At 42.7% G+C, this 72,089-nt stretch overlaps 1 protein-coding gene and 1 long non-coding RNA gene across 2 annotated transcripts; both read right to left on the bottom strand.

Moving 5' to 3' along the window:
- Positions 1-32,545: 32,545 nt before the first annotated feature.
- Positions 32,546-35,522, bottom strand: LOC147961679 (uncharacterized). The gene is made up of 5 exons (XM_087537195.1): positions 35,080-35,522; positions 34,869-34,993; positions 34,297-34,383; positions 32,968-33,903; positions 32,546-32,896 (listed from the first exon to the last, which is right to left on the bottom strand). Exons 1-4 carry the CDS (start codon positions 35,207-35,209, stop codon positions 33,868-33,870), a joined length of 378 nt encoding a protein of 125 aa, XP_087393321.1. The 5' UTR covers positions 35,210-35,522; the 3' UTR covers positions 32,546-32,896; positions 32,968-33,867.
- Positions 35,523-70,173: 34,651 nt separating this feature from the next.
- LOC147961678 (uncharacterized) lies at positions 70,174-71,662 on the bottom strand. The gene is made up of 3 exons (XR_015612377.1): positions 71,220-71,662; positions 71,009-71,133; positions 70,174-70,523 (listed from the first exon to the last, which is right to left on the bottom strand). It is a non-coding gene; the product is annotated as an uncharacterized LOC147961678 (long non-coding RNA).
- Between the last annotated feature and the right edge of the window lie 427 nt (positions 71,663-72,089).

Below are 72,089 nucleotides of genomic sequence, written 5' to 3'. Positions count from 1 at the left end.
CAGAGTTCGAGGGACGTCATCGGGCTGAACGTGTGCTGAACTCGGAGGTGCCGTACATTTGGTACTTGATCGGTCGGATCGTGAAGACGTACGACTACATCAACTGCGTTGTGCTAACGCTTCCGCTTTCGGTCTACGAGGGTACATGGACAACACTCTCCCCTCTCGTTGCTATGCATCACCATGATCTTGCGTGTGCGTAGGAATGTTTTTTGAAATTACTACGTTCCCCAACACTAGGTACCTGAGCATCGGCATACCAAGCTTCACCGGAACCTACACCGCCACTTTACCATAAGAGGAGCGCTGGATGATTCGAGTTCATGTTCCAGGAAGGACGTTCGCGCCAGTTACCGAGCCCATCGAGTTTTCCTTTGATGCACCAACCTGTAGTCTAGGAAGGAGCATGGCCCCCCACATCGCCATTGGACGCATCGGCGAGGTGTACAACAAGGATCTTAAGGACACCATTTACCAGATATGTGGACGCCGAGATGAGCAATGGGAGATGATTTGCACCAGGAAGGGATAAATCTATTGCAGCCTACATCCAGGAGTTAAATCAGCACATTCGTCGTCAGGAGAACCAAATGTGCGCCAATATGATAGACATGAAGAAGGTGATGACCCGGAACATGGAGCTAGAAGAGGAACTCAAGTCTACACGGGATGGATATGAAGAGGAAATTGATGCACTACTGGAGAAGAATGAAGACCTGAAGAAGAAGCTAGGCATATTCATGGGTGATCCCGAACCTGAAGAGGACATCCGTTCTGAAGACTACATCATAACAGATGACACAGACTCTGACCCCGACAGCAATGATGAGGACAGTGATGATTATGAAGACGAAGCTGGAGCAGACATCATGGAGTCTTCCACCGATCAAAATTTCTAGTCGACCACCATATTACCATTAGAGTACTTCCATGTATATAGTAATAGTCCATGAGATTTTTTCATGGTAGCTTAGGTTGATTGTATGAATCTTGTTTGAATTGAGTGGTGTGACATGAATGTGTTTGTCTCATGTGCATATGGGTAGTGATTTCTCTTTAGACCTCACTCTATTCTGTTCTCACCCCTCTAAACCTATCAGATGCCTCCGAGACGTGACCCCGCATTCGTCTTCCCATCGGAGCTCACTCAGTTGATCCAACAACAGAATGCCTTGATGCAGTTGCTAGTCCAGAACCAAGGCAACAATAACAACAACAACAACAACAACAACCCACCGCCACCACCTCGAGTTGACAACTTAGCCTATTTTCTAAGGATGAATCTGCCGATGTTCTCTAGTAGCACCGAGCCAATTGTTGCTGATGACTGGCTCCAAAAGATTGGAAGGGAGCTAACCACCGCAGGTTGCACAGATGCTGAGAAGGTGCGCTTTGCTGCACATCAACTGGATGGACCCACAGCCTCATGGTGGGAGAACTACACTTCCACTTTCCCCGTGGCAAATGTCACTTGGGATCAGTTTCATCAAGCATTTCGCACTGCACATGTCTCAACTGGAGCTATGAGTATGAAAAGCGTGAGTTTCGCAACTTATGCCAGGGAAATCATAGTGTGGCACAGTACGTGGATGAGTTCAGTAAGTTAGCTTGCTACGCCCTAGATGATGTGGCCACAGATGCCGCAAAACAGGAGAAGTTTATGGAAGGGATGAATGATGAGCTGAGTATGCAGTTAATGGTGGCAACATTCACCAACTACCAGGAGCTGGTAGATAGGGCTCTCATGATTGAAGGCAAGCAGCAACAGAGAGAGAGAGCCGCAAACAGAAGTATGGACAGGGGAAGTACAATTCTGGAGCTCAGCAGAAGCCTCATTTTATCCCGAACTCGGGAGGACATACCCATCATAACCATGGAGGCCATTCCCACAATGGAAGAAGTTCACATAACCACAATGGCCCTAAGAATGGAAATGGGAATGGAGGACGCAACAGTCAGAGCCGTTCCAACCCAGCAACGCCTGCCAAGAAGGATCTGAGCCTTGTTACCTGTTTCAAGTGCGGGAAGACTGGACACTACGCTAATGATTGTTCTGAGCTAAAGAATGGTAATGGTAATGGAAGCTCTGGAAATAAGCTCAACCCTTTCACCAGAGGGCAGGTGAACCACGTCAACGTGGAGGAAGTTGAGGAGCAGCCCGATGCAGTTATTGGTAAGTTTTTGATTAAGTCATTTACTGCTATTGTCCTTTTTGACACTGGTGCATTGCATTCATACATATCAAGGGGATTTGTGGATAAGTTTAAGTTGCCCACCATAGCCCTTAAGACACCTATGTTAGTAAGCTCACCTGGAGCAGAGTATATGGCTAGCAGAGGATGTTTTCAGTTGCCATTAACCATAGGTAGGCATGTTTCCCCCCGAGACCTAATAACTTTGGAGTCACAAGGATTGGATGTGATACTAGACATGGATTGGTTATCGATGTATGGGGAAATATCGATTGTGCTAGTAAGTCAATTCTCCTCACCACTCCAGAGGGTAAACGGATCAAGTACGTGTCTAGGCATGCGCCAAGAAGGACTCAAGTGAATTCACTCTCGGGAGTTGTTCAGGAGGAAGTACCAGTTGCGAAGGATTATCCTGATGTATTTCCAGAGGAATTACCATGCATGCCACCCGATCGAGATATATAATTTTTGATAGAGCTGTTACTAGGCACCGGACCAATATCGAAGAGACCATCTCAGATGCCCGCAAATGATCTCGAGGAAATTAAGAAGCAGATCCAGGAGTTATTGGAGAAAGGTTATATTCGACCAAGTTCATCACCGTGGGGAGCCCAGTGCTCTTAGTGGAGAAGAAGGATGGATCTTTGAGAATGGTTGTTGATTATCGTGCATTGAATGGAGTGACGATCAAGAACAAGTACCCACTACCAATGATCATTGATTTGTTTGACCAGCTACAGGAAGCTAAAGTATTCTCCAAAATCGATCTTCGATCAGGATACCACCAGCTGAAGATCCGAGAACAGGATGTACCTAAGACAACATTTACCACAAGGTACAGGCTGTATGAGTAAACGGTCATGTCATTTGGATTGACTAACGCCCCTGCCTATTTTATGAGTATGATGAATAAAGTGTTCATGGAGTTCTTGGATAAGTTTGTTGTGGTGTTCATTGAGGATATATTGGTGTACTCGAAGAATGAAGAAGAACACAAGGAACATTTGCGCTTAGTTCTCGAGAAGCTCAGGGAACATCAGCTATATGCCAAGTTCAGAAAATGTGAGTTTTGGTTGAAGGAAGTTGGATTTCTCGGACATGTTATATCTGGAGAAGGTATAGCAGTAGGCCCTACTAAGGTTCAGTCTGTCACAGAGTGGTTGGCACCCACCTCAGTTGGGGAGATACGTAGTTTTCTTGGACTCGCAGGATATTACCGGAGATTCATTGAGAATTTTTCCAAGATTGCGAAGCCCATGACGGAGTTATTGAAGAAGGACACCAAGTTCAAATGGACCGGAGAATGTGAGGCCAGTTTTCAAGAGTTGAAGAAATGTTTGGTTACAACCCCGGTACTAATTCTCCTGGATATATGCAAGGACTTCCAAGTATATTGCGACGCTTCTCGCCAGGGACTTGGACGTGTAATTATGCAAGACGGAAGAGCTGCTTCATATGCCTCACGACAACTTCAACCTCATGAGTTGAACTATGCCACGCATGATTTGGAGTTAGCAGCCGTAGTGCATGCACTCAAGACTTGGAGACATTTTCTCATTGGAAACCGTTGTGATGTATACATGGATCATAAGAGTTTGAAGTATATTTTCACGCAGAAGGAGTTGAATCTTAGGCAAAGGAGATGGTTGGAGCTCATAAAGGATTATGATATGAAGCTACATTATCATCCAGGAAAGGCCAATGTTGTAGCAGACGCTTTAAGCCGCAAGAGTTATGTCAATACTCTCTTAACTGGAGGATTACCTCAAGAGTTAGCCAAAGATCTCAAGGAACTTCGATTGGAGATAGTTCCGAGAGGTTTTGTAGCAGCATTCGAGGTCCAATCCACATTGTTGGGAAAGATTCGAGAAGCCCAGAAGACTGATAAGGAGATTGCAGAGATAAAGGAAAAGATGAGTAAAGGAAAAGCCAAAGGTTTTCGTGAGGATGAGCACGAAACTTTATGGTTTGAGGATCGTATTTATGTGCCCAATGACCCAGAGATCAGGAAGTTAATTCTTCAGGAAGCTCATGATTCGCCATACTCGATTCACCCAGGAAACACCAAGATGTATTTGGATTTGAAAGGAACGTTTCTGGTGGACAGGTATGAAGAAGGATATTGCCGAGTATGTAGCAGTATGCGACATCTGTCAGAGAGTCAAGGCTGAGCATTAGAAGCCAGCAGGACTACTTCAGCCTATGACGATACCCGAATGGAAGTGGGATAAGCTTGGCATGGATTTCATCACCGGGTTACCTAGGACACGATCAGGGTATGACTCTATTTGGGTAGTAGTTGATCGCTTGACCAAGGTGGCTCACTTTATCCCCGTGAAAGCCACCTGTACGAGCGTGAAGTTGACCAAGATATATATGACCAGGATCGTATGTCTGCATGGAGTTCCGAGGACCATCGTATCAGATAGTGGAACACAGTTTACCTTGAAGTTTTGGAATCAGTTGCACGAAACTTTGGGTACTAGGCTAGAGTTCAGTATAGCCTTTCATCTGTAGACAGATGGACAGACCGAGAGAGTCAATCATATTTTGGAGGACATGTTCAGAGCTTGTGCGCTAGATTATGGATCTAGTTGGGATGATAATTTGCCTTATGCAGAGTTCTCATACAACAACAACTACCATGCTAGCTTGAAAATGGCCCCTTTCAAAGCTCTGTATGGAAGGAGGTGCAGGACACCATTGATATGGGATGAAGTTGGAGACCGTCAGTGTTTCAGACCAGATTTGATCAGAGATTCTAAAGAGAAGGTTAATTTGATTCGCGATAGACTGAAGGTAGCTCAGTCCAGGCAGAAGAGTTATGCTGACACTAAAAGCAAGGAGGTAGCCTATGAAGTCGGAGACATAGTATATCTTCATGTGTCACCACTTTGAGGAGATAAACGATTTGGAGTTAAAGGAATGTTAGCCCCAAGATTGTAGGACCATACCGAGTTATGGAACGTATGGGTGAAGTGGCCTACAAGTTGGAATTACCCGAAGGATTGTCAGGAGTTCATGATGTTTTCACGTTTCCTAGTTGAAGAAGTGCCATGCTGAGATGGCCGATATTCCTCTGAGAGATACCGTGCCCCTGGAAGCAATTCAGTTGGAAAGTGACCTAACCTACAAGGAGAAACCTGTCAATATTCTTGAGTTTGCCAGCCGAGGTACACGCAGCAAGGTCATCAAGTTTTGCAAAGTTCAGGTGAGCCACTATACCGAGGAAGAAGCCACCTGGGAGCGAGAAGAAGACCTATGGAAAGACCACCACACCTATTTGCTAGCCAACGCAAATCTCGAGGGCAAGATTCATCATAGGGGGGTAGGTTTGTAACATCCCAATTTTCAATTTGGATGTTAATCATTAGGTCATCATATGCATCCACGATTCTTGCATTTTGAATTGGTTTTATTTGGATATTTTGATTCTAGAGACCTTAAGCAACTCAAGGACCATTTGAGAGAGTTAGAGGTTTTCATAGAATTCCATTTTTGAATTTTCAAAATTGGTAAATCCCGGGCGGACTCCTCCACCCTGCCGCTCGCCCCCTTCCCCAAGCACCCTGACCCCTTTAAATAGGGCTGAGGCCCGACCTCTTCTCCCCACCGAGCCGTCTCGCCGCCTTAGCCACCACCGCCGCCCGCGCAAGCCGCCCCCTTCCCCAAGCATCCATGAATAGTTTTCTTATAGATTAGTCCATGATCTTCAAACCCTCACTACTTTTTACTCGTTTATCCAAATCTAGTGAAACCAATGCCAAAATCTTCGTCTTGTTCCCCTCTGTCCAGATAAACAACTTGAACATGATTTTGAAAATTTAAAATTTGGTTTCAAGCAGAATTGTATTTGAACTTCTTTTGATCGTAGTTTGAGTTTCGTAGCTCCGATTTGATTGATTCTTTTTGAAAATCGAAGCTCTACACTTGAACTTTCTGTTTAGATCTTTTATCTTGGTTTTACCTTTGCATCTTATGCTTGAGTGCTTCTGTCATCCGTTTTACCTCCTCAGAAAGACAACGTCTCGATCATCCGTTTCTCAAACATCATGCAGTGCGAGAAATTCAACGGAGGAGATCGAGTCTTGTGGGGAAAAGTGTGCAAACCTCTGCAGAGTGTAGAAACTAATCATGGTTAGCCGCATCACCAGTTATGGACATCTTTAGTATCTGGTACTTGAATTATCATGTTGATCTCATCACTTTACTTAATAAAACTTGTTGGGTGTTCATGTTAATTTGGGATTGAGTTGGGGGTACCTTCTCAATAATTTCAACCAACTTTTTAGTTAATTAAAACATATTCCTTTGTTGTAGGGAAAAACTAGCTTTACGCAAATAATAACCATAGAGCCTCCACCAGCCATATATGCATGTAGTGATAGCTGTTATTTGTTCATTGCTCTTTAGTGTTATCTTGCCAGCATATTCCATGTGCTGACCTACACGGCAGCAACGTATTATGTTGCAGAATTTTCAGACTAAGAGTAAGGTGCGCTAGGTCGTTGTCGTGTACTCACTTTTGCCGTGGAGTTGGATGGACTGATTTATCTTTGATGCTTTCGCAGTTATCTTATTTTAGATGGCCTTCGGCCATATTATTGTAATAAGTACTCTTTTTGAGACACTCGATGTAATGAGGGTGTGATTGAACTCTGTTATAAATCCTCGAGTACTGTGTGTATCAGCAATACCGATCCAGGGATGACACTTAAACACAGAGACTTGACCGTCTGAGGTCGGGTCGCTACAATACCCGCTCTACTGCTAGGCTTTTCCCTAGTAGTGAGAGGGCCACAAGCCCTAGAGGCGCGCCCTAGGGGGGCTCCCCCCAGGATTGTGGGCCGCCCGGGACTCCCCTAACCCTAAGTCCGGCTGTATAAATACCCAAATATTCCTCGTATACCAAAGGGCAAACAAAAAAATACTTTTCGCCGCCGCAAGCTTCTGTTCTCGTGAGATCCCATCTTGGGGCCTTTTCCGGCACTTTGATGGAGGGGATTCGATCACGAAGGGCCTACACCAATCTTGTTGCCCTTCTGATGATGTGTGAGTAGTTTACCACAGACCTAAGGGTCCATAGCTAGTATCTAGATGGCTTCTTCTCAATTTTTGATCTTCAATACAATGTTCTCCTCGATGTTCTTGGAGATCTATTCTATGTAATCTTCTTTTGTAGTGCGTTTGTGGAGATCCGATGAATTGTGGATTTATGATCAGATTATATATGAATATTATTTGAGTCTTCTCTGAAATCTTTTATGCATGATTAAGATAGCTTTTTATTTCTCTTTGATCTATTGATTTGGTTTGGCCAACTAGGTTGATATTTCTTGCAATGGGAGATGTGCTTTGTTTGGGTTCAATCTTGCGGTGTCCTCACCCAGTGACAGAAGGGGTAGCGAGGCATGTATTGTATTGTTGTCATTAAGGATAAAAAGATGGGGTTTTTACCATATTGATTAGATCTATCCCTCTACATCATGTCATCTTGCTTAAGGCGTTACTCCATTCTTGTTAACTTAATACACTAGATGCATGCTGGATAGCGGTCGATGTGTGGAGTAATAGTAGTAGATGCAGACTCGTTTCAGTCTACTTGTCATGGACGTGATGCCTATATTCCTGATCATTGCTTAGATATCGTCATAACTATGCGCTTTTCTATCAATTGCTCAACGGTAATTTGTTTACCCACCGTATGCTTTCTACAAGAGAGAAGCCTCTAGTGAAACCTATGGTCCCCGGGTCTTTTATTATATTATTTTCAGATCTATAAAACAAAAAACCCAAAAATACCTTGCTGAAATTTATTTACTTTTATTTATCTTTTATACATATCTCTATCATATATCATCCTTGCAAGTAACTGTGAATGGATTAACAACTCCTTTATCGCGTTGGGTGCAAGTATTTGTTTGTTTGTGCAGGTGCTATCATTGGAGACTTGTGTGTTCCTCCTACTGGATTGATACCTTGGTTCTTAACTAAGGGAAATAATTATCTCTACTTTGCTGCATCACCCTTTCCTCTTCAAGGGAAAATCCAACGCAAGCTCAAGAAGTACCAGGAAGAATTTCTGGCACCGTTGTTGGGGAGGATCTACATCAAGCCTACCAAGTACATATCATAAACTCTCATCTCTTGCATTTACATTATTTGCCATTTGCCTCTCGTTTTCATCTCCCCCACTTCTAAAACGTTTTCAAAAAAGTACAAAAATATTTGCCTTTATGTCTTACTTGGTTTGTTTGCTTGTTCGCTTGGCATAGTTGCATATTTATTCCAAATCAGAATGCAAAAAGTTTATGGATCCTCATCCAGTTGCTAATATTTTTAAAATATCCAACTATGATGAACCAATTGCTAGTGAGTTGAGTGCACTAGATCATCTTTATGAAGTTTTTCTTGAAATTCATGAATCTGGAAATTGTGATGAAGTGCTAAAAGAGGGAATTTACGAAGTGATTCACGATAGCTCCTTGAATGAAAAGCATGATTGCAATGATGTTATTATAAATTCTATTAATGTCAATTGTGCTAAAAATATGCAAAACCCCAAGCTTGGGGATGCTAATTTTGCTATGTCCACTACTTATTGCAATGATCATGATTGGGGTGATAATGCTTATGATTTTGAAAATTTATTTAAGCCTCATGATGAATATTTTTGCGATAATATTGAAAGTGGGTTTGGAAGAGTGTCAACTCTAGCTAAAAATAAATCCACATATTTGGAGAGTGTTCAATCTTATGATTTTTTTTATAAAGTGGGTTTGAAGAGGTCATGAGTTTAGTTGATGTTAATCCCAGTATCTTGGAAGATTATAAAACTTTTATGCATGTAGATCATGAAGAGAAAATTTTATATGATAGCTATATTGTTGAATTTGATTATGATCCTACATGTAATTATTGTGAGAGAGGAAAATATGGTCGTAGAAATTTTCATGTTACTAAATCACCTCTCGTTGTGTTGAGATTGCTACTGTTTCTTTCTTCTTCCTTGCATATGCTAGTTTTTGCTTGTCTTGATAAATATTTTCCCTATAAAATGCCTATGCATAGGAAGTATGTTAGACTTAAACTTCTTTTTCACATGCTATATGATGCTCTCTTTGTGCTTCAATTTTTCGTCTTTCATGTGAGCATCATTAAAATTATGAACGCCTAGCTAAAATGCTTTAAAGAAAAGCGCTTGTTGCGAGACAACCCAATGTTTTTATTTTCTGTTTTTATGAGAATATGCAATATTACTTCTATAATAATTGCGTTTTAGTGTTTTAATTAGTGTTTGAACCAAGTAAGACCTTTGCGATGATCTTAGGTGATAGTTGATTTGATTTTGCTGAAAAACAAAAACTTTTGGATCTAGTAGCAGAATTGTTAAAATTCACTGGAGCGTGATAAAAATCTGGTTTTTTTACACAAGATTGATATAAAAATTGCCTCTGTTATCCTATTTTTCATAATTTGTGGAGTTACAGATGTTGGGCTAAAGTCCAGATTACTATAGACTATTCCATTTTTTACAGATTCTGTTTTCATTGTGTTGTTTGCTTATTTTGATGAATCTATGGGTAGTATCAGGGGGGTATGAACCATGGAGAAGTAAGAATACAATAGATATAACACCAATATAAAAATGGAATGAGTTTAAAACAGTACCTAAAAGTGTTATTTGCTTTGTTTCACTAACGGATCTCAGAAGTTTTCTGTTGAGTTTTGTGTTGTGAAGTTTTGATGGACTACGGTATAAGGAGTGGCAGGACCCTAAGCTTGGGGATACCCAAGGCACCCCAAGGTAATATTCAAGGACAACCAAGCATCTAAGCTTGGGGATGCCTCATATGGCATCCCCTCTTTTGTCTTCAATCCATCGGTAAAATTACTTGAGGCTATATTTTTATTCACCACATGATATGTGTTTTGCTTGGAGCGTCTAGTATTATATGAGTCTTTGCTTTTTAGTTTGACACAATCATCCTTGCTATACACACCTTTTGAGAAGGACACACATTAATCATGAATTTATTAGAATACTCTATGTGCTTCACTTATATCTTTTGAGCTAGGTAGTCACTCTAGTGCTTCACTTATATATTTTTAGAGCACGACGGTGGTCCTATTTTCAAGAAATTGATGAAATGTCATTCTTCACTTATATTATTTTGAGAGTCTTATAAATAGTATGGAAATTTTCTTAGGTTATGAATTTGGTCCTAATATGATGGGTATTCAAGACGGATATAATAAAAACTTTCATGAAAATCACTGAATATACGAGAAGTTTGATTCCTTGCATTTGTTTTGAGATATAAAGATGGTGATATTAGAGTCATGCTAGTTGGTAATTGGGGATTAGTAAGAATATTTGTGTTAAGGTTTATGATTCCTGAAGCATGCACGCATGATCTCTAGTTATGTGATGAAGTTGGAGCATGATTTATTTTTGATTGTCTTCCTTATGAGTGGCGGTCGGGGACGAGCGATGGTCTTTTCCTATCAATCTATCCTCCTAGGAGCATGCGTATTAGTACTTTGTTTCAATGGCTAATAAAATTTTGCAATAAGTATGTGAGTTATTTATGACTAATGTCAACTCCATGGATTATACACACTCTCACTCTTCCATCATTGCTAGCCTCTTCGGTACAGTGCATTGCCCTTTCTCACCTTGAGAGTTGGTGCAAACTTCACCGGTGCATCCAAATCCCGTGATATGATACACTCTTTCACACATAAGGCACCTTATATCTTACTCAAAACATCCATCATACCTACCTATTATGGCATTTCATAGCCATTCCGAGAAATATTGCCATGCAACTTTCATCGTTCCATTTTATTATGACACATACCATCATTGTCATATCGCGTTCATATGCATGAGGCATTCATATAGAGTCATATCTTTGTTCTAGTATCGAGTTGTAATTCTTGAGTTGTAAGTAAATAAAAGTGTGATGATCATAATTATTAGAGCATTGCCCCATGTGAGGAAAGGATGATGGAGGCTATGATTCCCCCACAAGTCGGGATGAAACTCCAGACTTAAAATAAAAGGAGGCCAAAGAGACCAAAATAAAAAATGAGAGAAAAAGAGAGAAGGGACAATGTTACTATCCTTTTCCACACTTGTGCTTCAAAGTAGCACCATGTTCTTCATATAGAGAGTCTCCTATTTTGTCACTTTCATATATTACTAGTGAGAATTTTTCATTATAGAACTTGATACGTCTCCGTCGTATCTACTTTTCCAAACACTTTTGCCCTTGTTTTGGACTCTAACTTGTATGATTTGAATGGAACTAACCCGGACTGACGCTGTTTTCAGCAAAATTGCCATGGTGTTGTTTTATGTGCAGAAAACAAATATTCTCGGAATGACCTGAAACTCCACGGAACATCTTAGAAAAAATAAAAATAAAATCCTCGCCAAAGATGAAGACCAGGGGGCCCACACCCTGTCCACGAGGGTGGGGGCGCCCCCCCTCTAGGGCGCGCCCCCTACCTCGTGGGACCCCTGGATGCCCTCCGACGCCAACTCCAACTCTATATATCTGCTTTTGGAGAGAGAAAAATCAGAGAGAAGAAATCATCGCGTTTTATGATACGGAGCCGCCGCCAAGCCCTAAAACCTCTCGGGAGGGCTGATCTGGAGTCCGTTCGGGGCTCCGGATAGGGGGATTCATCGTCGTCATCATCATCAACCATCCTCCATCACCAATTTCATGATGCTCATCACCATGCGTGAGTAATGCCATCGTAGGCTTGCTGGACGGTGATGGGTTCGATGAGATTTATCATGTAATCGAGTTAGTTTTGTTAGGGTTTGATCCCTAGTATCCACTATGTTCTAAGATTGATGTTGCTATGACTTTGGTATGCTTAATGCTTGTCACTAGGGCCCGAGTGCCATGATTTCAGATCTGAACCTATTATGTTTTCATGAATATATGTGAGTTCTTGATCTTATCTTGCAAGTCTATAGTCACTTACTATGAGTTATGATCCAGCAACCCCGAAGTGACAATAATCGGGACCACTCCCGGTGATGACCATAGTTTGAGGAGTTCATGTATTCACTATGTGCTAATGCTTTGTTCCGGTTCTCTATTAAAAGGAGGCCTTAATATCCCTTAGTTTCCGTTAGGACGCCGCTACCACGGTAGGGTAGGACAAAAGATGTCATGCAAGTTCTTTTCCATAAGCACGTATGACTATATACGGAATACATGCCTACATTACATTGATGAATTGGAGCTAGTTCTGTGTCACCCTATGTTATGATTGTTACATGATGAACCGCATCCGGCATAATTATCCATCACTGATCCGGTGCCTACGAGTTTTCCATATACTGGTTTACGCTTATTTACTTTCCTGCTGCTACTGTTACAATCACTACAAAATACCAAAAACATTACTTTTGTTGTCTTTACTTTTGTTGCTGCTACCACCACTATCATATTACTGTGCTACTAAACACTTTGCTGTAGATACTAAGTTTCCAGGTGTGGTTGAATTGACAACTCAGCTGCTAATACTTGAGAATATTCTTTGGCTCCCCTTGTGTCGAATCAATAAATTTGGGTTGAATACTCTACCCTCGAAAGCTGTTGCGATCCCCTATACTTGTGGGTTATCAGAACTTCGCTTGTATATTCCAATAATGGGCTTCCTCAAATTTCCCTAGGTCTTCGTGAGAAAGCGAGTTGGATGCACACCCACTTAGTTTTCTTTTGACCTTTCATACACTTATAGCTCTAGTGCATCCACTGCATGGCAATCCCTACTCCTTGCATTGACATCAATTGATGGGCATCTCCATAGCCCATTGATTAGCCTCGTCAATGTGAGACTTTCTCCTTTTTGTCTTCTCCACACAACCTCCACCATCATATTCTATTCCACCTATAGTGCTATATACATGGCTCACGCTCATATATTGCACGAGATTTGAAAAAGTTTGAGAACATTAAAAGTATGAAACAATTGCTTGGCTTGTCATCAGGGTTGTGCATGATAAATACTTTGTGTGATGAAGATAGAGTATGACAAGATTATATGATTTTATAGGGATAACTTTCTTTAGCCATGATATTTTGAGAAGACATGATTGCTTTATTAGTATGCTTGAAGTATTATTGTTTTTATATCAATATTAAACTTTTGTTTTAAATCCTATGGATCTGAATATTCATACCACAATACGAAAGATTACTTGATAAACATGTTAGGTAGCATTCCACATAAAAAATTCTGTTTTTATCATTTACCTACTCGAGGACGAGCATGAATTAAGCTTGGGGATGCTTGATACGTCTCCAACATATATATAATTTTTGATTGTTTCATGCTATTATATTATCCATCTTGGATGTTTTTATGCATTACTATGCTATTTTATATCATTTTTTTGGGACTAATCTATTAACTAGTGCCCAGTGCAAGTTGTTGTTTTTCCCTTATTTTTGTATTTTACAGAAAATCAATACCAAACGGAACAAAACTTTTTGAGGATTTTTCTTGGACTAGAAGACAACCAAGAAGCTTTGGGAGGAGGCGAGAGGAGCCACAAGCCCTAGAGGCGCGCCCTAGGGGGGCGTCCCCCAGGCTTGTGGGCCCCTCGGGACTCCACTAACCCTAACTCCAGTTCTATAAATACCCAAATATTCCCCGTATACCAGAGGGCACAAAAAAATACTTCTTTGCCGCCGCAAGCTTCTGTTTTCATGAGATCCCATCTTGGGGCCTTTTCCGGCACTCTGCTGGAGGGGATTCAATCACGGAGGGCCTCTACACCAACATTGCTGCCCTTCCGATGATGTGTGAGTAGTTATAACACAGACCTAAGGGTCCATAGCTAGTAGCTAGATGGCTTCTTCTCTCTCTTTGATCTTCAATACAATGTTCTCCTCGATGTTCTTGGAGATCTATTCAATGTAATATTCTTTTGCGACGTGTTTGTTGAGATACGATGAATAGTTGATTTATGATCAGATTATCTATGAATATTATTTGAGTCTTCTATGAACTCTTTTATGCATGATTAATATAGCTTTGTATTTCTCTCCGATCTATTGATTTGGTTTGGCCAACTAGATTGATCTTTCTGGCAATGGGAGAGGTTCTTTGTTTTGGGTTCAATCTTGTGGTGTCCTCACCCAGTGACAGAAGGGGTAGCGAGGCACAATTGTATTGGTGCCATTAAGGATAAAAAGATGAGGTTTTTACCATATTGATTGGATCTATCCCTCTACATCATGTCATCTTGCTTAAGACGTTACTCCATTCTTGTTAACTTAATACACTAGATGCATGCTGGATAGCGGTCGATGTGTGGAGTAATAGTAGTAGATGCAGAATCGTTTTGGTCTACTTGTCACAGACGTGATGCCTATATTCATGATCATTACCTTAGATATCGTCATAACTATGGGCTTTTCTATCAATTTCTCAATAGTAATTCGTCTACCCACCGTATGCTTTCTTCAAGAGAGAAGCCTCTAGTGAAACCTATGGTCCCCAAGTCTATTTTATTATATTATTTTCAGATCTATAAAACCAAAAATCCAAAAATACCTTGCTGCAATTTATTTACTTTTATTTACTTTTGCACTTTTATTTATCTTTTATACCTATCTCTGTCATATCTCATCCTTGCAAGTAACCGTGAAGGGATTCACAACCCCTTTATCGTGTTGGGTGCAAGTATTTGTTTGTTTGTGTAGGTGCTATCATTGGAGACTTGTGTGATCCTCCTACTAAATTGATACCTTGGTTCTTAACCGAGGGAAATTCTTATCTCTAGTTTGCTGCATCACCCTTTTAACTTCAAGGGAAAAACCAACGCAAGCTCAAAAGTAGAACGCGCCACCCCATAGCACGCCACCGCGGTCAGGTACGCTGCATCGCCGCAACTAGATCCGAGGCCGCTGCCCCGGGCACTGAGCTCCGCAGAGCAGAGCGACCAGAGGATCCTCTCACCCGTTTGAGGAAGGAGCGTGCCGCCAATGTGGCAGGGCCAACGACAGCAGCATCGGGGGGGCGAAGGGGAGGGCTAGCGGCACCATGTGAGGTTTTGCCCCCGAGTCGCTCGGGAGGGAGCGACGCGTGGGATTTTTTTTCACCTACTGTCTGGTTGTTGTTTAACAAAGCAAATATAATGTATTGTTACTTCCTTGTTCCTTAGCATATTGATTGTTGCAAAGGTTTGTTTCTTGATTTTTTTTCTCTCCTCTGCATATCGATTGCATTTGGTGCAGTCCATCTACAGCTACTGCTGGCAACTTCTTTGATTGTAACCAGGTGATCTGCAACTTGCCCCTGTCTTATTCTATCAATACATAGCTATGTGTTCTGTCAGCTGCAACTTTCCTTCTCTCTAAACCTAATACTGCAACAAGCTACCTGGAAGATTGCTTGAAGCAATTTGAGATTGCGAGGAAGATCACCCAATGAATCCTGATTGCAACTTGAGATTGCATGATGGAAGATCCATTGATGAATCCTGATGAATCCCCTTTCCATGAGGTCCTTGAAGCCCCAACCCATTGATCTACGGGTAGATAAATATGAAGATGTGTAGAGGGGCGAAACAATCAAATAAGATAGGAGGTAGCTCCGGTTCCAACAAGACAATCAAGTTCCCAGCAGGTGTAGATGGAGGTGTTCAACTTGTGTTTTCTGTTGTGTCTTCTTCATATGCACCAAATGCAATCAATATGCAGAGGAACAAGCAAGAAACAAAATGACAACATGGCATTGTAATTGCTTTGCCAAACAACAATTAGACACCGTCGATCGATTAAATAGTGCATACAAACAAAGAAACAAAGTCGCCATCATCGCTCCATTTCAAAGGATGAACAGTGTGCCACTAAAGATTCATTTCAAGAGGATGAACAGTGTGAGTCATATGCCAACAAATGGACACTCTGAACTCAATGAAAAATTGAGGAAACATTAGATGCTCTAAACTTGATACAAGGTACTCGAATCATATCATACATCACATGTGAGCCACCTAGGATCATAATGATGTTATCGCGACAATTCATGTAGAGCCACCGCCGCTATTACTCAGATTTATTTCCATATATTCTTGAACATTTTGTGGTGCAATGACAAGGGTAACACGTCGCAAAGGTGGTCAAGATCACAATGGTTGGGCAATAACTCTCGCCACTCTCACTTATCAGTTCGTAACAAGAACACTAGCAAAGACAACACCTTAACTTTGGGTACCTCAACCTTGGCTGGTTAGTGGGCACATGGAATTTGTGATTGTTCAGCTTTTCCCTTTTCTTCTTCATCATACCCTCGGCATAGGGTGTGTGTGTGTGCGCGCGCACACACACGCGCACTTACATTCATATAGGCAAGTGTGCTTGGGTGTTCTAACCTTTGGTACACTGGTAGAAAAAGGCCTGTTGTCCCGGTTCGTAAGGGCCTTTTGTCCCGGTTCCTGAACCGGGACTAAAGGGTCGGTACTAATGCCCTGCCCCTTTAGTCCCGGTTCAATCCAGAACCGGGACTGATGGGCCTCCACGTGGCCTGTGCGCGGAGCCCAGGCAGGAGACCCTTTGGTCCCGGTTGGTGGCACCAACCGGGACCAATAGGCATCCACGCGTCAGCATTTCTGTGGCTGGGGTTTTTGTTTTTTTTAAAGGGGGGGTTTGGGGGTTTTGGGGTGTTAATTTAGGTGTTTCATATATTGTGTTAGCTAGCTATAATTAATAGAGAGAAGTGTCCTCTCTTATGTCCGTGCTTGGTCGATGCTACGTACTATAAATACGTATAGAGAGGACTAGACACGCTAGCTAGCTAGTAAGCAAACGAAGGAAACAGAAGATCGTCATGAACATATATGCATACAGAGAGAAGTGATATCGACCACCTATCCTTCTCCGAGAGATTGGTCGAACAACAAGTTCTCGTATATCTATCCGACACTACCGGCTACATATATACAATAATTATCTCTTACAAATATAATCATACGGACTCATGGTCCACATAGTATTCTCCGTCTTCAGCGATCACATGGTCAAGAAAGAATGCCGCCAATTCCTCTTGAATTGCTCGCATGCGAGCTGGTGCTAGGAGTTCATCCCGCTTCCGAAACATCTAATTTGAAGAAGGGGGTCAATACATATATATATATATATATATGAATGAATGAAACTCAACACAAATGATGGTAATAAAATAAAATTGTGAATGTTGTTATTTACGTACTTCATATTGTTCGTCAATGTAGCCCCGCTCACAGGTCGTGTGGCGGATGGACTCGCAAACGTAGTATCCACAGAAATCATTCCCTTTTTCCTGCCACAACCACTTTACAAGAAATAGAGGTCAATCAAAATGATAAGCAAGAATTCCAAATCAATAGGAGCTGCGTGGAACATGCTACTATAGTACTTACTTTCGGGTGTCTAAATTGCAGCTTCTTCGGGAGTCCTGGAGCTTTTTTGGAGAATTTTTTCCAAACCCTGCCAGACAAAGAAAACAATTACTTGATATATCAGGAAATGAACAAAGTTACTGATATGGTGGATAATGATCGATTTAACTTACTTCTCGAGCATTTGAGTCATGTCCGCATAGTCCTGGGGATCTTTTCGTTTTGAGTCTAAGACAGTTACTAGTCCCTGCTCAAGCTTAATCTCTAGGAGAATATAGTGGTAACTGCACACACATGCATAACTCATCAATTACATTACTATAACCTTGACTAATATATATATATAAGGGAAACCGAATAGGCACAAGACAGTAACACTCACTTGAAGTTGTAAGGAAAGAGTATTATATCTTTATTTTCATTTATTACCAACGATCGTAGCAAGTTGGCCTCGGTATCTGCGGCATGAAATTTAACCTGAGTTGCATCTATGAGATATGTGTTAATGAACCCAATATCACCGACTTGTCTTTTCTTTAATTCGGCGATCTTCAATCTGCATAATATAGTGAGGATGATTATAAATACATGCAATGAAAGAGCTGAGCTATATAGAGAGACTTAATGACAGAAGTAGTACTACTTACAAACAGTAGCAGGTGACCGTTGTTTTATCGAGGGCCAATTGATTGAAAAACTGAAAGAACTCCTCAAATGGAACAGGCAACAGTTCAATTCCAACGAGGTCATGCTCCTTTTTAACTTTCACATACAAAGTACTCCTCCCCCCAGAGTCTCTGCAGATTTTCAAGTACCAATCATCCAATCTTCGCATCATCGTTGATAGAGATCTTTCATCTTTGACGAGAGGCTTCCCGTACTCGTATCTTTGTATCTGCACCTCCATGGGTTCATAATGTACATCGTCGGGCAGGTAATCGGCAAGATTGCTATAACCGGGCACCATCCTCGGATCATTAGCGACGTTGTCGCTAGGCACCTTGAGCGGGGGGCACGATTGCTTCGCTTGTTCGCCGAGCTGGGCAACTTGTTTCCCAGCTCGTCGTTCTTTCAGCCTTTGATCACTGACAGTACTTCCCGACCGCTCCGCTTCGGCAAATTCCTTTCCAATAATGCGCTCATAGTTTCCTTTCGGCGGAGACTTGGGTGGTTTTGTCAGGGCAGCCAGAGTGCGCTTCGCTTTCACCGGATCTACCTTCTCCTCCGGAAGTGGATGTCTCTTTGCTTCCAACCCTTGAAACCAGTCATCCACTTCGGTTCGCGCGATCTCGGTGTTCTCCTCCGGGGTCCTCTCGTATGGTAACTTCTCTGGAGTCTTTAGAGAAGGACCGAATCTGTATGTCCTCCCGCCTCTGGCTGTACTGCTAGACGCCGGCCGAGCAGACGGAGCGGTAGTCTTCTTTACTTGCTTACGAGGCGGAGGAGAAGGACTACGACGTGTCGGAGCAGCTGGAGCGGCGGCAGGTCTCTTCCGCCCTTGCTGACGAGGCGCAGAAGGAGGAGGCTGGCTGCTCTGGCGCGTCGGCGCAGGCGGAGAAGGAGGCGGAGTGCCGCCACGCGCTGGAGAAGGAGCCGGTCGAGTGCCCTGATCGTCACTCGCTGAAGGAGGAGGCGGTGGAGGAGGCAGAGTGCCCTGACTTGCCGGAGGAGGAGGAGGAGGCGGAGGCGTCCAGTTCGGAAGGTTGATGAGCTCCTTCCGCCATACACATGGAGTCTTCAGAGCAGACCCCAGCCTAGTCTCCCCTTCACCGGTAGGGTGGTCAAGCTGGAGGTCCTCAAATCCCTCCGTTATTTCATCCACCATCACCCTAGCATATCCTTCTGGAATCGGCCGGCAGTGAAAAGTTGCGCCGGGTTCAGTAGGATAAACAAAGCCAACAGCCGCCTTGACCTTCAAATTCATCCATTGCGTCATAAGGTGGCAATTTTGAGACTCCGTGATAGCATCCACGGGATAGCTGGCAGGAGCCGTCAAGGCATGCTCCGGCTGAAGCAGCTCGGTGGAAGCCACGCTGCTTCTCCGCTGAGATGGCGGGGTAGCTTCGGGGGAAGCTTCGACAGTACGTTTGCTGCGATTTGCTTCTCGTTCCTCTATCGCTTGTACCCTTGCTTGAAGCGCCTGCATTTGGGTCTGTTGCACTTTTTTCCTCCTCTCATGGGATTTGTAACTGCCTACGTCCAGAAACCCAACCTTCCATGGAATGGAGCCTGGTGTGCCTCGTGTCCGTCCAGGGTGCTCAGGATTCCCGAGGGCCATTGTGAGCTCGTCGTTCTCTCTGTCTGGAAAGAACGTCCCTTGCTACGCTGCTTCGATATAGTGTTGAAGCTTCCTGACTGGTATGTCCATTTGATCGTTCGTCCAAATGCACTTCCCTGTTACAGGGTCCAAGGTTCCGCCAGCCCCGAAGAACAAAGTCCGGCAACTGTCTGGCCAGTTAATTGTCTCTGGTTCGATCCCTTTATCAACCAGATCATTCTCATTCTTGGCCCACTTAGGCCGGGCTACGAGGTAGCCACCTGACCCCGTGCGATGGTGATGCTTCTTCTTCGCAGCATTTTGCTTGTTTGTCGCCGACATCTTCTTACTCTTTTCTGATGTCTTGTGGGCCACAAATGCGGGCCAGTGATCTCTGATCTTCTCATATCTGCCCTTGAATTCTGGTGTCTCATTATTTTCGACAAACTTATTCAGCTCTTTCTTCCACCTCCTGAATAGTTCTGCCATCCTCTTAAGAGCAAAAGACTCGATTAATTGCTCTTTAACTGGCTTCTCTGGATTATCCTCTGGCGGTAGGGTGAAATTTGACTTTAGCTCAGTCCAAAGATCATTTTTCTGCATATCATTGACATAAGACACCTCAGGGTCTTCTGTAGCCGGCTTAAACCATTGCTGGATGTTGATCGGAATCTTGTCCCTAACCAAAACCCCGCACTGAGCAACAAATGCGCTCTTTGTCCGGAGGGGTTCAATCGGTTGGCCGTCGGGCGCGATTGCTATGATCTCAAACTTTTAATCCGAGCTCAACTTTTTCTTCAGGCCTCGTCTCTTTACCGAAGTTGTGCTCGATACGGAGGGCTAGAAAAAAGAACAAAGACTTAATTAATATGTGTACATACCAAAACAATGAATGCATCAATTAGCTAGTCAATAGAAGCTTAACTAATATATATACCTGGCCGGACTCGGTTCGGTCACCGGAGACGTCATCACGGTCTCCTTCTTGCACTGGCATTGGGTCACCCGAGCCGTCCTCACGGTCTCCTTCTTGCACCGGCATTAGGTCACCGAAGCCATCATAATCATAGCCAGCTGCTTCCAGACCATCGGTGTCGTTGAGAAACAACAAGCAGACGGCATCACTTCCTCGTGCGATTATGTCCCCCAACAACTCTTCTTGTACTTCATCTCGGGCGGTGTCCATAGTTTCTACAAATATTGACAACATGGCAATTATTATTCAAACATGACAGATGGATATATTAGTGGGAAACGTAGAACTAAAATTAATTAGTGGCCTCGACGCTGCTTCTCTAGGGTTTGGGGTGGCCTCGACAACGCTTCAAGGATAAAAAAAGAAGAGGAAGAAGAAAAAGAGGAGGAGAAGAAAGAATAGAGGAGTAAGAACTCCTCTATTCTTTCTTCTCCTCTTTTTTTCTTCTTCTTCCTCTTTTTTTTATCGGGAACAAGGGTCGTCGAGGGTCACCGAGCGGTAGAGGAAACCCTAAATAGCAAGTATCGTGTGTGTGAGCGCCCGCGCCACTTGTGGGACGTGGATGTAGTGTCCGACACCGACGGCCACATGTATCTCACACCGACGATACTTTTCCTCTTCTTCGAGAGGATCGCCGAGGGGTCGGGAGGTTGCCTAGTGTCAAAGGATTCAACAAAACCATGTCTTCATCATTAGGCGAAAGTAACAGGTGCATGATGGTACGAAGCTCTCCCAAGTTATTTTGGAACGGAGTCCCAGATAGGATAATTCGCTTTTTGGTACAAAGTTCAACAAGAACCTTCCAAATATCATTATTTGGAAGGCCTTTGCTGAAATTCGTACAAAAAGGCAAATTATCCTATCCGGGACTCCTTTCCAGAACAACTTTGGAGGACTTCGTACCATCATGCCCTGGTTACTTCCGGCTAATGATGAAGCCATGGATTTCTTCAATACTTTGACACTAGGAAACCTCTCTCGACCCCTCGGCGATCCTCGACCCCTCCAACCCTCGACGACCCTGGAACCCTCGACCCCTAGACGACCCTGGAACCCTCGACCCTCGATCCCTAGACCCTATAGAACCCTCGAACCCTCGACCCTTGACCCCTTAATGACCATCGACCCTCTACCCTAGTTCCCGACCCTCGACCCCTCGGCGATCCTCGACAGAAGAAGAAGAAAAAAGAGGAGAAGAAGAAAGGAATAGCTAGAGGAGAAGATCGAAGAAAAGAAAGAAGAAAAAAAAGAGGAGAAGAAGAAAGGAATAGTGGAGAAGAAGAGAAAATAGAATATTCTATTTTCTCTTCCTCTCCACTATTCCTTTCTTCTTCTCTTCTTTTCCTTCTTTTTTCTTCTTCTTATTTATTTCTCCTCTTCTTTTCCTCTCCTCTTCTTCTTTCTTTCCTCTTCTTATTTTCTTCTTTCCTATCCTTCTTTTTCTAAAATTGTAACTTTTGCATATATAAAACTTTTCTAAAATTGTAACTTTCTATATATGAACAAAAAACTTTCTATGAACAAAAAAACATTTTTAACATATATATTTAGCAAATTCTAGCCACATACATCACATACACATATACATTATAGCCACATACACATATACATCACATATGAACAAAAAAATAAACTAATAAAAATAAAAAAAACATATTGCAACATATGAACAAAAACATATAGCCACATACATACACATACATTATATATATATGAAAAAAAATTAAACTAATAAAAAAGTGGTGGCGCCGGCGGGGCAGAGGGGCATGGCGGCAGCGGTGGCGCCGGCGGGGCAGGGCAGGGGCGCGGGAGCGAGGCAAGGCAGGGGCGCGAGGCAAGTGCTCACAGAGGGGTGGCGGCGTCGGGGCGCGGGGACGACGGTGAGGAGGCGGGCGGCGTCGGGGCGGCGGCGACGGCAAAGTTGAGCAGCCTGACGGCGTCGGAGGCGGCGACGACGGTGAGGTGGACCAACCTGACGGCGTCGGAGGCGGCGGCGACGACGAGGTGGAGCAGCCTGACGGCTCGGCAGCGACGGCGACGAGGCAGAGCAGCGGGCGTCGGGCGGAGAAGAAAGGGATGGATTTGGTCGAAAACTGCTAAGTGCTGTATATATAGCAAGAGCATTGGTCCCGGTTCATGAAACCAACCGGGACTAATGCCACCTTTAGTCTCGGTTGGTGCCACCAACCGGGACCAAAGGCCGCCGCTTCCCGCCCTTTGGGCTACTGAAAATTGGCCTTTGGTCCCGGTTGGTGGCACCAACCGGGACTAAAGAGGGGCATTGGTCTTGTGCTGCCCCGCGCCCAAATGTTTAGTCCCACCTCGCTAGTTGAGAGGGAGTCGCACCTGTTTATAAGGTGCAGTGCGCATTCCCTCTCGAGCTCCTCTCTAAAGCAGGCTTTCGGGCCTAACCGTGCAATGTGTGCCTGTGGGCCTACTAGGCCTCCCGCGAGCCTGAATCCTGGCCCATGGTAGGGTTTCTAGTCGTATTCAGGCCGTGGGTGCCCAGTAGGTGGCACTTTTTTGTTTTTTTGTTTTTTTGTTTCTACTTACAACAAAATACTTATTGTTTCTATATTTAATTTTTTTCTAGTTTTTTTGTTTTGTTTTCTGTATTATTTATTTTCTTTTGTTTTTTGCTCTATTTTTTAATTCTTTTTGCTTTTAGGTCAGCAAAATTATAAACTTTCTGTTGCTTTATTTATTTTATTTTGTTTCTACTTACAACAAAATACTTATTGTTGCTATTTTTTCCAGTTTTTTGTTTTGTTTTCTGCATTATTTATTTTCTTTTGTTTTTTGCTTTATTTTTTTATTCTTTTTGCTTTTAGTTTTAGAAAAATTATAAACTTTCTGTTAGTGCCATTAGTTTTCAAATTTGAAAACACTTTTTTAGTCTTTTTGTTTTCTTTGTTGCTTTATTTATTTTATTTTGAGATTAACTTTACTATAAAAATAGTTTTTTTTCCTGTTTTTTTGATTTGTTTTTTGCATTATTTATTTTCTTTTGTTTTTTGCTTTAATTTTTAATTATGTTTTCTTTTAGGTTAGCAAAATTATAAACTTTCTGTTAGTGCCATTAGTTTTAGAAAAATTATAAACTTTCTGTTAGTGCCATTAGTTTTCAAATTTGAATAGTTAAAATTTGAATTCTTTGAAATTTTTTTGAATCACAAGTTTGTGATTAACTTACTAAAAAAATGAGAATAGATGCGCTTATAGAGAAAATTCAACCTAAATTCCTAGTAAATTTCTATGAATTTCAGAGAAATTCACTATGAATTTAGGTTCAACTTTTCTCTATTAGGGCATCTATTTTCACTTTGAGAGGAGCTCAACAAGGCAGAGAGGGAAGGGCTTATAAACCGGTGTGAGCCCCCTTCGGTTGGCGAGGTGGGACTAAACTCTACCCGCAACGAGGACCAACCCTTTAGTCCCGGTTTGTGGCACAAACCGGGACTAATGGTCATGGGCCAGGGGCGAGGAGCAAAATTATAAACTTTCTGTTAGTGCCATTAGTTTTAGAAAGTTGAAAGTTGAAAGTTGGCATGGGCCAGGGACTAATGGTCATGGTATTACGAGGGCCGAACCATAAGACATGAAAGCATTTCAAATGAACTCTGAAAAAGTTGAAAGTTGGCATGGTATCATAATTTCACCCACATAGCATGTGCATGTACAAAACGGACAATGGTAGCATGTTCGTGTGTTACAAAGTTGGCATGGTATTATCATAATAGTTGCGGGAGAAAGTCTTCACTTTTTCTTCGCTTGTGTCATTTGCTTATTGCGCTGTAACCATGGATAATCTTCATTGTTTATCAGGATGCTTGGGTCAGCCTTGACATTGAAGGGAGGAATTTCATGAAACTTTTCATAATCTTCAGACATGTCTGTCTTGCCGTCCACTCCCAGGATGTCCCTTTTTCCTGAAAGAACTATGTGGCGCTTTGGCTCATCGTATGATGTATTCGCTTCCTTATCTTTTCTTTTTCTCGGTTTGGTAGACATGTCCTTCACATAGATAACCTATGCCACATCATTGGCTAGGACGAACGGTTCGTCAGTGTACCCAAGATTTTTCAGATCCACTGTTGTCATTCCGTACTGTGGGTCTACCTGTACCCCGCTGCCTAATAGATTGACCCATTTGCACTTAAACAAAGGGACCTTAAAATCAGGTCCGTAGTCAAGTTCCCATATGTCCACTATGTAACCATAATATGTGTCCATTCCGCTCTTGGTTGCTGCATCAAAGCGGACACCGCTGTTTTGGTTGGTGCTCTTTTGATCTTGGGCGATCGTGTAAAATGTATTCCCATTTATCTCGTATCCTTTGTAAGTCAATACAGTCAAAGATGGTCCCCTGGACAACAAGTACAACTCATCACAAACAGTGTTGTCACCTCTGAGACGTGTTTCCAACCAACTGCTGGAAGTCCTGATGTGTTCACATGTAATCCAGTCGTCGCACTGCTCCGGGTGTTTGGAGCGCAGACTGTTCTTGTGTTCATCGACATACGGGGTCACCAAGGTAGAGTTCTGTAGAACTATGTAGTGTGCTTGAGACCAAGAATATCCGTCCCTGCATATTATTGAGTCCCTTCCAAGAGTGCCTTTTCCAGTCAGTCTCCCCTCATACCGCGATTTAGGGAGACCTATCTTCTTAAGGCCAGGAATGAAGTCAATACAAAACCCGATAACATCCTCTGTTTGATGGCCCATGGAGATGCTTCCTTCTGGCCTAGCGCGGTCACGGACATATTTCTTTAGGACTCCCATGAACCTCTCAAAGGGGAACATATTGTGTAGAAATACGGGCCCTAGGATGACAATCTCGTCGACTAGATGAACTAGGACGTGCGCCATGATATTGAAGAAGGATGGTGGGAACACCAGCTCGAAACTGACAAGACATTGCGCCACATCACTCCTTAGCCTTGGTACGATTTCTGGATCGATCACCTTCTGAGAGATTGCATTGAGGAATGCACATAGCTTCACAATGGCTAATCAGACGTTTTCCGGTAGAAGCCCCCTCAATGCAACCGGAAGCAGTTGCCTCATAATCACGTGGCAGTCATGAGACTTTAGGTTCTGAAACTTTTTCTCTGGCATATTTATTATTCCCTTTATATTCGATGAGAAGCCAGTCGTGACCTTCATACTGAGCAGGCATTCAAAGAAGATTTCTTTCTCTTCTTTCGTAAGAGCGTAGCTGGCAGGACCTTTATACTGCTTCGGAGGCTTGCCGTCTTTTTCGTGCAAACGTTGCAGGTCCTCCCGTGCCTCAGGTGTATCTTTTGTCTTCCCATACACGCCCAAGAAGCCTAGCAGGTTCACGCAAAGGTTCTTCGTCACGTGCATCACGTCGATTGAGGAGCGGACCTCTAGGTCTTTCCAGTAGGGTAGGTCCCAAAATATAGATTTCTTCTTCCACATGGGTGCGTGTCCCTCAGCGTCATTCGGAACAGCTAGTCCACCGGGACCCTTTCCAAAGATTACGTAGTGTAAATCATTGACCATAGAAAGTACGTGATCACCGGTACGCATGGCGGGCTTCTTCCGGTGATCTGCCTCACCTTTGAAATGCTTGCCTTTCTTTCGACATTGATGGTTGGTCGGAAGAAATCGACGATGGCCCAGGTACACATTCTTCCTGCATTTGTCCAGGTATATACTTTCAGTGTCATCTAAACAGTGCGTGCATGCGTGGTATCCTTTGTTTGTCTGTCCTGAAAGGTTACTGAGAGCGGGCCAATCGTTGATGGTTACGAACAGCAATGCCTTAAGGTTAAATTCCTCCTGTCTGTGCTCATCCCACGTACGTACACCGTTTCCATTCCACAGTTGTAAAAGTTCTTCAACTAATGGCCTTAGGTACACATCAATTTCGTTGCCGGGTTGCTTAGGGCCTTGGATGAGAACTGGCATCATAATGAACTTCCGCTTCATGTACATCCAAGGAGGAAGGTTATACATACATAGAGTCACGGGTCAGGTGTTGTGATTGCTGCTCTGCTCCCCGAAAGGATTAATGCCATCTGCGCTTAAAGCAAACCATACATTCCTTGGGTCCTTTGCAAACTCATCCCAGTACTTTCTCTCGATTTTTCTCCACTGCGACCCGTCAGCGGGTGCTCTCAACTTCCCATCTTTCTTTCGGTTCTCACTGTGCCATCGCATCAACTTAGCATGCTCTTCGTTTCTGAACAGACGTTTCAACCGTGGTATTATAGGAGCATACCACATCACCTTCGCAGGAACCCTCTTCCTGGGGGGCTCGCCGTCAACATCACCAGGGTCATCTCGTCTGATCTTATACCGCAATGCACCGTATACCGGGCATGCGTTCAGATCCTTGTATGCACCGCGGTAGAGGATGCAGTCATTAGGGCATGCATGTATCTTCTCCACCTCCAATCCTAGAGGGCATACAACCTTCTTTGCTACGTATGTACTGTCGGGCAATTCGTTATCCTTTGGAAGCTTCTTCTTCAATATTTTCAGTAGCTTCTCAAATCCTTTGTCAGCCACAGCATTCTCTGCCTTCCACTGCAGCAATTCCAGTATGGTACCGAGCTTTGTGTTGCCATCTTCGCAATTGGGGTATAACCCTTTTTTGTGATCCTCTAACATGCGATCGAACTTCAGCTTCTCCTTTTGACTTTCGCATTGCGTCCTTGCATCGACAATGACCCGGCGGAGATCATCATCATCAGGCACATCGTCCGGTTCCTCTTGATCTTCAGCAGCTTCACCCGTTGCAGCATCATTGGGCACATCGTCTGGTTCCTCTTGATCTTCACCAGCTCCCCCCGTTGCAGCATCACCGTATTCAGGGGGCACATAGTTGTCATCGTACTCTTCTTCTTCGCCGTCTTCCATCATAACCCCTATTTCTCCGTGCCTCGTCCAAACATTATAGTGTGGCATGAAACCCTTGTAAAGCAGGTGAGAGTGAAGGATTTTCCGGTTAGAGTAAGACCTCGTATTCCCACATTCAGTGCATGGACAACACATAAAACCATTCTGCTTGTTTGCCTCAGCCGCATCGAGAAACTCATGCACGCCCTTAATGTACTCGCAGGTGTGTCTATCACCGTACATCCATTGCCGGTTCATCTGCGTGCATTATATATAATTAAGTGTCCAAATTAATAGAAGTTCATCATCACATTAAAACCAAAGTGCATACATAGTTCTCATCTAACAACATATAGCTCTCCAGAGCATCTAATTAATTAAACCATACATTGAAACTATGTAAAACATTTCAGTGCGAAAACAAATGCGATCATAATCGCAACCAAGGTAACAATTGATCCAACGGCATAATGATACCAAGCCTCGATATGAATGGCATATTTTCTAATCTTTCTAATCTTCAAGCGCATTGCATCCATCTTGATCTTGTGATCATCTTCTCCTCCTCAATTTTTTTTATTTTTTCCTTCAACAAATTGTTTTCTTCTTCAACTAAATTTAACCTCTCGACAATAGGGTCGGTTGGCATTTCCGATTCACATACATCCTACATAAATAAAATCTATGTCATGTTGGTCGGCATAATTTTCATAAATAATAAATGAACCAATAGTTATAAAGATAATATATATACCACATCCGAATCATAGATAGGACGAGGGCCGACGGGGGCGGATACCAAAACCATCGCACTATATAAGATGCAATAATAAAAGTAAGAAAATGATACAAGTATCTATGTAAACATACAAGTAAGAATATTTTTCCTTTCAGAAAGAAGATAAGAACAAGAGGCTCACCACGGTGGTGCCGGCGATGAGCTCGGCGCGGGTGATCGACGGCGGTGAAGACGGGGACGGGGCGTGACGGACCGCTAAACCTAGACAAATATTATGGAACATGGAGCTTGCTTGGAGAGGAGAAAGCTTAAGTAGTGTGGCTCGGGCATTCCATCGAACACCTTGTGTGCATAGGAGGTGAGCTAGAGCACCACCAAGCCCTCTCCCCCTCGGCCAGAGAAAAACAAAGCATTGGGGTGCTCTGCTCGCGAGCAAGGGGTATATATAGGCACCTTATTGGTCCCGGTTGGTGACATGAGCCGGGACTAAAGGGGAGCCTTTGGTCCCGGTTCAAGCCACCAACCGGGACCAATGGTGGTGAGCCAGGAGCGAGGCCCATTGGTCCCGGTTCATCCCACCAACCGGGACCAATGGCTCACGAACCGGAACCAATGCCCACATTGGTCCCGGTTCTGGACTGAACCGGGACTAATGGGCTGACCCGGCCTGGACCAAAGCCCTGTTTTCTACTAGTGGTATATGTACTGTGTTTCTCAAAGAAGTTACCAGGGGTATGTTTTCAACTACTTCTATTGTCTTGGGTTAAATTTACTGCGGTGTTTGTGTGTTAGTTACCACCCTTGCGGTGTGTACATTGTCATGCTATGTACACATAAGTTATGAGGATATGTGTTCAACAACTTTTTCCTGGGTCAACAATATTATCACAGTATTTGTCATTGGTATCATGGTACTTACACATTTATTGTCATCCGTATGTTTTCAACAACGTTTGCCAGTCAAAAGTTACCATAACTAGTAGAACGCCCGTGTGTTGCCACGGGCTTTTAAAAAAAGTAGAATGACAGGAGCTAAAATAACAGAGAACAATGCACATCTTAGCTAACACACATTTTTCTCAATCTAACATACATTATACTATCAAACACAATAATATGTTATTGGCACTCAAAAAAGTGTTGCTGAAACCAAGCAACCAGTAGTTGAACGCAAAACGATTCAAATCGATCGACCGGTCACACCACCCTCGTTTCATGTGGCCCCACACACCACCGATGTTTCCTTTCTTTTTCACCAACCTTATCCCTAGTACTAATGGTGTGAGCCACTCATTCTTATCCCCACGGCCATGGCTTTTTCTTACTCCTTCCATCTCCTTCCTATGTTTGCCTTAGTGTCTCTTCATCTTTGACTTGCACCTCCATGGTCTCTCCCTTCCCCCGACCTCATGTTGGCAAGCCAGTCGTCGCTTCTGCACGACCGTGAGCGCACCAATCCTAGCTTTTCCCTAACTTCCCGTGGTTGGGGAGAATGACAGGCGAGCGACGATGCTCGCGGGGCGAGGGTGTTGCTGCTTCTTTATCTCTCTTTCCACACTTTTTTGATAGGGATAGACATGTGCAAGGTTGAAGAAGGGATCAATCCAGATCAAACGTCCAAGGTAGACCATATCATGGGAAGGGGGGTGCGGCCGGTCTAAAGTTGGGCTAGCCGACTGACACCTAGCTTCGCCCTAGTTGAATGGTTAGTAGCAGTGGCTAAGCCAGCCAGGATAACCTATGTGGTCAATGTTAAGTTTTGGATTATTTTCGTCATAGTGTACAATAAATGTGTAGTAGTTTTAGCCTAGTCTTTTAGTAGGGTTGTGGTACACATCCATGTGTGAGTGCATGTGGGTGCGCTTTTTCGACAGGGAATCAAACAACCTAGGCAAACCAGATCGTGCAGTGGGCATGCAGTCGGCTAAAAGTTGTGCTTGAATGGCTAGGAAGGTTGTGGTACCCATCTATGTGTAAGTGCATGTAAATGGCGGTGGTGGTGTGCAAGCATAGAACAATTTCAGTTATTCTGCTATCATTTTAATTCAAATACAAACACATCATAGAAATCTGAAGTTTGTGTCGCTATTCTCACATTTTACCGTCAATCCTGTCTAGAACATGTCATTCTCATGCACATTACGGCTTTTACCTTTTTGTATGGTAAGACCCCAATTTTTTGTTGCTTTTGTCAAAAGCAAAAGCTATTTGATATAGCACCACATTGTGCATGCCATTATTTCAATTTAGTAAATCTACTATGGTTTAGCTCTTTAGGAAAAATATCCGCAAATCTGGTGTTTCATCTCATACGAAATCTCATAGTTTCCAAGTCATTCATGCTTTTCTTTTGCGGAAAAATATTTACTAATCTCAATTTTGCTTGAAACATCACACATAATTGTCAAGTACTTCATTTTTTAACTGGAGCACCAAAATTTATAGTATAAAATTATACAGATATATACATCTTCAATTTCATAGGACACGGAAACTTCGAACGAATCATCATTTTTTTAGTGTTCATATTGCAATCAGTAAAATCAACACCTTTTATACTTCAACAAATAGAAACGCGCAAACTCAGGCGGCTAATTCTGACAATTACCTCTAGACAAGTAATCTTGAACTCACATGGCGCTCTCTGAAATACTAAGAAAAACTGCCGGATAATATAGTAAGAACTATAAATCACACATAATTGTCAAGTACTTCATTTTTTAATTGGAGTGCCAAAATTTATAGTATAAAACTATACAGAGATATATACATGTTTAATTCCATAGGACACAAAAACTTCGACCAAATCATCATTTTATTAGTGTTCGTATTGTAATCGGTAAAATCAACACCTTTTATACATCAACAAATAGAAACAAGTAAACTCAGGAGGCTAATTCTGACAATTACCTCTACACAAGTAATCTTGAACTCACATGGCGGTCTCTGAAATACTGAGAAAAACAGAGGATAATATAGTAAGAACAACTTACATTAATTGCTTTAGAAGGAAGTAAATATTTTACAATAAAAAAGTTTTATGTAGCTAATTGGAGGGTCAACTACAGATAATCTAAGCGAGTTAAGTGAATCCACGCACCGATGATTTAATCAGAGCTGGGGAAGCAAATAATGTTTTGTTCACGATAGAGAATAATCCACTTCTGTAACTTCATATGCTTTTCTTCAGTACATCTGCATATATATATATATATATATATATATATATATATATATATATTGAATTTTGTTCCTAACCGAACCCTGCAATGCAAACAATGGAAAAACAAAATAATCACTGATGTGCTCTTTATCAGGCAAGCCTAACGGGTCCTCAACTAAGTTGATTGCCTCAACAACATCAAATGAAGAAGTCTCGTTTACATGCTACCTAATGGCCTTGTACCATACAAGTCCGTCCAGGCACGTTGATTGACAACAACCTACAACACACCCAGATCAGGAAAACGGGGGGGGGGGGGGGGGGGGGGGGGTATACATATTTTGGTGAACATATAACTTTATGATCCTCATGTACATCAGATAACTTTATCCATGGACATATCTAGTCATTGTTTAAGAACATAATCAAGAAAGGAGAAGTAAAATGCAGGGGGGGGGGGGGGGGGGGGGGACAAAACCATTGCGTGATATCACTGCTCGAGTATAATCAGAGTGCAAATCTGTTCTCGGGGATAGCTAGCGCCCGGTAAGCAAAGTTGATTTCAGTTGAAAAAATAACTGCTATTGAAGTAACATGTTTTTGTGACGGATCTAATTTTTTTGTAGCAAAGAAAATATATGTATACTTTTTATAAGATGAAACACCAGTACTAACCAGAACATGGAAAGGATGAAAGTTTTGCAGGCAAAACTGTTTTGGTCATTGCTATAGCTGCATGTTGATGAATTATAAATATTCTCCAACTCAAGGGAGGCGCCACTGTACATGAAAGCTATATAGTCATACCTACTACGAATGATCCTTAATTCACAAAAGGAGTCTTCAGTATTAACCATTTACTCATTAGAAAGGAGATAAATAAATTGTGCGTAAAAAAACATGATGGAAAATTAGATGTCTACCTTTTTTAATATTCAAATAAACTATAAATTACAAATGATTAAAAATGACAACAAATTTCTTCTTGAGAAAATTGTGAAAGAGCAACTACCACATGTTGTAAAAATCTCTAATGTTGTAAACTGTTTGATGTCACAAATAAACAGCTATATCTAGCATAAACAAGACAGGAACATCACCTTGACAAGTTGCTACTTTGGGAATGTGCAAGAATCCCTGAACCAAGAGTGAAGCAACCATTAGAAATAATTTTTCAGCACATAATTGTTGTTCTCGCTCCTTAAACGATTCAACCAATTTTCTTGTTCATGAATCATCACACCCTAACTGTTTTACCAGTATATCATGTGTCTTGGTTTCATGCTGCCACCAAAATCAAGAAATCAGTTAAATGTGTCAAAATGTTTTTCTGCCAATTTTTTGTCAGAACTAACCTGAGAAAGCCTTTATGCACTCCTACAGCTGAATGCAGTGGCGAGAGCATGATATGAAATTGTTGTTTGAATATGACCTGGCCTAAAAGGCGCTCATTCTTCCTAAGTGCTTCTTGTAGTCTAAGTCATGTCTTGTATGCAATAACGGCACCCCTCCCCTGCCTCATCCCCTGACAGTGGTGTATCATTATGTGACTGAACCGACTCGGTAAGGCTCCGAAAATATAAGAAGGCTTCAGAAGCGGTTGTGTGCTTTCTTTGCTTTATACTTCAACGACGGATGTACCCAATATTAACTCATAACAAAGAGCTGGGAAAGGGGGAAAATAGTAATTCAGGTTACCCGCAAAACTCAATGTATCCACAATATATAAGGTCACGAATTTCTTACACAAAAAAACAATCAAGAGAAAAAATTAGCATCTGTTAATTCATGGAAGTACCTCAAGAAAATCCCTACTGATGATCCACTTCCAGTTTTCCAAAACGTGATAAGTACTACAAATTTCTGAAACCCTCACAATTTAGTGTGTAATTTTGTGACTGAACTAAAGTGTTTAGTAAAAAATAAGGATTGTAGTATCCTGTAAACTTTAAAGGATCATGAATATTTAATCATCCCAATTAGGGTGATCGCGATGTTGTACTAACCTCCCAAAAAAATCCAAATCACCAAGCATGTTGGTAGGGCCATGATTAACTTGCTTAGTACCTCTCTTCAACTTTCAGAAAATAAGTCTTGCAATAATTACAAGTGCTCACCGTGCTGCTGCATGCGCATACACAATTGTTTCACTCCACTGCGAGGAATTCCAGCACCTGGATGCAACAACAAGAAATCCCCATATGATTTCGAGTACAGAGCCTTCAAAATCTGACCATCTCTAGAGGCAACAATAATCATCGATGCCAGATGTTGTTTTCGGAGTAAGGACACTGCAAAATTGAACCCAGTAATATCAGCAGCAGTTCAGTAGTATAATTTTGAGCTATGTACTGTGTAATTTCTAGAGCATGTGTAAGTAAAATGCAAATGGTGGGTCAGGATACTGGGACAGATAAAAAATTCCTTGCTTTGTGAGACAGAAACAACCCTTTCATCAGTCTCTTACAACGTCCACTTTTCATCAGTCAGCTAATATCATCATGAGGCAACAGGAACCCGAATTAAAAGGAAAACAATTCTAGCCTATCTTGGTCCTCCCTCACACGCTTAGATATAATATCCTCTCATCCCACTACAAGGAGTCATCGTTTGGATATGAGAAGGTGTAGAACTGCATATGTGTCAAGAAAGAGTGGTTCAATGAATGAAAGAGATGTACGTACAGGTCGCAGTAACCACTGACCAAATGTGAGAGTGGTGACCATGCTCCATACATTTGCATCAACTTCTGTACTTCTATATTGTAGATTCTGTTGATAAGGTTTTGTGCAAAGATCAAATATATAGTCAGTGATGAGGTTTTATGCATGAACAAAAGAAATACCTAGATCCAAAAAAAAGCTTGATTTCTCTAGAAGAAATATTCCATATATTTATAAGATAGAATATTTCACTACTTAGATTGCATGACCAATTTCTCATATAATAAATAGATTCACTATATAAAGAGTGTTTGGGGAATTTCTCAGTAAACCAAACATGGTAAGGAGAAGAAGAAAGCGGCCTTGAAGGGAGTGAGATTCTAGGCTCTACGGTTACATCAATTCTTACTATTCTGGCCAGTAAATACTTATAGCACATGCACACCCAAATACAACCTATGGAACAAAAATTAGACCAACTCAGGGTATGGCCAATTGGACAACCCACAAACTCCATGACTCACTCAGCCGGAAAGTCAGGATACGAGGACGAACAATTAACTATACAAGCAAAATGGGGGAAGAAATCATACTTGAGAAGGTTTCTGTGGTAGATCCGGTGCCCAGGTGTTGTCCACCTTGGCCGACCTCATCCCACCGATGGCCGCACCTCCAGCCATGGTCTTGCGTCGAAGCTGCCGCACACCATTCCAAGAGACTGCAGACAGAGAGGAAAGAGATGCAACAGGTTCAGGTAGGCCATGGCCCGGATTTACTGGAGGACCACGTGTGGATTTGCCTCACCTTCCCCATGTCCCGTGCAAGCGGCCACAACCGAGGCCGAGGGTCCTCTCCTGTCGGCCATGGATGCCATGGCGGCCATGACGCATGAGCGCCACACCCGAGCAGCGGCGAAGGGTAATGGCGGCGGCATACAGGCGGGGTGATGGCGACGGCGTGCGAGCGAACTGGTGGTAGCGGCGGCGGCGATCTCGGAGGCTGGCGGAGGAGCAAGATGATGGGCGGAGGAGAGCTCCACGATGCCGGCGGCGGCGTGATCGACGATCACGATCCAGGGGTTTGAACCGCCCTGCCCTAAGGTATGGCGCAGACCTCCGGTCTAGAATGAAGGCGGCAGCGGCCCCTTTCGGACCTCGACGGCGGCGATTGCGGACCTCGGTGGCAGCACCGCGATGGGATCCGCGATGGCGGCTGAGGCGTGCTTGACGATGGACATAGCGAATAGATTGAGGGGACCTGGATCCCGTTGGCGTGCGGTGCGATGGGGGCTATTCCCTGGGTTTTTTTCCGCGCGACGTGGGAAGGGAGACGAAAAAAACCCAGCAAAAATGATGGGATGAAAATAAACCGTGGATGCTATTTACCAACTCAGACAATAGAAGTAGAGATATTTGTTATACGGTATCAGGTCTACGTTGCATATATTTCCATGCTATTTACACATAAATTATAGAGGGTATGTTTTCAACAAATTTTTTTCATCGGTCAAATGTTACCATTCTGTTTGTACGTGGGTTATATGCTCTATGGTGCGTCAATTCTAATGCTATTACACATAAGTTAACGGGTATCTTTTTTAATAAAAAATTCTCAAGTCAAAGTTACCGCGGTATTTGTGTCTAAGTTGTTTGGTATGCGATGTGTATATCACCATGCTATTTAGACAAACATTACGGGGTATGTTTTCAACCATTTGTTTCCCGGCACAGAAGTTAGCCTGGTTTTTGTGTATGTGAGTTATTAACTTTGCGTGCGTAATTTACCTTACTATTTAAACAGAAGTTACCAGAGGTATGTTTTTAACAACTTTTTCCCTGGCTCGAATTTACCATTGTGTTTGTGCGTAAGTTTACGGGTTTACGGTGTGTAAATTAACATGCTTTCTACACCGAAATTATTGGGACATGTTTCAACAACTTTTTTTCCTTCCGGGATAATGTTACCATACTGTTTGTGCGTAAATTATGGTGTGTAAATTAATATGCTTTGTATACCGAAGTTATTGGGGTATGTTTCAACAACTTTTTTTTCTTCCGGGTCAATGTTAGCATACTGTTTGTGGGTAAGTTATTAGGCTTGCGGTGCCTAGGATTATAGTGTTATCTATCTAATCTATTATATATAAAAAGTATTTGATGGGCAAACCAGAAAAAAGAGAAATACTCCCTCCATTTTTATATACAAGGCCACTATGGAATATACATTTTGCATCTATATAAGGCCACGAATAGTAATCGAGACAAAATTAATGATATTTTCTCGTACTAACAACCTGCTTAATACTTGTATGCATACAGTCATAATGACAGTCAGCTACTTTCTTCACTCAGTTTTTTTGCATGCATGCGGAGTATTAATGATCCTAGTAGACAAGAAAAAAAATTGACTTGTAAAGCAGACATTAAATTTTACATTGATACCTGTAATCCAAGTTTGTGGCCTTGTATACAAAAATGGAGGGAGTAGCCTAAATTCCCACAAAAATTAGAAACATCTAACCCTTAATATGGTGGTCCCTTTAATAATTATCAGATCGCAACCATCTGATCTGCCTACATATCACCTTCGGAGCCAATCTCACTACAGAACAAAACCCCTTCAATCCTTCCCTAAAAAAACCCCTTCTATCCTTTCATTGCCAACGTCACAATCCCCTTCTCTTTTTAGATTAGGTCAAATTTACCAGTCTAACAAAAAATAGATTAGGTCAAGATCATCCTTCATCTTGTCATGTTCTTTGCAGCTCCGTTAATTCTTCTCCATCCAATCTCGCAGGGGGCGCATGGTAGGCCTTGAGCGATCAGCTAGAAATTAGGCAGCACCCTCCACCAATCCTTTTTCGTCCAGGATGACAGGCGTGGAGACCCACCCAAGTGGACATGCGTGGATGTCTCCGGCAAAACTTGAACGCGGGACATGGCTGGGTGCAATACAAATACAATACAACACTCTCAACAAATCCTTCTCTGTCAAGTATATGGCAATTAGCGCAGAATGCTGTACTCACGAGGCAAGTGATGAAGAGGAAAATGTACGAAGGTTTTTTTCTCTCGATGGGGGGCCCACGATTTTGGGGGCCCTGTGCGATCACTCACCTCGCTCCCCCTCATCGACGGGCCTGATGGGTGTTAATCACATGGTGATGTGAACTATTGGTATTAAATCACATGGCGATGTGAACTAGATTATTGACTCTAGTGCAAGTGGGAGACTGAAGGAAATATGCCCTAGAGGCAATAATAAAGTTATTATTTATTTCCTTATATCATGATAAATGTTTATTATTCATGCTAGAATTGTATTAACCGGAAACATAATACACGTGTGAATACATAGACAAACAAAGTGTCACTAGTATGCCTCTACTTGACCAGCTCGTTGATCAAAGATGGTTATGTTTCCTAACCATAGACATGAGTTGTCATTTGATTAACGGGATCACATCATTAGGAGAATGATGTGATTGAATTGACCCATTCTGTTAGCTTAGCACTTGATCGTTTAGTTTGTTGCTATTGCTTTCTTCATGACTTATACATGTTCCTGTGACTATGAGATTATGCAACTCCCGTTTACCAGAGGAACATTTTGTGTGCCACCAAACGTCACAACGCAATTGTGTGATTATAAAGGTGCTCTACAGGTGTCTCCGAAGGTACTTGTTGGGTTGGCGTATTTCGAGATTAGGATTTGTCACTCTGATTGTCGGAGAGGTATCTCTGGGCCCACTCGGTAATGCACATCACTATAAGCCTTGCAAGCATTGCAACTAATGAGTTAGTTGCGGGAAGATGTATTAAGGAACGAGTAAATAGACTTGCCGGTAACGAGATTGAACTAGGTATTGAGATACCGACGATTGAATCTCGGGCAAGTAACATACCAATGACAAAGGGAACAACGTATGTTCTTATGCGGTTTGACCGATAAAGATCTTCGTAGAATATGTGGGAGCCAATATGAGCATCCAGGTTCCGCTATTGGTTATTGACAGGAGACGTGTCTCGGTCATGTCTACATAGTTCTCGAACCCGTAGGGTCCGCACGCTTAACATTTCGATGACAGTTATATTATGAGTTTATATGTTTTGATGTACCGAAGGTTGTTCGGAGTCCTGGATGTGATCACGGACATGACGAGGAGTCTTGAAATGGTCGAGACATGAAGATTGATGTATTGGAAGCCTATGTTTGGATATCGGAAGTGTTCCGGGTGAAATTGGGATTTTACCGGAGTACCGGGAAGTTACCGGAACCCCCCGGGGACTTAATGGGCCTTAGTGGGCCTTGGTGGAAAGAGAGGAGAGGCGGCCAGGGTATGGGCCGCACCCCCTCCCCCCTACTCCGAATAGGACAAGGAGAAGGGGGCGGCGCCCCCCCTTCCTTCTTCTCCTCCACTTCTTTCCCCTCTCTCCCTCCTAGTCCAACAAGGAAAGGGGGGTAGGACTCCTCCTGGTGCGCCCCTCTCTAGGCCGGCCACACCCCCCTTGCTCCTTTATATACGGGGACAGGGGGCACCCCAGAGACACAACAATTGATCGTTTGATCTTTTAGCCGTGTGCGGTGCCCCCCTCCACCATAGCCCACCTCGATAATACTGTAGCGGTGCTTAGGCGAAGCCCTGCGTTGGTAGAACATCATCATCGTCACCACGCCGTCGTGCTGGCGAAACTCTCCCTCAACACTCGGCTGGATCAGAGTTCGAGGGACGTCATCGGGCTGAACGTGTGCTGAACTCGGAGGTGCCGTACATTTGGTACTTGATCGGTCGGATCGTGAAGACGTACGACTACATCAACTGCGTTGTGCTAACGCTTCCGCTTTCGGTCTACGAGGGTACATGGACAACACTCTCCCCTCTCGTTGCTATGCATCACCATGATCTTGCGTGTGCGTAGGAATGTTTTTTGAAATTACTACGTTCCCCAACACTAGGTACCTGAGCATCGGCATACCAAGCTTCACCGGAACCTACACCGCCACTTTACCATAAGAGGAGCGCTGGATGATTCGAGTTCATGTTCCAGGAAGGACGTTCGCGCCAGTTACCGAGCCCATCGAGTTTTCCTTTGATGCACCAACCTGTAGTCTAGGAAGGAGCATGGCCCCCCACATCGCCATTGGACGCATCGGCGAGGTGTACAACAAGGATCTTAAGGACACCATTTACCAGATATGTGGACGCCGAGATGAGCAATGGGAGATGATTTGCACCAGGAAGGGATAAATCTATTGCAGCCTACATCCAGGAGTTAAATCAGCACATTCGTCGTCAGGAGAACCAAATGTGCGCCAATATGATAGACATGAAGAAGGTGATGACCCGGAACATGGAGCTAGAAGAGGAACTCAAGTCTACACGGGATGGATATGAAGAGGAAATTGATGCACTACTGGAGAAGAATGAAGACCTGAAGAAGAAGCTAGGCATATTCATGGGTGATCCCGAACCTGAAGAGGACATCCGTTCTGAAGACTACATCATAACAGATGACACAGACTCCGACCCCGACAGCAATGATGAGGACAGTGATGATTATGAAGACGAAGCTGGAGCAGACATCATGGAGTCTTCCACCGATCAAAATTTCTAGTCGACCACCATATTACCATTAGAGTACTTCCATGTATATAGTAATAGTCCATGAGATTTTTTCATGGTAGCTTAGGTTGATTGTATGAATCTTGTTTGAATTGAGTGGTGTGACATGAATGTGTTTGTCTCATGTGCATATGGGTAGTGATTTCTCTTTAGACCTCACTCTATTCTGTTCTCACCCCTCTAAACCTATCAGATGCCTCCGAGACGTGACCCCGCATTCGTCTTCCCATCGGAGCTCACTCAGTTGATCCAACAACAGAATGCCTTGATGCAGTTGCTAGTCCAGAACCAAGGCAACAATAACAACAATAACAACAACCCACCGCCACCACCTCGAGTTGACAACTTAGCCTATTTTCTAAGGATGAATCTGCCGATGTTCTCTAGTAGCACCGAGCCAATTGTTGCTGATGACTGGCTCCGAAAGATTGGAAGGGAGCTAACCACCGCAGGTTGCACAGATGCTGAGAAGGTGCGCTTTGCTGCACATCAACTGGATGGACCCACAGCCTCATGGTGGGAGAACTACACTTCCACTTTCCCCGTGGCAAATGTCACTTGGGATCAGTTTCATCAAGCATTTCGCACTGCACATGTCTCAACTGGAGCTATGAGTATGAAAAGCGTGAGTTTCGCAACTTATGCCAGGGAAATCATAGTGTGGCACAGTACGTGGATGAGTTCAGTAAGTTAGCTTGCTACGCCCTAGATGATGTGGCCACAGATGCCGCAAAACAGGAGAAGTTTATGGAAGGGATGAATGATGAGCTGAGTATGCAGTTAATGGTGGCAACATTCACCAACTACCAGGAGCTGGTAGATAGGGCTCTCATGATTGAAGGCAAGCAGCAACAGAGAGAGAGAGCCGCAAACAGAAGTATGGACAGGGGAAGTACAATTCTGGAGCTCAGCAGAAGCCTCATTTTACCCCGAACTCGGGAGGACATACCCATCATAACCATGGAGGCCATTCCCACAATGGAAGAAGTTCACATAACCACAATGGCCCTAAGAATGGAAATGGGAATGGAGGACGCAACAGTCAGAGCCGTTCCAACCCAGCAACGCCTGCCAAGAAGGATCTGAGCCTTGTTACCTGTTTCAAGTGCGGGAAGACTGGACACTACGCTAATGATTGTTCTGAGCTAAAGAATGGTAATGGTAATGGAAGCTCTGGAAATAAGCTCAACCCTTTCACCAGAGGGTAGGTGAACCACGTCAACGTGGAGGAAGTTGAGGAGCAGCCCGATGCAGTTATTGGTAAGTTTTTGATTAAGTCATTTACTGCTATTGTCCTTTGTGACACTGGTGCATTGCATTCATACATATCAAGGGGATTTGTGGATAAGTTTAAGTTGCCCACCATAGCCCTTAAGACACCTATGTTAGTAAGCTCACCTGGAGCAGAGTATATGGCTAGCAGAGGATGTTTTCAGTTGCCATTAACCATAGGTAGGCATGTTTCCCCCCGAGACCTAATAACTTTGGAGTCACAAGGATTGGATGTGATACTAGACATGGATTGGTTATCGATGTATGGGGAAATATCGATTGTGCTAGTAAGTCAATTCTCCTCACCACTCCAGAGGGTAAACGGATCAAGTACGTGTCTAGGCATGCGCCAAGAAGGACTCAAGTGAATTCACTCTCGGGAGTTGTTCAGGAGGAAGTACCAGTTGCGAAGGATTATCCTGATGTATTTCCAGAGGAATTACCATGCATGCCACCCGATCGAGATATATAATTTTTGATAGAGCTGTTACTAGGCACCGGACCAATATCGAAGAGACCATCTCAGATGCCCGCAAATGATCTCGAGGAAATTAAGAAGCAGATCCAGGAGTTATTGGAGAAAGGTTATATTCGACCAAGTTCATCACCGTGGGGAGCCCAGTGCTCTTAGTGGAGAAGAAGGATGGATCTTTGAGAATGGTTGTTGATTATCGTGCATTGAATGGAGTGACGATCAAGAACAAGTACCCACTACCAATGATCATTGATTTGTTTGACCAGCTACAGGAAGCTAAAGTATTCTCCAAAATCGATCTTCGATCAGGATACCACCAGCTGAAGATCCGAGAACAGGATGTACCTAAGACAGCATTTACCACAAGGTACAGGCTGTATGAGTAAACGGTCATGTCATTTGGATTGACTAACGCCCCTGCCTATTTTATGAGTATGATGAATAAAGTGTTCATGGAGTTCTTGGATAAGTTTGTTGTGGTGTTCATTGAGGATATATTGGTGTACTCGAAGAATGAAGAAGAACACAAGGAACATTTGCGCTTAGTTCTCGAGAAGCTCAGGGAACATCAGCTATATGCCAAGTTCAGAAAATGTGAGTTTTGGTTGAAGGAAGTTGGATTTCTCGGACATGTTATATCTGGAGAAGGTATAGCAGTAGGCCCTACTAAGGTTCAGTCTGTCACAGAGTGGTTGGCACCCACCTCAGTTGGGGAGATACGTAGTTTTCTTGGACTCGCAGGATATTACCGGAGATTCATTGAGAATTTTTCCAAGATTGCGAAGCCCATGACGGAGTTATTGAAGAAGGACACCAAGTTCAAATGGACCGGAGAATGTGAGGCCAGTTTTCAAGAGTTGAAGAAATGTTTGGTTACAACCCCGGTACTAATTCTCCTGGATATATGCAAGGACTTCCAAGTATATTGCGACGCTTCTCGCCAGGGACTTGGACGTGTAATTATGCAAGACGGAAGAGCTGCTTCATATGCCTCACGACAACTTCAACCTCATGAGTTGAACTATGCCACGCATGATTTGGAGTTAGCAGCCGTAGTGCATGCACTCAAGACTTGGAGACATTTTCTCATTGGAAACCGTTGTGATGTATACATGGATCATAAGAGTTTGAAGTATATTTTCACGCAGAAGGAGTTGAATCTTAGGCAAAGGAGATGGTTGGAGCTCATAAAGGATTATGATATGAAGCTACATTATCATCCAGGAAAGGCCAATGTTGTAGCAGACGCTTTAAGCCGCAAGAGTTATGTCAATACTCTCTTAACTGGAGGATTACCTCAAGAGTTAGCCAAAGATCTCAAGGAACTTCGATTGGAGATAGTTCCGAGAGGTTTTGTAGCAGCATTCGAGGTCCAATCCACATTGTTGGGAAAGATTCGAGAAGCCCAGAAGACTGATAAGGAGATTGCAGAGATAAAGGAAAAGATGAGTAAAGGAAAAGCCAAAGGTTTTCGTGAGGATGAGCACGAAACTTTATGGTTTGAGGATCGTATTTATGTGCCCAATGACCCAGAGATCAGGAAGTTAATTCTTCAGGAAGCTCATGATTCGCCATACTCGATTCACCCAGGAAACACAAAGATGTATTTGGATTTGAAAGGAACGTTTCTGGTGGACAGGTATGAAGAAGGATATTACCGAGTATGTAGCAGTATGCGACGTCTGTCAGAGAGTCAAGGCTGAGCATTAGAAGCCAGCAGGACTACTTCAGCCTATGACGATACCCGAATGGAAGTGGGATAAGCTTGGCATGGATTTCATCACCGGGTTACCTAGGACACGATCAGGGTATGCCTCTATTTGGGTAGTAGTTGATCGCTTGACCAAGGTGGCTCACTTTATCCCCGTGAAAGCCACCTGTACGAGCGTGAAGTTGACCAAGATATATATGACCAGGATCGTATGTCTGCATGGAGTTCCGAGGACCATCGTATCAGATAGTGGAACACAGTTTACCTTGAAGTTTTGGAATCAGTTGCACGAAACTTTGGGTACTAGGCTAGAGTTCAGTATAGCCTTTCATCTGTAGACAGATGGACAGACCGAGAGAGTCAATCATATTTTGGAGGACATGTTCAGAGCTTGTGCGCTAGATTATGGATCTAGTTGGGATGATAATTTGCCTTATGCAGAGTTCTCATACAACAACTACCATGCTAGCTTGAAAATGGCCCCTTTCAAAGCTCTGTATGGAAGGAGGTGCAGGACACCATTGATATGGGATGAAGTTGGAGACCCTCAGTGTTTCAGACCAGATTTGATCAGAGATTCTAAAGAGAAGGTTAATTTGATTCGCGATAGACTGAAGGTAGCTCAGTCCAGGCAGAAGAGTTATGCTGACACTAAAAGCAAGGAGGTAGCCTATGAAGTCAGAGACATACTATATCTTCATGTGTCACCACTTTGAGGAGATAAACGATTTGGAGTTAAAGGAATGTTAGCCCCAAGATTGTAGGACCATACCGAGTTATGGAACGTATGGGTGAAGTGGCCTACAAGTTGGAATTACCCGAAGGATTGTCAGGAGTTCATGATGTTTTCACGTTTCCTAGTTGAAGAAGTGCCATGCTGAGATGGCCGATATTCCTCTGAGAGATACCGTGCCCCTGGAAGCAATTCAGTTGGAAAGTGACCTAACCTACAAGGAGAAACCTGTCAATATTCTTGAGTTTTCCAGCCGAGGTACACGCAGCAAGGTCATCAAGTTTTGCAAAGTTCAGGTGAGCCACTATACCGAGGAAGAAGCCACCTGGGAGCGAGAAGAAGACCTATGGAAAGACCACCACACCTATTTGCTAGCCAACGCAAATCTCGAGGGCGAGATTCATCATAGGGGGGTAGGTTTGTAACATCCCAATTTTCAATTTGGATGTTAATCATTAGGTCATCATATGCATCCACGATTCTTGCATTTTGAATTGGTTTTATTTGGATATTTTGATTCTAGAGACCTTAAGCAACTCAAGGACCATTTGAGAGAGTTAGAGGTTTTCATAGAATTCCATTTTTGAATTTTCAAAATTGGTAAATCCCGGGCGGACTCCTCCACCCTGCCGCTCGCCCCCTTCCCCAAGCACCCTGACCCCTTTAAATAGGGCTGAGGCCCGACCTCTTCTCCCCACCGAGCCGTCTCGCCGCCTTAGCCACCACCGCCGCCCGCTCAAGCCGCCCCCTTCCCCAAGCATCCATGAATAGTTTTCTTATAGATTAGTCCATGATCTTCAAACCCTCACTACTTTTTACTCGTTTATCCAAATCTAGTGAAACCAATGCCAAAATCTTCGTCTTGTTCCCCTCTGTCCAGATAAACAACTTGAACATGATTTTGAAAATTTAAAATTTGGTTTCAAGCAGATTTGTATTTGAACTTCTTTTGATCGTAGTTTGAGTTTCGTAGCTCCGATTTGATTGATTCTTTTTGAAAATCGAAGCTCTACACTTGAACTTTCTGTTTAGATCTTTTATCTTGGTTTTACCTTTGCATCTTATGCTTGAGTGCTTCTGTCATCCGTTTTACCTCCTCAGAAAGACAACGTCTCGATCATCCGTTTCTCAAACATCATGTAGTGCGAGAAATTCAACGGAGGAGATCGAGTCTTGTGGGGAAAAGTGCGCAAACCTCTGCAGAGTGTAGAAACTAATCATGGTTAGCCGCATCACCAGTTATGGACATCTTTAGTATCTGGTACTTGAATTATCATGTTGATCTCATCACTTTACTTAATAAAACTTGTTGGGTGTTCATGTTAATTTGGGATTGAGTTGGGGGTACCTTCTCAATAATTTCAACCAACTTTTTAGTTAATTAAAACATATTCCTTTGTTGTAGGGAAAAACTAGCTTTACGCAAATAATAACCATAGAGCCTCCACCAGCCATATATGCATGTAGTGATAGCTGTTATTTGTTCATTGCTCTTTAGTGTTATCTTGCCAGCATATTCCATGTGCTGACCTACACGGCAGCAACGTATTATGTTGCAGAATTTTCAGACTAAGAGTAAGGTGCGCTAGGTCGTTGTCGTGTACTCACTTTTGCCGTGGAGTTGGATGGACTGATTTATCTTTGATGCTTTCGCAGTTATCTTATTTTAGATGGCCTTCAGCCATATTATTGTAATAAGTACTCTTTTTGAGACACTCGATGTAATGAGGGTGTGATTGAACTCTGTTATAAATCCTCGAGTACTGTGTGTATCAGCAATACCGATCCAGGGATGACACTTAAACACAGAGACTTGACCGTCTGAGGTCGGGTCGCTACAATACCCGCTCTACTGCTAGGCTTTTCCCTAGTAGTGAGAGGGCCACAAGCCCTAGAGGCGCGCCCTAGGGGGGCTCCCCCCAGGATTGTGGGCCGCCCGGGACTCCCCTAACCCTAAGTCCGGCTGTATAAATACCCAAATATTCCTCGTATACCAAAGGGCAAACAAAAAAATACTTTTCGCCGCCGCAAGCTTCTGTTCTCGTGAGATCCCATCTTGGGGCCTTTTCCGGCACTTTGATGGAGGGGGATTCGATCACGAAGGGCCTACACCAATCTTGTTGCCCTTCCGATGATGTGTGAGTAGTTTACCACAGACCTAAGGGTCCATAGCTAGTATCTAGATGGCTTCTTCTCAATTTTTGATCTTCAATACAATGTTCTCCTCGATGTTCTTGGAGATCTATTCTATGTAATCTTCTTTTGTAGTGCGTTTGTGGAGATCCGATGAATTGTGGATTTATGATCAGATTATATATGAATATTATTTGAGTCTTCTCTGAAATCTTTTATGCATGATTAAGATAGCTTTTTATTTCTCTTTGATCTATTGATTTGGTTTGGCCAACTAGGTTGATATTTCTTGCAATGGGAGATGTGCTTTGTTTGGGTTCAATCTTGCGGTGTCCTCACCCAGTGACAGAAGGGGTAGCGAGGCACGTATTGTATTGTTGTCATTAAGGATAAAAAGATGGGGTTTTTACCATATTGATTAGATCTCTCCCTCTACATCATGTCATCTTGCTTAAGGCGTTACTCCATTCTTGTTAACTTAATACACTAGATGCATGCTGGATAGCGGTCGATGTGTGGAGTAATAGTAGTAGATGCAGACTCGTTTCAGTCTACTTGTCATGGACGTGATGCCTATATTCCTGATCATTGCTTAGATATCGTCATAACTATGCGCTTTTCTATCAATTGCTCAACGGTAATTTGTTTACCCACCGTATGCTTTCTACAAGAGAGAAGCCTCTAGTGAAACCTATGGTCCCCGGGTCTTTTATTATATTATTTTCAGATCTATAAAACAAAAAACCCAAAAATACCTTGCTGAAATTTATTTACTTTTATTTATCTTTTATACATATCTCTATCATATATCATCCTTGCAAGTAACTGTGAATGGATTAACAACTCCTTTATCGCGTTGGGTGCAAGTATTTGTTTGTTTGTGCAGGTGCTATCATTGGAGACTTGTGTGTTCCTCCTACTGGATTGATACCTTGGTTCTTAACTAAGGGAAATAATTATCTCTACTTTGCTGCATCACCCTTTCCTCTTCAAGGGAAAATCCAACGCAAGCTCAAGAAGTACCAGGAAGAATTTCTGGCACCGTTGTTGGGGAGGATCTACATCAAGCCTACCAAGTACATATCATAAACTCTCATCTCTTGCATTTACATTATTTGCCATTTGCCTCTCGTTTTCATCTCCCCCACTTCTAAAACGTTTTCAAAAAAGTACAAAAATATTTGCCTTTATGTCTTACTTGGTTTGTTTGCTTGTTCGCTTGGCATAGTTGCATATTTATTCCAAATCAGAATGCAAAAAGTTTATGGATCCTCATCCAGTTGCTAATATTTTTAAAATATCCAACTATGATGAACCAATTGCTAGTGAGTTGAGTGCACTAGATCATCTTTATGAAGTTTTTCTTGAAATTCATGAATTTGGAAATTGTGATGAAGTGCTAAAAGAGGGAATTTACGAAGTGATTCACGATAGCTCCTTGAATGAAAAGCATGATTGCAATGATGTTATTATAAATTCTATTAATGTCAATTGTGCTAAAAATATGCAAAACCCCAAGCTTGGGGATGCTAATTTTGCTATGTCCACTACTTATTGCAATGATCATGATTGGGGTGATAATGCTTATGATTTTGAAAATTTATTTAAGCCTCATGATGAATATTTTTGCGATAATATTGAAAGTGGGTTTGGAAGAGTGTCAACTCTAGCTAAAAATAAATCCACATATTTGGAGAGTGTTCAATCTTATGATTTTTTTTATAAAGTGGGTTTGAAGAGGTCATGACTTTAGTTGATGTTAATCCCAGTATCTTGGAAGATTATAAAACTTTTATGCATGTAGATCATGAAGAGAAAATTTTATATGATAGCTATATTGTTGAATTTGATTATGATCCTACATGTAATTATTGTGAGAGAGGAAAATATGGTCGTAGAAATTTTCATGTTACTAAATCACCTCTCGTTGTGTTGAGATTGCTACTGTTTCTTTCTTCTTCCTTGCATATGCTAGTTTTTGCTTGTCTTGATAAATATTTTCCCTATAAAATGCCTATGCATAGGAAGTATGTTAGATTTAAACTTCTTTTTCACATGCTATATGATGCTCTCTTTGTGCTTCAATTTTTCGTCTTTCATGTGAGCATCATTAAAATTATGAACGCCTAGCTAAAATGCTTTAAAGAAAAGCGCTTGTTGCGAGACAACCCAATGTTTTTATTTTCTGTTTTTATGAGAATATGCAATATTACTTCTATAATAATTGCGTTTTAGTGTTTTAATTAGTGTTTGAACCAAGTAAGACCTTTGCGATGATCTTAGGTGATAGTTGATTTGATTTTGCTGAAAAACAAAAACTTTTGCATCTAGTAGCAGAATTGTTAAAATTCACTGGAGCGTGATAAAAATCTGGTTTTTTTACACAAGATTGATATAAAAATTGCCTCTGTTATCCTATTTTTCATAATTTGTGGAGTTACAGATGTTGGGCTAAAGTCCAGATTACTATAGACTATTCCATTTTTTACAGATTCTGTTTTCATTGTGTTGTTTGCTTATTTTGATGAATCTATGGGTAGTATCAGGGGGGTATGAACCATGGAGAAGTAAGAATACAATAGATATAATACCAATATAAAAATGGAATGAGTTTAAAACAGTACCTAAAAGTGTTATTTGCTTTGTTTCACTAACGGATCTCAGAAGTTTTCTGTTGAGTTTTGTGTTGTGAAGTTTTGATGGACTACGGTATAAGGAGTGGCAGGACCCTAAGCTTGGGGATACCCAAGGCACCCCAAGGTAATATTCAAGGACAACCAAGCATCTAAGCTTGGGGATGCCTCATATGGCATCCCCTCTTTTGTCTTCAATCCATCGGTAAAATTACTTGAGGCTATATTTTTATTCACCACATGATATGTGTTTTGCTTGGAGCGTCTAGTATTATATGAGTCTTTGCTTTTTAGTTTGACACAATCATCCTTGCTATACACACCTTTTGAGAAGGACACACATTAATCATGAATTTATTAGAATACTCTATGTGCTTCACTTATATCTTTTGAGCTAGGTAGTCACTCTAGTGCTTCACTTATATATTTTTAGAGCACGACGGTGGTCCTATTTTCAAGAAATTGATGAAATGTCATTCTTCACTTATATTATTTTGAGAGTCTTATAAATAGTATGGAAATTTTCTTAGGTTATGAATTTGGTCCTAATATGATGGGTATTCAAGACGGATATAATAAAAACTTTCATGAAAATCACTGAATATACGAGAAGTTTGATTCCTTGCATTTGTTTTGAGATATAAAGATGGTGATATTAGAGTCATGCTAGTTGGTAATTGGGGATTAGTAAGAATATTTGTGTTAAGGTTTATGATTCCTGAAGCATGCACGCATGATCTCTAGTTATGTGATGAAGTTGGAGCATGATTTATTTTTGATTGTCTTCCTTATGAGTGGCGGTCGGGGACGAGCGATGGTCTTTTCCTATCAATCTATCCTCCTAGGAGCATGCGTATTAGTACTTTGTTTCAATGGCTAATAAAATTTTGCAATAAGTATGTGAGTTATTTATGACTAATGTCAACTCCATGGATTATACACACTCTCACTCTTCCATCATTGCTAGCCTCTTCGGTACAGTGCATTGCCCTTTCTCACCTTGAGAGTTGGTGCAAACTTCACCGGTGCATCCAAATCCCGTGATATGATACACTCTTTCACACATAAGGCACCTTATATCTTACTCAAAACATCCATCATACCTACCTATTATGGCATTTCATAGCCATTCCGAGAAATATTGCCATGCAACTTTCATCGTTCCATTTTATTATGACACATACCATCATTGTCATATCGCGTTCATATGCATGAGGCATTCATATAGAGTCATATCTTTGTTCTAGTATCGAGTTGTAATTCTTGAGTTGTAAGTAAATAAAAGTGTGATGATCATAATTATTAGAGCATTGCCCCATGTGAGGAAAGGATGATGGAGGCTATGATTCCCCCACAAGTCGGGATGAAACTCCAGACTTAAAATAAAAGGAGGCCAAAGAGACCAAAATAAAAAATGAGAGAAAAAGAGAGAAGGGACAATGTTACTATCCTTTTCCACACTTGTGCTTCAAAGTAGCACCATGTTCTTCATATAGAGAGTCTCCTATTTTGTCACTTTCATATATTACTAGTGAGAATTTTTCATTATAGAACTTGATACGTCTCCGTCGTATCTACTTTTCCAAACACTTTTGCCCTTGTTTTGGACTCTAACTTGTATGATTTGAATGGAACTAACCCGGACTGACGCTGTTTTCAGCAAAATTGCCATGGTGTTGTTTTATGTGCAGAAAACAAATATTCTCGGAATGACCTGAAACTCCACGGAACATCTTAGAAAAAATAAAAATAAAATCCTCGCCAAAGATGAAGACCAGGGGGCCCACACCCTGTCCACGAGGGTGGGGCCCCCCCCCTCTAGGGCGCGCCCCCTACCTCGTGGGACCCCTGGATGCCCTCCGACGCCAACTCCAACTCTATATATCTGCTTTTGGAGAGAGAAAAATCAGAGAGAAGAAATCATCGCGTTTTATGATACGGAGCCGCCGCCAAGCCCTAAAACCTCTCGGGAGGGCTGATCTGGAGTCCGTTCGGGGCTCCGGATAGGGGGATTCATCGTCGTCATCATCATCAACCATCCTCCATCACATATTTCATGATGCTCATCGCCATGCGTGAGTAATGCCATCGTAGGCTTGCTGGACGGTGATGGGTTCGATGAGATTTATCATGTAATCGAGTTAGTTTTGTTAGGGTTTGATCCCTAGTATCCACTATGTTCTAAGATTGATGTTGCTATGACTTTGGTATGCTTAATGCTTGTCACTAGGGCCCGAGTGCCATGATTTCAGATCTGAACCTATTATGTTTTCATGAATATATGTGAGTTCTTGATCTTATCTTGCAAGTCTATAGTCACTTACTATGAGTTATGATCCAGCAACCCCAAAGTGACAATAATCGGGACCACTCCCGGTGATGACCATAGTTTGAGGAGTTCATGTATTCACTATGTGCTAATGCTTTGTTCCGGTTCTCTATTAAAAGGAGGCCTTAATATCCCTTAGTTTCCGTTAGGACGCCGCTACCACGGTAGGGTAGGACAAAAGATGTCATGCAAGTTCTTTTCCATAAGCACGTATGACTATATACGGAATACATGCCTACATTACATTGATGAATTGGAGCTAGTTCTGTGTCACCCTATGTTATGACTGTTACATGATGAACCGCATCCGGCATAATTATCCATCACTGATCCGGTGCCTACGAGTTTTCCATATACTGGTTTACGCTTATTTACTTTCCTGCTGCTGCTGTTACAATCACTACAAAATACCAAAAACATTACTTTTGTTGTCTTTACTTTTGTTGCTGCTACCACCACTATCATATTACTGTGCTACTAAACACTTTGCTGTAGATACTAAGTTTCCAGGTGTGGTTGAATTGACAACTCAGCTGCTAATACTTGAGAATATTCTTTGGCTCCCCTTGTGTCGAATCAATAAATTTGGGTTGAATACTCTACCCTCGAAAGCTGTTGCGATCCCCTATACTTGTGGGTTATCAGAACTTCGCTTGTATATTCCAATAATGGGCTTCCTCAAATTTCCCTAGGTCTTCGTGAGAAAGCGAGTTGGATGCACACCCACTTAGTTTTCTTTTGAGCTTTCATACACTTATAGCTCTAGTGCATCCACTGCATGGCAATCCCTACTCCTTGCATTGACATCAATTGATGGGCATCTCCATAGCCCATTGATTAGCCTCGTCAATGTGAGACTTTCTCCTTTTTGTCTTCTCCACACAACCTCCACCATCATATTCTATTCCACCTATAGTGCTATATACATGGCTCACGCTCATATATTGCACGAGATTTGAAAAAGTTTGAGAACATTAAAAGTATGAAACAATTGCTTGGCTTGTCATCAGGGTTGTGCATGATAAATACTTTGTGTGATGAAGATAGAGTATGACAAGATTATATGATTTTATAGGGATAACTTTCTTTAGCCATGATATTTTGAGAAGACATGATTGCTTTATTAGTATGCTTGTAGTATTATTGTTTTTATATCAATATTAAACTTTTGTTTTAAATCCTATGGATCTGAATATTCATACCACAATACGAAAGATTACTTGATAAACATGTTAGGTAGCATTCCACATAAAAAATTCTGTTTTTATCATTTACCTACTCGAGGACGAGCATGAATTAAGCTTGGGGATGCTTGATACGTCTCCAACATATATATAATTTTTGATTGTTTCATGCTATTATATTATCCATCCTGGATGTTTTTATGCATTACTATGCTATTTTATATCATTTTTTTGGGACTAATCTATTAACTAGTGCCCAGTGCAAGTTGTTGTTTTTCCCTTATTTTTGTATTTTACAGAAAATCAATACCAAACGGAACAAAACTTTTTGAGGATTTTTCTTGGACTAGAAGACAACCACGAAGCTTTGGGAGGAGGCGAGAGGAGCCACAAGCCCTAGAGGCGCGCCCTAGGGGGGCGTCCCCCAGGCTTGTGGGCCCCTCGGGACTCCACTAACCCTAACTCCAGTTCTATAAATACCCAAATATTCCCCGTATACCAGAGGGCACAAAAAAATACTTCTTTGCCGCCGCAAGCTTCTGTTTTCATGAGATCCCATCTTGGGGCCTTTTCCGGCACTCTGCTGGAGGGGATTCAATCACGGAGGGCCTCTACACCAACATTGCTGCCCTTCCGATGATGTGTGAGTAGTTATAACACAGACCTAAGGGTCCATAGCTAGTAGCTAGATGGCTTCTTCTCTCTCTTTGATCTTCAATACAATGTTCTCCTCGATGTTCTTGGAGATCTATTCAATGTAATATTCTTTTGCGACGTGTTTGTTGAGATCCGATGAATAGTTGATTTATGATCAGATTATCTATGAATATTATTTGAGTCTTCTATGAACTCTTTTATGCATGATTAATATAGCTTTGTATTTCTCTCCGATCTGTTGATTTGGTTTGGCCAACTAGATTGATCTTTCTGGCAATGGGAGAGGTTCTTTGTTTTGGGTTCAATCTTGTGGTGTCCTCACCCAGTGACAGAAGGGGTAGCGAGGCACAATTGTATTGGTGCCATTAAGGATAAAAAGATGAGGTTTTTACCATATTGATTGGATCTATCCCTCTACATCATGTCATCTTGCTTAAGACGTTACTCCATTCTTGTTAACTTAATACACTAGATGCATGCTGGATAGCGGTCGATGTGTGGAGTAATAGTAGTAGATGCAGAATCGTTTTGGTCTACTTGTCACAGACGTGATGCCTATATTCATGATCATTACCTTAGATATCGTCATAACTATGGGCTTTTCTATCAATTTCTCAATAGTAATTCGTCTACCCACCGTATGCTTTCTTCAAGAGAGAAGCCTCTAGTGAAACCTATGGTCCCCAAGTCTATTTTATTATATTATTTTCAGATCTATAAAACCAAAAATCCAAAAATACCTTGCTGCAATTTATTTACTTTTATTTACTTTTGCACTTTTATTTATCTTTTATACCTATCTCTGTCATATCTCATCCTTGCAAGTAACCGTGAAGGGATTCACAACCCCTTTATCGTGTTGGGTGCAAGTATTTGTTTGTTTGTGTAGGTGCTATCATTGGAGACTTGTGTGATCCTCCTACTAAATTGATACCTTGGTTCTTAACCGAGGGAAATTCTTATCTCTAGTTTGCTGCATCACCCTTTTAACTTCAAGGGAAAAACCAACGCAAGCTCAAAAGTAGAACGCGCCACCCCATAGCACGCCACCGCGGTCAGGTACGCTGCGTCGCCGCAACTAGATCCGAGGCCGCTGCCCCGGGCACTGAGCTCCGCAGAGCAGAGCGACCAGAGGATCCTCTCACCCGTTTGAGGAAGGAGCGTGCCGCCAATGTGGCAGGGCCAACGACAGCAGCATCGGGGGGGCGAAGGGGAGGGCTAGCGGCACCATGTGAGGTTTTGCCCCCGAGTCGCTCGGGAGGGAGCGACGCGTGGGATTTTTTTTCACCTACTGTCTGGTTGTTGTTTAACAAAGCAAATATAATGTATTGTTACTTCCTTGTTCCTTAGCATATTGATTGTTGCAAAGGTTTGTTTCTTGATTTTTTTTCTCTCCTCTGCATATTGATTGCATTTGGTGCAGTCCATCTACAGCTACTGCTGGCAACTTCTTTGATTGTAACCAGGTGATCTGCAACTTGCCCCTGTCTTATTCTATTAATACATAGCTATGTGTTCTGTCAGATGCACCTTTCCTTTTCTCTAAACCTAATACTGCAACAAGCTACCTGGAAGATTGCTTGAAGCAATTTGAGATTGCGAGGAAGATCACCTAATGAATCCTGATTGCAACTTGAGATTGCATGATGGAAGATCCATTGATGAATCCTGATGAATCCCCTTTCCATGAGGTCCTTGAAGCCCCAACCCATTGATCTACGGGTAGATAAATATGAAGATGTGTAGAGGGGCGAAACAATCAAATAAGATAGGAGGTAGCTCCGGTTCCAACAAGACAATCAAGTTCCCAGCAGGTGTAGATGGAGGTGTTCAACTTGTGTTTTCTGTTGTGTCTTCTTCATATGCACCAAATGCAATCAATATGCAGAGGAACAAGCAAGAAACTAAATGACAACATGGCATTGTAATTGCTTTGCCAAACAACAATTAGACACCGTCGATCGATTAAATAGTGCATACAAACAAAGAAACAAAGTCGCCATCATCGCTCCATTTCAAAGGATGAACAGTGTGCCACTAAAGATTCATTTCAAGAGGATGAACAGTGTGAGTCATATGCCAACAAATGGACACTCTGAACTCAATGAAAAATTGAGGAAACATTAGATGCTCTAAACTTGATAAAAATTCAAACTATGTAGAGATGGACTAGTGCTTTAAAGTCTGAACTAGCCAATGCTTAGGTGTTTCTGTAAAACAAAGCAACTCGTCTAGGTGATGTGATGCAGGGTAGCAACGAGCCAACGACACTCTACATTTCGATTTGCGAAATCTCTTCTTTGTTGTGATCCCATCCATGTATCTTGGGCAGTAAAGAAAGGCACACTTGACGTGGATCCATAGATGGGGTGCTTGGCCCAAATATTGCATTCTTGATGTACTAAGATGATACATACCATCAATGGGTTTGATATTGAGGAGTAGCACATTCTTGTGTGGATGCAATCCTATAATCCCACAATTCCTATCCATCAGGCTCATGGTGGTTGTGTCTTCATCCACGTCAATGAAGTTGTCCCTGTTCAAATTCCAAGAATACTCAGAATCCTCTCCGCTTCTTCTTCGTCATCATCATAATCATTGTCGCTCGGTCCATACCTCTCATTGATGATATTTTGTTCGGGGAGACTCGCACATGTTAACTTTTCTTTTTGTGCTTTCAAACACCTTCCATTGCACCATCGATTTCGATGATAGCCATGAACGCTCTATATGATGACCATAAAGACTAAGGTTGGCTTCGTGCACAACCGTCCATCCTAACTGCCCATCAGTTGGTTTATTCAGTGTCCATACTTGGAACTAGCAGGGAGGTCAACCCGCCATGTGCTCTCTTCCTTGTCGTTACAAGGTACTCGAATCATATCATACATCACATGTGAGCCACCTAGGATCATAATGATGTTATCGCAACAATTCATGTAGAGCCACCGCCGCTATTACTCAGATTTATTTCCATATATTCTTGAACATTTTGTGGTGCAACGACAAGGGTAACACGTCGCAAAGGTGGTCAAGATCACAATGGTTGGGCAATAACTCTCGCCACTCTCACTTATCAGTTCGTAACAAGAACACTAGCAAAGACAACACCTTAACTTTGGGTACCTCAACCTTGGCTGGTTAGTGGGCACATGGAATTTGTGATTGTTCAGCTTTTCCCTTTTCTTCTTCATCATACCCTCGGCATAGGGTGTGTGTGTGTGCGCGCGCACACACACGCGCACTTACATTCATATAGGCAAGTGTGCTTGGGTGTTCTGACCTTTGGTACACTGGTAGAAAAAGGCCTGTTGTCCCGGTTCGTAAGGGCCTTTTGTCCCGGTTCCTGAACCGGGACTAAAGGGTCGGTACTAATGCCCTGCCCCTTTAGTCCTGGTTCAATCCAGAACCGGGACTGATGGGCCTCCACGTGGCCTGTGCGCGGAGCCCAGGCAGGAGACCCTTTGGTCCCGGTTGGTGGCACCAACCGGGACCAATAGGCATCCACGTGTCAGCATTTCTGTGGCTGGGGTTTTTGTTTTTTTTAAAGGGGGGGTTTGGGGGTTTTGGGGTGTTAATTTAGGTGTTTCATATATTGTGTTAGCTAGCTATAATTAATAGAGAGAAGTGTCCTCTCTTATGTCCGTGCTTGGTCGATGCTACGTACTATAAATACGTATAGAGAGGACTAGACACGCTAGCTAGCTAGTAAGCAAACGAAGGAAACAGAAGATCGTCATGAACATATATGCATACAGAGAGAAGTGATATCGACCACCTATCCTTCTCCGAGAGATTGGTCGAACAACAAGTTCTCGTATATCTATCCGACACTACCGGCTACATATATACAATAATTATCTCTTACAAATATAATCATACGGACTCATGGTCCACATAGTATTCTCCGTCTTCAGCGATCACATGGTCAAGAAAGAATGCTGCCAATTCCTCTTGAATTGCTCGCATGCGAGCTTGTGCTAGGAGTTCATCCCGCTTCCGAAACATCTAATTTGAAGAAGGGGGTCAATACATATATATATATATATATATGAATGAATGAAACTCAACACAAATGATGGTAATAAAATAAAATTGTGAATGTTGTTATTTACGTACTTCATATTGTTCGTCAATGTAGCCCCGCTCACAGGTCGTGTGGCGGATGGACTCGCAAACGTAGTATCCACAGAAATCATTCCCTTTTTCCTGCCACAACCACTTTACAAGAAATAGAGGTCAATCAAAATGATAAGCAAGAATTCCAAATCAATAGGAGCTGCGTGGAACATGCTACTATAGTACTTACTTTCGGGTGTCTAAATTGCAGCTTCTTCGGGAGTCCTGGAGCTTTTTTGGAGAATTTTTTCCAAACCCTGCCAGACAAAGAAAACAATTACTTGATATATCAGGAAATGAACAAAGTTACTGATATGGTGGATAATGATCGATTTAACTTACTTCTCGAGCATTTGAGTCATGTCCGCATAGTCCTGGGGATCTTTTCGTTTTGAGTCTAAGACAGTTACTAGTCCCTGCTCAAGCTTAATCTCTAGGAGAATATAGTGGTAACTGCACACACATGCATAACTCATCAATTACATTACTATAACCTTGACTAATATATATATATAAGGGAAACCGAATAGGCACAAGACAGTAACACTCACTTGAAGTTGTAAGGAAAGAGTATTATATCTTTATTTTCATTTATTACCAACGATCGTAGCAAGTTGGCCTCGGTATCTGCGGCATGAAATTTAACCTGAGTTGCATCTATGAGATATGTGTTAATGAACCCAATATCACCGACTTGTCTTTTCTTTAATTTGGCGATCTTCAATCTGCATAATATAGTGAGGATGATTATAAATACATGCAATGAAAGAGCTGAGCTATATAGAGAGACTTAATGACAGAAGTAGTACTACTTACAAACAGTAGCAGGTGACCGTTGTTTTATCGAGGGCCAATTGATTGAAAAACTGAAAGAACTCCTCAAATGGAACAGGCAACAGTTCAATTCCAACGAGGTCATGCTCCTTTTTAACTTTCACATACAAAGTACTCCTCCCCCCAGAGTCTCTGCAGATTTTCAAGTACCAATCATCCAATCTTCGCATCATCGTTGATAGAGATCTTTCATCTTTGACGAGAGGCTTCCCGTACTCGTATCTTTGTATCTGCACCTCCATGGGTTCATAATGTACATCGTCGGGCAGGTAATCGGCAAGATTGCTATAACCGGGCACCATCCTCGGATCATTAGCGACGTTGTCACTAGGCACCTTGAGCGGGGGGCACGATTGCTTCGCTTGTTCGCCGAGCTGGGCAATTTGTTTCCCAGCTCGTCGTTCTTTCAGCCTTTGATCACTGACAGTACTTCCCGACCGCTCCGCTTCGGCAAATTCCTTTCCAATAATGCGCTCATAGTTTCCTTTCGGCGGAGACTTGGGTGGTTTTGTCAGGGCAGCCAGAGTGCGCTTCGCTTTCACCGGATCTACCTTCTCCTCCGGAAGTGGATGTCTCTTTGCTTCCAACCCTTGAAACCAGTCATCCACTTCGGTTCGCGCGATCTCGGTGTTCTCCTCCGGGGTCCTCTCGTATGGTAACTTCTCTGGAGTCTTTAGAGAAGGACCGAATCTGTATGTCCTCCCGCCTCTGGCTGTACTGCTAGACGCCGGCCGAGCAGACGGAGCGGTAGTCTTCTTTACTTGCTTACGAGGCGGAGGAGAAGGACTACGACGTGTCGGAGCAGCTGGAGCGGCGGCAGGTCTCTTCCGCCCTTGCTGACGAGGCGCAGAAGGAGGAGGCTGGCTGCTCTGGCGCGTCGGCGCAGGCGGAGAAGGAGGCGGAGTGCCGCCACGCGCTGGAGAAGGAGCCGGTCGAGTGCCCTGATCGTCACTCGCCGAAGGAGGAGGCGGTGGAGGAGGCGGAGTGCCCTGACTTGCCGGAGGAGGAGGAGGAGGCGGAGGCGTCCAGTTCGGAAGGTTGATGAGCTCCTTCCGCCATACACATGGAGTCTTCAGAGCAGACCCCAGCCTAGTCTCCCCTTCACCGGTAGGGTGGTCAAGCTGGAGGTCCTCAAATCCCTCCGTTATTTCATCCACCATCACCCTAGCATATCCTTCTGGAATCGGCCGGCAGTGAAAAGTTGCGCCGGGTTCAGTAGGATAAACAAAGCCAACAGCCGCCTTGACCTTCAAATTCATCCATTGCGTCATAAGGTGGCAATTTTGAGACTCCGTGATAGCATCCACGGGATAGCTGGCAGGAGCCGTCAAGGCATGCTCCGGCTGAAGCAGCTCGGTGGAAGCCACGCTGCTTCTCCGCTGAGATGGCGGGGTAGCTTCGGGGGAAGCTTCGGCAGTACGTTTGCTGCGATTTGCTTCTCGTTCCTCTATCGCTTGTACCCTTGCTTGCAGCGCCTGCATTTGGGTCTGTTGCACTTTTTTCCTCCTCTCATGGGATTTGTAACCGCCTACGTCCAGAAACCCAACCTTCCATGGAATGGAGCCTGGTGTGCCTCGTGTCCGTCCAGGGTGCTCAGGATTCCCGAGGGCCATTGTGAGCTCGTCGTTCTCTCTGTCTGGAAAGAACGTCCCTTGCTACGCTGCTTCGATATAGTGTTGAAGCTTCCTGACTGGTATGTCCATTTGATCGTTCGTCCAAATGCACTTCCCTGTTACAGGGTCCAAGGTTCCGCCAGCCCCGAAGAACAAAGTCCGGCAACGGTCTGGCCAGTTAATTGTCTCTGGTTCGATCCCTTTATCAACCAGATCATTCTCATTCTTGGCCCACTTAGGCCGGGCTACGAGGTAGCCACCTGACCCCGTGCGATGGTGATGCTTCTTCTTCGCAGCATTTTGCTTGTTTGTCGCCGACATCTTCTTACTCTTTTCTGATGTCTTGTGGGCCACAAATGCGGGCCAGTGATCTCTGATCTTCTCATATCTGCCCTTGAATTCTGGTGTCTCATTATTTTCGACAAACTTATTCAGCTCTTTCTTCCACCTCCTGAATAGTTCTGCCATCCTCTTAAGAGCAAAAGACTCGATTAATTGCTCTTTAACTGGCTTCTCTGGATTATCCTCTGGCGGTAGGGTGAAATTTGACTTTAGCTCAGTCCAAAGATCATTTTTCTGCATATCATTGACATAAGACACCTCAGGGTCTTCTGTAGCCGGCTTAAACCATTGCTGGATGTTGATCGGGATCTTGTCCCTAACCAAAACCCCGCACTGAGCAACAAATGCGCTCTTTGTCCGGAGGGGTTCAATCGGTTGGCCGTCGGGCGCGATTGCTATGATCTCAAACTTTTAATCCGAGCTCAACTTTTTCTTCAGGCCTCGTCTCTTTACCGAAGTTGTGCTCGATACGGAGGGCTAGAAAAAAGAACAAAGACTTAATTAATATGTGTACATACCAAAACAATGAATGCATCAATTAGCTAGTCAATAGAAGCTTAACTAATATATATACCTGGCCGGACTCGGTTCGGTCACCGGAGACGTCATCACGGTCTCCTTCTTGCACTGGCATTGGGTCACCGGAGCCGTCCTCACGGTCTCCTTCTTGCACCGGCATTAGGTCACCGGAGCCATCATAATCATAGCCAGCTGCTTCCAGACCATCGGTGTCGTTGAGAAACAACGAGCAGACGGCATCACTTCCTCGTGCGATTATGTCCCCCAACAACTCTTCTTGTACTTCATCTCGGGCGGTGTCCATAGTTTCTACAAATATTGACAACATGGCAATTATTATTCAAACATGACAGATGGATATATTAGTGGGAAACGTAGAACTAATATTAATTAGTGGCCTCGACGCTGCTTCTCTAGGGTTTGGGGTGGCCTCGACAACGCTTCAAGGATAAAAAAAGAAGAGGAAGAAGAAAAAGAAGAGGAGAAGAAAGAATAGAGGAGTAAGAACTCCTCTATTCTTTCTTCTCCTCTTTTTTTCTTCTTCTTCCTCTTTTTTTTATCGGGAACAAGGGTCGTCGAGGGTCACCGAGCGGTAGAGGAAACCCTAAATAGCAAGTATCGTGGGTGTGAGCGCCCGCGCCACTTGTGGGACGTGGATGTAGTGTCCGACACCGACGGCCACATGTATCTCACACCGACGATACTTTCTATTTACGGTTTCCTCTACCTCTCGGCGACCCTGACCCTCGACGACCCTCGTTTCCGATAAAATAAAGAGGGAGAAGAAGAAAAAAAAGAGAAGAAGAGGAAGAAGAAGAAAAAAAGATTCTTCTCCTCTTTTTTTTCTTCTTCTCTTCTTCTCTTTTTTTCTTCTTCTTCCTCTTTATTTTAGGGTCAGGGTCGCCGAACGGTAGAGGAAACCCTAAATAGCAAGTATCGTGGGTGTGAGATACATGTGGCCGTCGGTGTCGGACACTACATCCACGTCCCACAACTGACGTGGGCGTCGAAGCCCGCGCCACTTGTGGGACATGGATGTAGTGTCCGACACCGACGGTACATGTACGTATCTCACACCGACGATACTTTTCCTCTTCTTCGAGAGGATCGCCGAGGGGTCGGGAGGTTGCCTAGTGTCAAAGGATTCAACAAAACCATGTCTTCATCATTAGGCGAAAGTAACAGGTGCATGATGGTACGAAGCTCTCCAAAGTTATTTTGGAACGGAGTCCCAGATAGGATAATTCGCTTTTTGGTACAAAGTTCAGCAAGAACCTTCCAAATATCATTATTTGGAAGGCCTTTGCTGAAATTCGTACAAAAAGGCAAATTATCCTATCCGGGACTCCATTCCAGAACAACTTTGGAGGACTTCGTACCATCATGCCCTAGTTACTTCCGGCTAATGATGAAGCCATGGATTTCTTCAATACTTTGACACTAGGAAACCTCTCTCGACCCCTCGGCGATCCTCGACCCCTCCAACCCTCGACGACCCTGGAACCCTCGACCCCTAGACGACCCTGGAACCCTCGACCCTCGATCCCTAGACCCTATAGAACCCTCGAACCCTCGACCCTTGACCCCTTAACGACCATCGACCCTCTACCCTAGTTCCCGACCCTCGACCCCTCGGCGATCCTCGACAGAAGAAGAAGAAAAAAGAGGAGAAGAAGAAAGGAATAGCTAGAGGAGAAGATCGAAGAAAAGAAAGAAGAAAAAAAAGAGGAGAAGAAGAAAGGAATAGTGGAGAAGAAGAGAAAATAGAATATTCTATTTTCTCTTCCTCTCCACTATTCCTTTCTTCTTCTCTTCTTTTCCTTCTTTTTTCTTCTTCTTATTTATTTCTCCTCTTCTTTTCCTCTCCTCTTCTTCTTTCTTTCCTCTTCTTATTTTCTTCTTTCCTATCCTTCTTTTTCTAAAATTGTAAATTTTGCATATATAAAACTTTTCTAAAATTGTAACTTTCTATATATGAACAAAAAACTTTCTATGAACAAAAAAACATTTTTAACATATATATTTAGCAAATTTTAGCCACATACATCACATACACATATACATTATAGCCACATACACATATACATCACATATGAACAAAAAAATAAACTAATAAAAATAAAAAAAACATATTGCAACATATGAACAAAAACATATAGCCACATACATACACATACATTATATATATATATGAAAAAAAATTAAACTAATAAAAAAGTGGTGGCGCCGGCAGGGCAGAGGGGCATGGCGGCAGCGGTGGCGCCGGCGGGGCAGGGCAGGGGCGCGGGAGCGAGGCAAGGCAGGGGCGCGAGGCAAGTGCTCACAGAGGGGTGGCGGCGTCGGGGCGCGGGGACGACGGTGAGGAGGCGGGCGGCGTCGGGGCGGCGGCGACGGCAAAGTTGAGCAGCCTGACGGCGTCGGAGGCGGCGACGACGGTGAGGTGGACCAACCTGACGGCGTCGGAGGCGGCGGCGACGACGAGGTGGAGCAGCCTGACGGCTCGGCGGCGACGGCGACGAGGCAGAGCAGCGGGCGTCGGGCGGAGAAGAAAGGGATGGATTTGGTCGAAAACTGCTAAGTGCTGTATATATAGCAAGAGCATTGGTCCCGGTTCATGAAACCAACCGGGACTAATGCCACCTTTAGTCCCGGTTGGTGCCACCAACCGGGACCAAAGGCCGCCGCTTCCCGCCCTTTGGGCTACTGAAAATTGGCCTTTGGTCCCGGTTGGTGGCACCAACCGGGACTAAAGAGGGGCATTGGTCTTGTGCTGCCCCGCGCCCAAATGTTTAGTCCCACCTCGCTAGTTGAGAGGGAGTCGCACCTGTTTATAAGGTGCAGTGCGCCTTCCCTCTCGAGCTCCTCTCTAAAGCAGGCTTTCGGGCCTAACCGTGCAATGTGTGCCTGTGGGCCTACTAGGCCTCCCGCGAGCCTGAATCCTGGCCCATGGTAGGGTTTCTAGTCGTATTCAGGCCGTGGGTGCCCAGTAGGTGGCACTTTTTTGTTTTTTTGTTTTTTTTGTTTCTACTTACAACAAAATACTTATTGTTTCTATATTTAATTTTTTTCTAGTTTTTTTGTTTTGTTTTCTGTATTATTTATTTTCTTTTGTTTTTTGCTCTATTTTTTAATTCTTTTTGCTTTTAGGTCAGCAAAATTATAAACTTTCTGTTGCTTTATTTATTTTATTTTGTTTCTACTTACAACAAAATACTTATTGTTGCTATTTTTTCCAGTTTTTTGTTTTGTTTTCTGCATTATTTATTTTCTTTTGTTTTTTGCTTTATTTTTTTATTCTTTTTGCTTTTAGTTTTAGAAAAATTATAAACTTTCTGTTAGTGCCATTAGTTTTCAAATTTGAAAACACTTTTTTAGTCTTTTTGTTTTCTGCATTGCGTCCTTGCATCGACAATGACCCGGCGGAGATCATCATCATCAGGCACATCGTCCGGTTCCTCTTGATCTTCAGCAGCTTCACCCGTTGCAGCATCATTGGGCACATCGTCTGGTTCCTCTTGATCTTCACCAGCTCCCCCCGTTGCAGCATCACCGTATTCAGGGGGCACATAGTTGTCATCGTACTCTTCTTCTTCGCCGTCTTCCATCATAACCCCTATTTCTCCGTGCCTCGTCCAAACATTATAGTGTGGCATGAAACCCTTGTAAAGCAGGTGAGAGTGAAGGATTTTCCGGTTAGAGTAAGACCTCGTATTCCCACATTCAGTGCATGGACAACACATAAAACCATTCTGCTTGTTTGCCTCAGCCGCATCGAGAAACTCATGCACGCCCTTAATGTACTCGCAGGTGTGTCTATCACCGTACATCCATTGCCGGTTCATCTGCGTGCATTATATATAATTAAGTGTCCAAATTAATAGAAGTTCATCATCACATTAAAACCAAAGTGCATACATAGTTCTCATCTAACAACATATAGCTCTTCAGAGCATCTAATTAATTAAACCATACATTGAAACTATGTAAAACATTTCAATGCAAAAACAAATGCGATCATAATCGCAACCAAGGTAACAATTGATCCAACGGCATAATGATACCAAGCCTCGATATGAATGGCATATTTTCTAATCTTTCTAATCTTCAAGCGCATTGCATCCATCTTGATCTTGTGATCATCGACGACATCCGCAACATGCAACTCCAATATCATCTTCTCCTCCTCAATTTTTTTTATTTTTTCCTTCAACAAATTGTTTTCTTCTTCAACTAAATTTAACCTCTCGACAATAGGGTCGGTTGGCATTTCCGATTCACATACATCCTACATAAATAAAATCTATGTCATGTTGGTCGGCATAATTTTCATAAATAATAAATGAACCAATAGTTATAAAGATAATATATATACCACATCCGAATCATAGATAGGACGAGGGCCGACGGGGGCGGATACCAAAACCATCGCACTATATAAGATGCAATAATAAAAGTAAGAAAATGATACAAGTATCTATGTAAACATACAAGTAAGAATATTTTTCCTTTCAGAAAGAAGATAAGAACAAGAGGCTCACCACGGTGGTGCCGGCGATGAGCTCGGCGCGGGTGATCGACGGCGGTGAAGACGGGGACGGGGCGTGACGGACCGCTAAACCTAGACAAATATTATGGAAAATGGAGCTTGCTTGGAGAGGAGAAAGCTTAAGTAGTGTGGCTCGGGCATTCCATCGAACACCTTGTGTGCATAGGAGGTGAGCTAGAGCACCACCAAGCCCTCTCCCCCTCGGCCAGAGAAAAACAAAGCATTGGGGTGCTCTGCTCGCGAGCAAGGGGTATATATAGGCACCTTATTGGTCCCGGTTGGTGACATGAGCCGGGACTAAAGGGGAGCCTTTGGTCCCGGTTCAAGCCACCAACCGGGACCAATGGTGGTGAGCCAGGAGCGAGGCCCATTGGTCCCGGTTCATCCCACCAACCGGGACCAAAAGGTCCAGATGAACTGGGACCAATGGCCCACGTGGCCCGGCCGGCCCCCTGGGCTCACGAACCGGAACCAATGCCCACATTGGTCCCGGTTCTGGACTGAACCGGGACTAATGGGCTGACCCGGCCTGGACCAAAGCCCTGTTTTCTACTAGTGGTATATGTACTGTGTTTCTCAAAGAAGTTACCAGGGGTATGTTTTCAACTACTCCTATTGTCTTGGGTTAAATTTACTGCGGTGTTTGTGTGTTAGTTACCACCCTTGCGGTGTGTACATTGTCATGCTATGTACACATAAGTTATGAGGATATGTGTTCAACAACTTTTTCCTGGGTCAACAATATTATCACAGTATTTGTCATTGGTATCATGGTACTTACACATTTATTGTCATCCGTATGTTTTCAACAACGTTTGCCAGTCAAAAGTTACCATAACTAGTAGAACGCCCGTGTGTTGCCACGGGCTTTTAAAAAAAGTAGAATGACAGGAGCTAAAATAACAGAGAACAATGCACATCTTAGCTAACACACATTTTTCTCAATCTAACATACATTATACTATCAAACACAATAATATGTTATTGGCACTCAAAAAAGTGTTGCTGAAACCAAGCAACCAGTAGTTGAACGCAAAACGATTCAAATCGATCGACCGGTCACACCACCCTCGTTTCATGTGGCCCCACACACCACCGATGTTTCCTTTCTTTTTCACCAACCTTATCCCTAGTACTAATGGTGTGAGCCACTCATTCTTATCCCCACGGCCATGGCTTTTTCTTACTCCTTCCATCTCCTTCCTATGTTTGCCTTAGTGTCTCTTCATCTTTGACTTGCACCTCCATGGTCTCTCCCTTCCCCCGGCCTCATGTTGGCAAGCCAGTCGTCGCTTCTGCACGACCGTGAGCGCACCAATCCTAGCTTTTCCCTAACTTCCCGTGGTTGGGGAGAATGACAGGCGAGCGACGATGCTCGCGGGGCGAGGGTGTTGCTGCTTCTTTATCTCTCTTTCCACACTTTTTTGATAGGGATAGACATGTGCAAGGTTGAAGAAGGGATCAATCCAGATCAAACGTCCAAGGTAGACCATATCATGGGAAGGGGGGTGCGGCCGGTCTAAAGTTGGGCTAGCCGACTGACACCTAGCTTCGCCCTAGTTGAATGGTTAGTAGCAGTGGCTAAGCCAGCCAGGATAACCTATGTGGTCAATGTTAAGTTTTGGATTATTTTCGTCATAGTGTACAATAAATGTGTAGTAGTTTTAGCCTAGTCTTTTAGTAGGGTTGTGGTACACATCCATGTGTGAGTGCATGTGGGTGCGCTTTTTCGACAGGGAATCAAACAACCTAGGCAAACCAGATCGTGCAGTGGGCATGCAGTCGGCTAAAAGTTGTGCTTGAATGGCTAGGAAGGTTGTGGTACCCATCTATGTGTAAGTGCATGTAAATGGCGGTGGTGGTGTGCAAGCATAGAACAATTTCAGTTATTCTGCTATCATTTTAATTCAAATACAAACACATCATAGAAATCTGAAGTTTGTGTCGCTATTCTCACATTTTACCGTCAATCCTGTCTAGAACATGTCATTCTCATGCACATTACGGCTTTTACCTTTTTGTATGGTAAGACCCCAATTTTTTGTTGCTTTTGTCAAAAGCAAAAGCTATTTGATATAGCACCACATTGTGCATGCCATTATTTCAATTTAGTAAATCTACTATGGTTTAGCTCTTTAGGAAAAATATCCGCAAATCTGGTGTTTCATCTCATACGAAATCTCATAGTTTCCAAGTCATTCATGCTTTTCTTTTGCGGAAAAATATTTACTAATCTCAATTCTGCTTGAAACATCACACATAATTGTCAAGTACTTCATTTTTTAACTGGAGCACCAAAATTTATAGTATAAAATTATACAGATATATACATCTTCAATTTCATAGGACACGGAAACTTCGAACGAATCATCATTTTTTTAGTGTTCATATTGCAATCAGTAAAATCAACACCTTTTATACTTCAACAAATAGAAACGCGCAAACTCAGGCGGCTAATTCTGACAATTACCTCTAGACAAGTAATCTTGAACTCACATGGCGCTCTCTGAAATACTAAGAAAAACTGCCGGATAATATAGTAAGAACTATAAATCACACATAATTGTCAAGTACTTCATTTTTTAATTGGAGTGCCAAAATTTATAGTATAAAACTATACAGAGATATATACATCTTTAATTCCATAGGACACAAAAACTTCGACCAAATCATCATTTTATTAGTGTTTGTATTGTAATCGGTAAAATCAACACCTTTTATACATCAACAAATAGAAACAAGTAAACTCAGGAGGCTAATTCTGACAATTACCTCTACACAAGTAATCTTGAACTCACATGGCGGTCTCTGAAATACTGAGAAAAACAGAGGATAATATAGTAAGAACAACTTACATTAATTGCTTTAGAAGGAAGTAAATATTTTACAATAAAAAAGTTTTATGTAGCTAATTGGAGGGTCAACTACAGATAATCTAAGCGAGTTAAGTGAATCCACGCACCGATGATTTAATCAGAGCTGGGGAAGCAAATAATGTTTTGTTCACGATAGAGAATAATCCACTTCTGTAACTTCATATGCTTTTCTTCAGTACATCTGCATATATATATATATATATATATATATATATATATATATTTTGGTGAACATATAACTTTATGATCCTCATGTACATCAGATAACTTTATCCATGGACATATCTAGTCATTGTTTAAGAACATAATCAAGAAAGGAGAAGTAAAATGCAGGGGGGGGGGGGGGACAAAACCATTGCGTGATATCACTGCTCGAGTATAATCAGAGTGCAAATCTGTTCTCGGGGATAGCTAGCGCCCGGTAAGCAAAGTTGATTTCAGTTGAAAAAATAACTGCTATTGAAGTAACATGTTTTTGTGACGGATCTAATTTTTTTGTAGCAAAGAAAATATATGTATACTTTTTATAAGATGAAACACCAGTACTAACCAGAACATGGAAAGGATGAAAGTTTTGCAGGCAAAACTGTTTTGGTCATTGCTATAGCTGCATGTTGATGAATTATAAATATTCTCCAACTCAAGGGAGGCGCCACTGTACATGAAAGCTATATAGTCATACCTACTGCGAATGATCCTTAATTCACAAAAGGAGTCTTCAGTATTAACCATTTACTCATTAGAAAGGAGATAAATAAATTGTGCGTAAAAAAACATGATGGAAAATTAGATGTCTACCTTTTTTAATATTCAAATAAACTATAAATTACAAATGATTAAAAATGACAACAAATTTCTTCTTGAGAAAATTGTGAAAGAGCAACTACCACATGTTGTAAAAATCTCTAATGTTGTAAACTGTTTGATGTCACAAATAAACAGCTATATCTAGCATAAACAAGACAGGAACATCACCTTGACAAGTTGCTACTTTGGGAATGTGCAAGAATCCCTGAACCAAGAGTGAAGCAACCATTAGAAATAATTTTTCAGCACATAATTGTTGTTCTCGCTCCTTAAACGATTCAACCAATTTTCTTGTTCATGAATCATCACACCCTAACTGTTTTACCAGTATATCATGTGTCTTGGTTTCATGCTGCCACCAAAATCAAGAAATCAGTTAAATGTGTCAAAATGTTTTTCTGCCAATTTTTTGTCAGAACTAACCTGAGAAAGCCTTTATGCACTCCTACAGCTGAATGCAGTGGCGAGAGCATGATATGAAATTGTTGTTTGAATATGACCTGGCCTAAAAGGCGCTCATTCTTCCTAAGTGCTTCTTGTAGTCTAAGTCATGTCTTGTATGCAATAACGGCACCCCTCCCCTGCCTCATCCCCTGACAGTGGTGTATCATTATGTGACTGAACCGACTCGGTAAGGCTCCGAAAATATAAGAAGGCTTCAGAAGCGGTTGTGTGCTTTCTTTGCTTTATACTTCAACGACGGATGTACCCAATATTAACTCATAACAAAGAGCTGGGAAAGGGGGAAAATAGTAATTCAGGTTACCCGCAAAACTCAATGTATCCACAATATATAAGGTCACGAATTTCTTACACAAAAAAACAATCAAGAGAAAAAATTAGCATCTGTTAATTCATGGAAGTACCTCAAGAAAATCCCTACTGATGATCCACTTCCAGTTTTCCAAAACGTGATAAGTACTACAAATTTCTGAAACCCTCACAATTTAGTGTGTAATTTTGTGACTGAACTAAAGTGTTTAGTAAAAAATAAGGATTGTAGTATCCTGTAAACTTTAAAGGATCATGAATATTTAATCATCCCAATTAGGGTGATCGCGATGTTGTACTAACCTCCCAAAAAAATCCAAATCACCAAGCATGTTGGTAGGGCCATGATTAACTTGCTTAGTACCTCTCTTCAACTTTCAGAAAGTAAGTCTTGCAATAATTACAAGTGCTCACCGTGCTGCTGCATGCGCATACACAATTGTTTCACTCCACTGCGAGGAATTCCAGCACCTGGATGCAACAACAAGAAATCCCCATATGATTTCGAGTACAGAGCCTTCAAAATCTGACCATCTCTAGAGGCAACAATAATCATCGATGCCAGATGTTGTTTTCGGAGTAAGGACACTGCAAAATTGAACCCAGTAATATCAGCAGCAGTTCAGTAGTATAATTTTGAGCTATGTACTGTGTAATTTCTAGAGCATGTGTAAGTAAAATGCAAATGGTGGGTCAGGATACTGGGACAGATAAAAAATTCCTTGCTTTGTGAGACAGAAACAACCCTTTCATCAGTCTCTTACAACGTCCACTTTTCATCAGTCAGCTAATATCATCATGAGGCAACAGGAACCCGAATTAAAAGGAAAACAATTCTAGCCTATCTTGGTCCTCCCTCACACGCTTAGATATAATATCCTCTCATCCCACTACAAGGAGTCATCGTTTGGATATGAGAAGGTGTAGAACTGCATATGTGTCAAGAAAGAGTGGTTCAATGAATGAAAGAGATGTACGTACAGGTCGCAGTAACCACTGACCAAATGTGAGAGTGGTGACCATGCTCCATACATTTGCATCAACTTCTGTACTTCTATATTGTAGATTCTGTTGATAAGGTTTTGTGCAAAGATCAAATATATAGTCAGTGATGAGGTTTTATGCATGAACAAAAGAAATACCTAGATCCAAAAAAAAGCTTGATTTCTCTAGAAGAAATATTCCATATATTTATAAGATAGAATATTTCACTACTTAGATTGCATGACCAATTTCTCATATAATAAATAGATTCACTATATAAAGAGTGTTTGGGGAATTTCTCAGTAAACCAAACATGGTAAGGAGAAGAAGAAAGCGGCCTTGAAGGGAGTGAGATTCTAGGCTCTACGGTTACATCAATTCTTACTATTCTGGCCAGTAAATACTTATAGCACATGCACACCCAAATACAACCTATGGAACAAAAATTAGACCAACTCAGGGTATGGCCAATTGGACAACCCACAAACTCCATGACTCACTCAGCCGGAAAGTCAGGATACGAGGACGAACAATTAACTATACAAGCAAAATGGGGGAAGAAATCATACTTGAGAAGGTTTCTGTGGTAGATCCGGTGCCCAGGTGTTGTCCACCTTGGCCGACCTCATCCCACCGATGGCCGCACCTCCAGCCATGGTCTTGCGTCGAAGCTGCCGCACACCATTCCAAGAGACTGCAGACAGAGAGGAAAGAGATGCAACAGGTTCAGGTAGGCCATGGCCCGGATTTACTGGAGGACCACGTGTGGATTTGGCTCACCTTCCCCATGTCCCGTGCAAGCGGCCACAACCGAGGCCGAGGGTCCTCTCCTGTCGGCCATGGATGCCATGGCGGCCATGACGCATGAGCGCCACACCCGAGCAGCGGCGAAGGGTAATGGCGGCGGCATACAGGCGGGGTGATGGCGACGGCGTGCGAGCGAACTGGTGGTAGCGGCGGCGGCGATCTCGGAGGCTGGCGGAGGAGCAAGATGATGGGCGGAGGAGAGCTCCACGATGCCGGCGGCGGCGTGATCGACGATCACGATCCAGGGGTTTGAACCGCCCTGCCCTAAGGTATGGCGCAGACCTCCGGTCTAGAATGAAGGCGGCAGCGGCCCCTTTCGGACCTCGACGGCGGCGATTGCGGACCTCGGTGGCAGCACCGCGATGGGATCCGCGATGGCGGCTGAGGCGTGCTTGACGATGGACATAGCGAATAGATTGAGGGGACCTGGATCCCGTTGGCGTGCGGTGCGATGGGGGCTATTCCCTGGGTTTTTTTCCGCGCGACGTGGGAAGGGAGACGAAAAAAACCCAGCAAAAATGATGGGATGAAAATAAACCGTGGATGCTATTTACCAACTCAGACAATAGAAGTAGAGATATTTGTTATACGGTATCAGGTCTACGTTGCATATATTTCCATGCTATTTACACATAAATTATAGAGGGTATGTTTTCAACAAATTTTTTTCATCGGTCAAATGTTACCATTCTGTTTGTACGTGGGTTATATGCTCTATGGTGCGTCAATTCTAATGCTATTACACATAAGTTAACGGGTATCTTTTTTAATAAAAAATTCTCAAGTCAAAGTTACCGCGGTATTTGTGTCTAAGTTGTTTGGTATGCGATGTGTATATCACCA

Source organism: Triticum urartu, chromosome 7A (assembly GCF_056163025.1).
Source record: "Triticum urartu cultivar PI428250 chromosome 7A, HENAU_Tu73, whole genome shotgun sequence".
In the NCBI taxonomy this organism is placed as follows: Eukaryota; Viridiplantae; Streptophyta; class Magnoliopsida; order Poales; family Poaceae; genus Triticum; species Triticum urartu.
This window is presented reverse-complemented; position numbering and strand designations above follow the sequence as displayed.

Coding starts and splice junctions, on each gene's coding strand:
- LOC147961679 (XM_087537195.1), bottom strand. CDS start 35,209: ATGCCGCCGCCATTACCCTTCGCCGCTGCTCGGGTGTGGCGCTCATGC. Junction 34,994..35,079: donor TTGCACGGGACATGGGGAAG/GTGAGGCAAATC, acceptor CTCTGTCTGCAG/TCTCTTGGAATGGTGTGCGG. Junction 33,904..34,296: donor GTCAGTGGTTACTGCGACCT/GTACGTACATCT, acceptor TCAATTTTGCAG/TGTCCTTACTCCGAAAACAA.